Source organism: Vicugna pacos, chromosome 3 (genome assembly GCF_048564905.1).
Source record: "Vicugna pacos chromosome 3, VicPac4, whole genome shotgun sequence".
NCBI classification, from domain to species: Eukaryota; Metazoa; Chordata; class Mammalia; order Artiodactyla; family Camelidae; genus Vicugna; species Vicugna pacos.
In genome coordinates this window covers 119929545-119998136 of record NC_132989.1, presented here as the reverse complement: position 1 = coordinate 119998136, position 68592 = coordinate 119929545, and the positions used below count along the sequence as shown (strand labels likewise).

General features: G+C 60.1%; 2 protein-coding genes and 1 long non-coding RNA gene across 3 annotated transcripts in view; 1 reads left to right on the top strand and 2 right to left on the bottom strand.

Annotated features, from left to right (window-relative positions):
• CLPTM1L (CLPTM1 like) overlaps positions 1-10088 on the bottom strand; it is a 13155-nt gene extending 3067 nt beyond the window's left edge. The window contains exons 1-11 of the mRNA XM_006198376.4: positions 9680-10088; positions 9192-9292; positions 8120-8309; positions 6634-6779; positions 5750-5828; positions 4121-4238; positions 3748-3842; positions 3213-3297; positions 2357-2460; positions 1416-1481; positions 474-524 (exon numbers count right to left, since the gene is read on the bottom strand). Coding sequence (XP_006198438.1) covers positions 474-524; positions 1416-1481; positions 2357-2460; positions 3213-3297; positions 3748-3842; positions 4121-4238; positions 5750-5828; positions 6634-6779; positions 8120-8309; positions 9192-9292; positions 9680-9841 — 1197 coding nt within the window. The 5' untranslated portion in view covers positions 9842-10088. The remainder of the gene's footprint in view (positions 1-473; positions 525-1415; positions 1482-2356; positions 2461-3212; positions 3298-3747; positions 3843-4120; positions 4239-5749; positions 5829-6633; positions 6780-8119; positions 8310-9191; positions 9293-9679) is intronic.
• A 913-nt stretch (positions 10089-11001) lies between these two features.
• LOC140690141 (uncharacterized) lies at positions 11002-12781 on the top strand. The gene is made up of 2 exons (XR_012065325.1): positions 11002-11710; positions 12643-12781. It is a non-coding gene; the product is annotated as an uncharacterized lncRNA (long non-coding RNA).
• Positions 12782-35556: 22775 nt separating this feature from the next.
• SLC6A3 (solute carrier family 6 member 3) lies at positions 35557-67721 on the bottom strand. Its single transcript, XM_006198293.4, has 14 exons — positions 67436-67721; positions 66020-66151; positions 59703-59928; positions 51388-51526; positions 50564-50698; positions 49213-49316; positions 47766-47890; positions 45154-45266; positions 43818-43946; positions 43140-43239; positions 42453-42553; positions 41102-41269; positions 39614-39685; positions 35557-35808 (listed from the first exon to the last, which is right to left on the bottom strand). The coding sequence occupies exons 1-14, from the start codon at positions 67719-67721 to the stop codon at positions 35785-35787; spliced, it is 1854 nt and encodes a 617-aa protein (XP_006198355.1). The 3' UTR covers positions 35557-35784.
• Positions 67722-68592: the final 871 nt, after the last annotated feature.

Here is a 68592-nt window from a genome sequence, read left to right as displayed (position 1 = left end):
CATCTGTCCAGACCTCAGGGCGTCCCCACCGCGACCACATGGCAGCAGGACGCGTCCGCGCGGGGCCAGGAGAACCGGCCACACTGACAACCCTCAGGCCAGCGAGCAAGCGTCTCAGACAGGACTCTGGAGAAACGCTCCCAGAGCCGGTGTCCAACTGCCTTCTAGCAGACATGCTTCATCACTGTTTGTTCTGATCTAAACTTTTTCAAATTCCCCCCAAAACTAGGAGGCAGGCGATGCCCCCTAAACCGGAAAACACAATCATCCCTGTGCGGGAAGTGCTACGTGAAATCCAGCTGAAACCTGCGGGTTCCCACGGCGGGGAAAGCGATGGCCTCAGGACATGGGGGCCCCTGGGAGGCCCACGGCCCCGTGACAGGCCCGCAGCCACACACAGGGGACCGGCCCAGCCGCCCTCCTCCCAAGGGGGAGTCGCCGCAGGACCCCGCCCAGCGCGCAGCTCCACCCACCTGAGTGTCGTACTCCTCAGTCTTCCTCTCAGACTCGCTGTACGTGCCAAACTGTTGTGAAATTCAACACAGTCGTGTTAATTAACTGGCCAAACAGGCATCAGAGGCTGTGCCCTGAGCTGAGTGTGGCTGACGTGGAAGCCCCCCAACTTCAGAGCACGGGGCGCAGAGGCCCCGACCCACCAGCCCCATCGCCCGACATGGCCAGAAGCAGCCCGCCACGTGCCTCACTCCTCGCGGCCACTTCCTGTCCCCAGTCCCGCTGGGTTTGCAGTGAAAACATTGCTCTTAAATCAGTAAAGGTGGGTCACTGGCCTTAGAACAAAACAAACTGCACCCCACCTCCAGGTGTCCCGCCCTCGACCTGGAAACCTGAAGGCCACGCAGACTAAGGTTCCTTGATTTAAGCCCATCGTGAGAAGAGGAGTGAGGGCCCCGACCAGAAACCTCATACTGACATCCAGCCCCACCCAATCTTCCCAGGAAGCTAGTGACCCCCAGCACAGCCGTGTGGGACCAGCGTGGACCGTGCTGCGGGCAGCAGCACACCTGCTGCAGGAGCGGGAAGCATGGATGCCACACCTGCACCTGGCCAGCCAGCATCCTGTCTTGTTAGGGAGGTGGGAGAGCAGCTTGCATGCGGGCAGGGCCAGGCCTGGGACCCCAGGGTAGTGAGAACGCCCAGGTCGCTGGTGGGCAGAGCTGCAGAGCGGTGACCCGCCCCACCCTCCCCGCTCCCAGAAGCCTGTGTTCCCACCAGTCCGCAGACAAGAGATCAGTGAGTGACCAAGTGACGCTCGCCTGCCCTCACGTCCCACATCCGCTGGGGACATAGCTGAGAAACGTGACAGCAGACAACCTGGCCCCACGAGCGGGCCGGCCGGAGAGGAGGTGGGGCGCAGAACCCGGAGGACGGGAGGGTTCCGACGGCAGAGCTCCCACCTGAAACGTGGGCCTCAGGCCCCTCCAGACAACCGTCATCTTCAAGGCCTTCTTCACTTTCCACAGCTGAGGGGGAACGAAGAGTGGGCGATGAGGTTCCGGGACCAGGGGGAGGCCACGGCACACTCAGGGCCGGCTCAGGGCCCCACACCCCTGCCCACCTGATGGCGCCGCTTCCCTCTGCTGCTCACACTCAGGGCATCCAGCCTGTCCGCCCACATGGACCCAGCCACCTGCTCGGCGCCACCGGGACGGCACCAGCTGGGCTGTCCTCCTCTGGCCAAGTTCCCTCCCTGCTCCTCTGCACTCAGCCAGCTCGCCCCACCCTGCCTGCTTCCAAATTAGCCTCAGCACCTTCCCCTGGTACCTGGGAGACCCCAGCCCCATGTCCTGCCATTGTGGGGTCTCTCCAGGACCGACCCCACGGGCCGCCTTGCTAAGACAGGACAAGCACAACGGCCCGTGAGGTTGGTGTCTGTGCAGTGACTTGTGGCCATGGGAGGGTCCCAGCCAGCCGCAGGCAGGGCCTGGGACACGCAGAGCGGGGAGATCCTGGCCGGCCACCCCTTCACTGCTCCTGTGCCCCAACCCCAGCTCCACTCTCGGCCCCGAGTGCCCCAGACCCACAAGGCTGCTTTCCCTGAGCCCCATACAACCAGCAGGTCACGGGGCGCCTGCCTGCCACGTGTCTCCGGGACGGCACCCAGCACAGCCAGAGCCATGGGGTGAACATGACCTGTGGGAAGATGGGAGGAGCCCAAGCTTCCAGACGACAAGAAACACAGGGCAGTCTGCTGCTCTGGCCGGCAGCCGCGCCCGTGCCCTCCGAGGGGGCCCCACCCTCCTCGGCCAGGGATGTGGGTTCCGACAGCGCCGGGGCTGAGGCCCAGGGACAGCCACACATGGGAGCTCAGACCACACAAGCCCTGGGGGCGACGCACCTCGATGGCGGCTCCAATGCCCGCAGGGACCAGCACCAGCAGGCTCGTCTGCTCGTCCAGCAGGAACAGGAAGATGACCACCGTGCTGAAGCAGCGCCAGAGCACTAGGGGCAGAGAGAGGGGCTGAGTGGGCGGGGCTGAGCGGGGGTGGGGGGCGCACGCGTGCAGCTTCAACCACGCTTCCCCTCCATCCACTGAAAGGGAACAGCGGGCCACGTGCAGCCACGGGAGGTGTGAAATGACTGAAGGGCTGGACCGCAGAAGGCACTCGGCTGGTGTGGCAGTTACACTTGTACACACAGCTGCACAGGCCCACGGAGGAAACCGGCTCCTGACTCGATCGCAGCCCTGCCTCCCCAGGTCCAGCCCCACACGTTCCTGCTTTCACGCTGAGTCTATGATCCCGAGTTTGTTTTAAAACCTGCCCGTCCTTTCAGGCTGTGCTCCAGGCCCTGCCGTGCACCCCTCTCGGGGGAGGTCAGGCCCAGGGACACACACTGCTCACGCCACAGCCTGAAAAGGCTGGGGGCGGGGGGGCACCCAAGCACCCAGACCACCCCTCAGTGTTATTCCCACGGGATGAAGAGAACGGCCTCCCTCATCTGAGACTCAGCTTGGCGGCCACAGGAGACCACGACCCGACACATGGCACTGAGAGCCAGCACCTGTGCCACCTGTCACCCGGGCGGGGCCCCGTCCTCCGCGGTCGCAGGCTCACACGGCCGGGCTGTTAGGACGCGGGCTCCAAGGCACCTCGTGAACGAGAGGCGGTCACACAGCACAGGCCCCACGAGAAGCGGCGGGCCTGCGGTGCTGGGGGGGGCGCGCTCTGTGGCCGGGGGCCCTGGGCACCCACCTGCCTTGGAGGACATGCCGGTCATGCTCTTCTTCTTCTTCCAGAAGCTGATGTCATTTTTAAATGCCAGGAAGTCAAAGAGCAGCTGAAGGAAGACGAGACGGCAAGCGGCCCCTCAGGCTCTCCCTGCTGCTCTGCCCCGAGACGCCACAGCTCAGGAAAACCCACGTCTCCCTGCACAGCTCAGGCCAGTCTCAGTCCGACTGGCGGCCGACTGCCAGGCCTGTGCCTTGAGGCCCCCCCACCCCGCGACACCTCTGCCTGTCCCACAGGGACCCTACCGGTGGGCCTGGTTTGTCACTGCGAGAATTGCCACATTAGACCCTACCCAAGCAAACGCTTGTTCTACAAATCATTCATCCATCTTGTTGGTTTTGAATTCTTTTCAAAACGGCTTCCAAAACCAGCAGACAAAACCTCTTGTCCCACAGGTGGTCAGGGCCTGAGGTGCGGGGGAAGGAAGTCCCGGCGTGCAGACCACACGGCCCAGCTAGGGAGCTGCCCACGCGTGCCCGGCCTTCCCAGGACCACTCACGTGAAACGCTGCCACGAAGAACGTCAAGGCCAGGAAGTACAGATTGGTGTCCACGAAGATCCCTTTCACCTCGTCTGCGTCCTTCTCGGAAAACCCTGTGGAGAAGGAGACCCCACATGAGCCGGGGGACCACGAGCGACGTGGGAGCCCCGAAGGCGGGGTCTGCGCCGTGTTGGCAGGAGCTCCCAGTCAAAAGGGGTCTGTTATGTAAAGTGCGACTAGACAGACCCCCAGGTGCTCCGGGAGAACGTCCTCACGGACGCCTGCACTCCCAGAGTGGAACCGGAGTGAGGAACCTGCATCTCAGGCTCCAGCCTGCCAGGTTTGCGGGGAACCACCCCCCACCCCAGGGCGGCCCACCCGGCGTCCTCACCGAACTGCTGCAGCGAGAACACAGCGTCCTGCATGTGGATCCAGAAGCGCAGCCTCCCTAGCGAGATCCTGTCGTAGCACACGGTGAGGGGCAGCTCCGTGGTGGAGCGGTTGATGACCTGGCAGGAAGGGCGGTCATGAGGGCCATCTGGCCACACACCCCAGGCCTGCCCTAGGCTCTGCGCCGACCCAGACCCACGCAGCCACGGTGGATCTGGCTGGATCCAAGGCCAGTCTCCCACCTTCGCCCCTCCTCCCCTACCCGGGGTCCCATCCCCATGCTGTCCTCTTGGAACCGAGCAGGGCACCTCCTCCAGGAAGCCCTCCCAGCCCCCTCCGAGCGGCCAGCACTCATCCCCTCTCAATGACCTGACCCCTGTGTGTCTCATATGTGTCACAGCCCCATGAGCTGGGGCTTTGTGGGTGTGCACGGCACCACCAGCAGCCTGTGTCTCCGGGTTGAGCACCAGCCTGCAGGAGCCTCAGCCTCTCCCCAGGATGGACATGAGACGGTGGCTGTGAGACCCTGCCTGCACATAGGGTCGAGCACTCGGGAGAGGCTGCACTTGGGACAGCAGGGCAGGGCAGTCACACACACTGGGACAGTGGGAGCTTCAGGAAGAGGTGGCACCTGAGCTGAGCTCTTGAGTGTGCACAGAACTGACGTGTGTGTGCGAAGGGGGAAGTGGGGAGAGCAGTAACCCCTCCACAGGAGCGCCACGTCCCACGGCACCGCGTGGCAGGGTGCGGTCTGCTCCCTGGGCCCCACCTCACTCACGACACTCACAGCAGACAGTGAGTGGCAGGAGCCCGGCAACCAGATGGGCCAGGATGGACTGGACACCCAGCCCCGACGTTGGTCCCCCATCCCCTGGGCAGCACACCGGCCTCGGCAGGCAGGTGGCAGGCCAGGCCCGTCCGGGGGCACTGTCTAGGCCCTGTCACCCCAGTGAGCTTGTGTCTCTCCAAAGACAGCATTCCCTCTGAAAGGCGGCTCCAAGCGAGACCAAGGACTACTGGCCAGAGAAATGGTCTGGGAGGGAGCCCGCTGGATGCGCACGACTCTGTGTCTGAACACAGCACTGCTGATGCCAGGCCTTTGACTAAACTGCATCCCCCAGGTGGTCACAAGAACAGAGGTGCCTCCAGCAACCCGGCCAGACTGTCTCTCCCCACAGCCTCCCAAGTGCCTGCATGGGGCCGGCTCCAAGGGCCTTGCTGGCTGTGACCGACAGCCCCTCGCACCCAAGGCACTGTGCGAGTCAGCAGAACCCAGTGCAGCTGAGGTCTGCCCGCGGTGCAGGCCAGAAAACGCTGGGTAGGGGACCTCAGCTGGAGAGGTCACCTAAACAGGCCCCCGCGCAACAGGGACACACCTCCACAGAGAGCAAGCCACCAACACGGCAGGACAGTCCCAGAGGAGGCAGGCTTTGCCGAGACTTTCCTGACGAGCACGTGGCCTCGTGTGAAGACAGGAGCTGTGCACCCGCCATCCACACACTGAACCAAGGGTCCTTCCAGAGCCCTTCACTGGGCGTGCGAGACACAGGCAGGGGGTGCCGATCAGCAGCAACCCCGAGCCCCCTGAAACACGCAGGAGCAGCGGGTCCAGGGAGTGACACCCACTCACCACGAGGTCCTTCACGCGGTTGCTGAGCTGGTCGATGAAGAGGATGGGCAGGTAGTGCACAGTCTTCCCCAGCTGGACCCTGGGGGTCAGATTTGGAGTCGCCTCACAACCTGCACCCCCAGGACTAAAGGCGCCTCAGAGACGCTGGCTGTGCCTCTCAGGATCCCCCAACTCCCAGCGTCTGCAGTCACTTGTCGCAACAGTGGAGGACATGCCTCCCTGAGGGAAGCATGGGGTCCTCACAAGCTCTGCTGTTTCCCCGCCCAGCCGCAGCCCTGGGTGGGAGACCCCAGGGCCACCAGAAGGAGGGGTGAGACAACGGGGACCTGGGACACGGTGGAACAGCATCCAGGTGGCAAAGAGCACGGGGCCACCTGCACTGACGTGGGTGGCCCGTGATGTGGTGAGAAGGGCCTCCACCCTCGGCGCCCGGGAGCGGGCAAGGGGCCTTGCCCCAGTGCTCCTGCTGCGGCTTCCACACTGGGAACTAGGGGAATGCGTTACACACTCGAAGATGAGAGTTAAATTTTACAAAAGGGAAAACCTGATGACGAGACCCCTGGAGCCACTGGGAAATCAACAAGGGGACAGTTCTTATCACAGCTGTTTCCAGGTGACAGGTCATGACTTAACGGGGCCCCATGGTGCAGAGTCACGGGATTATGCAGGCTGGTGCATCTGCCAGCTGTACTTACGGGGGAAACTGACAGTGACAGGAGATCTGAGGACAAAGGTTTAGGCAACCATAAGCGAGTCAGAGGCAACGGGCCAGCTGGCAGCTCACGGAGTGAATGAGTGGGGCTCAGAGCTGGGCAGGAAAGCACATCTGACAGTGTCCCTCCTGCAGCCTGGCCCTAGGCTCGGTGCCGGACAGCGACACTTACATCTTCATGTATCGATGCACGTCGGCAGGCAGGGAGGCGCCGTCAAAAACAAAATCATCCACCATCACGTTCAGGGTCAGCCTTGGTCTCCAGTGAGAAACGGGCTCATCCAGGGCACTTGTCGGCTTCTTCTCAGCTTCGATCTGCTGCTTAATAAAAGGGTGACTTAGCAGGACGGGCCCAGGGCGCAGGGCGGAGGCAGGGCAGCTCGGGCAGCAAGGCGGCCAGCACCTCCCCTGGAACAGCCCCCGAGCCAGGATGCCCGACCAGCGCGGAAGCAGCGGGGACCCTCAGCTGCCAGCTCCTGGACTCCTACAGCCCTCAGCAGAAGCTGAAGTGAAACTGTTTTGTCACATGTATCTCCCAACTCCTGGTCTGGGTCCTCATTCTGAGTAGGGACCTGAGAAGGACAAGTCCCTGGGCCAGCAGGGGGAGGGGCAGGAAATCTGGAGCTAAGAGGCCTGTGGTGTGCGAGGAGCCTGAGTGGGAGATGCTTCTAAACCAGCTACGTCCAGCTGCCTGGAGGGGGATGTGTCCACGACTGGATGTCAGCCCTAAACATCACTACATTCAGAAACAGTCTGATGTGCAGGAAACCTTTATTTCAGATGGAATTGATAAGTCCTATGAAGCACTATCACTTTATTTATCTCCTACCTAAACCTATAGTTTAGCTACAATGACTTACAAAAAAGGTGGCTTTCTGAGGAACAGAGACAGCTAATGTATACTCAGCCCCATATGTGTCACAGACTCCTTCATACCCTCCACGCCCGCCGCCTCACTGACTCTCCAGGAAGGCCCCCGGGATGAAGCGTCACGTGGGCCCCGAAAAGGGAACAAGGGGTCTTTCCAAGGGCGCACAGCATGAGGCAGCTCCACAGACACTTCCTGGAGCGCTGCCATCTCTCTCTGTGATGACCTCGTCTCCCACTCAACACAGGCCCCAACACCAGGATTCCTGCTTCACACTCCACTCTGCTAACGATCGCTTACACAGCCTCCCACCCTTCTTTGTACAGAGCTTGTGTGTGTGCATGAGAAATAATTTGTACATATGCCTCTTCCATAGTTCTGAGTTATACCCTCAGAATAAACATTCACACGCTGTCCTGTCCTATACACAGTGTACCATCTCGCAAGGAGAAGGGACAGAGGAAAGGTTTTTGACTGCAGCTGAGCTCCACAGAAGAGGCTGTCCCGAACCCCCGGGGACACACACACTCTCTGGGGCCTGAGAAGGAACCTGGGTAAAGGAAGTCACTGAACTCCTTAAACTGCATGTCACTAATTTGATGTAAAATTTATCTCCAAAACAATGAGGAATCATTGAGCTGAGAGGTTTGCACACCAATAACGTCAGACGGCTTTCCTTTCTAGCAGTCCAGCCCCAGACGCAAACTGCACATGCAGACACGCGTGAGAGAACTCCAGGGAGGGTGAGCAGCTTCGTTCAGCTGGTAGGTAACCTGATGGAGATACCCACCTGAGTAGCAGACTCCCCAGTGAGCAGATTGACCTCTTCTGGTTTGGGGACCATGTAGGTGGTCAGAGGGCTCACCAGGTGCACCTGCTTCCCATCCTGCCACGGGAGAATGCCCGCATGGTGGAGGAAGATGTAGGCATACAGCGTCCCGTTATTTCTGGTTTTCTTTGGCACAGAAACATTAACTGTCCTGAAACAAATGACAATTCAACCACCTACATTTTACGTTCTGCGTACACACACGGTGGAGACCACTCAAGTACCCTTATAAATAACGTCTGAAACTGCACAACTAATTTTTGCTGAAAGTACTAAAAATGAAACCCACCTGCCTAGACACCACTGAAATCCTAACCTTGGACATTTACGAAACGTTCTGAAAGTCCTGCACTTCCTGCCCCGTTTCCCAGGCTCGGGAGTCAGAACTCAGTGCATGCCCAGGCTAACCAGGCCAACTCCAAGCCCGAGTGCCCTCTGCCTGCTGCACTGCCGCCCAAAGACGTACACTCTTGACAAGCACATCATTTTTAACCATTTTAAAAATTACCTCGCTGAAATTCAAAACACGAGAACCATAGGTTAAATGCAACTTTAAGAACTCACTTTATGCATCTGAACACTTAAACACTGCTTGGTCCGTTGTTATACAATATTTCACTTCATTACGATTTTCTGCTAAATTCTTTCCTCCATCCCTTCTCCTTCCCTGACAGGAGACCCAACTGAGCCACTTGCACCAGGAAGACAAGCTGTTTGCTGCGGGAAACTGTACAAGGTCTGTCCCCAACTTCATCCCCGCCACAGCACCTGCTCCTCTGGAAACCCCCATGGCTGCGCTGATCCCGGCCATCAGCATCGGCTGCCGTAATCTACTTCCTAGCTGATAAACGACACCTGCCACTTTCAAGTGAAACCAAAGTCCGACTGTTTGTGTACCACACACATCTGCAGGTAAAGCAGGAGATGGCAGGTGACACTGCTTCTCTGAGGTCACCCCTCACATGCAGAACGCTGACTTTTCCACCATCTCAACGATAATGACGTTTTCCCGTCACTCAGTCCACATCCATACCTTTCAAATTTGGACTGCACGTCAAAGTCCTCCACGTTCAAGACCAGATCCACGTTGTTCTCTGCACCCAGGTTGGACCGCGTGGTGGTGTACACGCTGAGCTGGAAGGGACGCCAAGAAAGTCAGCTGGGCAAGACCCCTGGCGGAAAGCACACGCGGCAAACAGCGACTGGAGGGAGGGACACGCACCAGCTACCACGGGGGAAGGTGCACCTTAACTCCCACCTGTGACAGGATGGCGGAGCGGACGTGCCTGCTGCAAGGGACACTGTGCTACAGTGTCTGACCCGCTTCATCAGCCGGGCAGGGGTACACCGACTCTGGGCGTCTTAAGACGGGGTGAAGACGGGCCCAGGGGCCCGCGTGCGGGAAGGGTCTTTAGGACACGGGGTGTGGAGTCCGGGTCCGGTTCAGGTGCGAAGGGCCTGGCCCCTGACCTCGCCCCGAAGTCAGAGGTCAGAGCTCAAGTGGGAGGAGCCTGCGCTCACCTGCAGCTTGGGCCTCCGCGCCAGGTAGGGCAGGATGCAGTTGCCGCCGCCGGCGCACGGGCGGGTGTAGACGATGCCATACATGACCCAGCAGGTGTGCACCACGTACACCACGAACACGCCCACGACCAGGCTGGTGAAGGAGCTGCGGCCGCTCCACATGGCGCCGCCGCCGGGCCGGGCCCACCTCACTGCCGAGGGCCCCGCCGCCCGCCCGCACGCTCCGGCCGCCGCCGCCGCTCACGCGAGAGCCGCCGCGCGTCGCCGCCACCTCCGGGGAACGAACCCGCCGCGCGCCGCGGGCTGCCCGCCGCCCCGCATACTCCTGTCGCCGCCGCCGACCTGTCGCCCCGGGATTCGCCGCCCGCGCCGCTTCCGGGCCCTGCACCGTCCGCCGGAAGTGGGCGCGCCGCGCGGCCCCCTGGGAAGCGTAGTCCAGCCGCCGCCGCGCACGCACGCTACGTCAGGGGCGTGGTGTTACGTCACCCTCCCGCGCCGCCCTCCCGGCATGCCCTGCGGCGTCCGCGTGTTCGGGCTTCGGCCGGTCCTGGGGGGCGTCGGCGCGTGTCTTGAAGGCGGGTGTCGGGAGGCCGGGCTGCCCCCAGAGCGCCGGGCCCCCCAGCCGCCGCCCCCACCCGCTCTTCCTGTTTCCATCGAAGAGTCGGTAGAATCAGGGCCCTCGATTGCCTGGGGCCGCCGTGCCCGCTGGCCGGCCCTGCGCTGGAGAACGCCCCGCCCTCGTGTACGTCGGGGGGGGGGGGGGTCTCGCCTCTGCTGACTCAGCCAGAAGCGTTGCGAGGCGTTTACAGAAAGCCTGGCTGCTGTTAAAGGCCTAGAAAGTTGCTCAGGATTTTCGGAGATGGGGGCGTGACTGCTGCGGCAGAGACAGCCGAGGGACGGAGGCCTGGCCGGGGAGCGGGCTCTCCCCTGCCTCTTACACCCTCATCTGCTCACTCTCGCCTGTAGACGCTGCATGTGGCCCTGCTGGCTTCAGCCACTGGAATGACGTGTAGCTGCACCCCGTCTCCACCTGCGCCCCGTGGAGCACACCTGCCCTCATTGCAAACCCTTTTCTGACTCCTGTTACTGAGGGTAAAGTCCACCCACCTCTGCAGGCTGACCAGCCTTTTGCCCCTAGGCCGCCATGCCCTGTGCTCCTGCCCTGCAGGGTCAGCCGGCGCCATACTCCGTGGCTTTGCTCACTGCTCTGCGCAGCGGAGGGAACTCTGTATGCCTCTTAGTCTGTGAGGAACAAAGACCAACCCCACTGCGTAAGCACAAGAGGAGACCCAGGGCGGGGAGGCGGGGGGAGTCCCATGGCATCCCAAAGCCAGGATGCGGCTGGGCCTCAGGAAGGGGCTCTGGGGTGCAGCTTCGTATCACTCTCCGGCCTCTCCGGCCCGGTTTGGGTCCTGTGAGACTTGTGTCCCAGGTGCGGCTAGTTACCGGCGTGCAGGGACGAGAGCCGTCTCGCAGAGCTGGCAGCCCTGCTGTTTGTGCAGCTGGGAACTGACCCGGCCTTGATGGGGGGCGGGGCTTGTGGCCTACCCAGCTTCCGCACTCCGGGTCACACCGAGGGTCCACGCCTGGTCCTGCACGTGAGGACGCGGCTCCCTTGGGATTTTCTTTCCCACCCGCGAGAAACACTCAGCTGTTGGAAAGCTACTCGTAACATCTTTCACGTTTCTCAGCAGCTCTCCTGGTGCTGGTGTGTAAGGTGGTATTTAGAGAGCTTCCCTGTTGAGTGGCGGTCTGGTTAGGGCCCCCTCGAATGCTGGTCATTCTCCAGAGAGAGGCTGCGGCTGATTCTCAGGGCCCCTGGAACGTCAGCCCTCCGGCGCTGTGTGAGGTCAAAACTCACGTGCTCACATAGATTTGTCACAGAGCCCCATGCTCTGCACCCTTTCCTCATGGGGGGGGCTAAAGAAAGGGGAAGCTGCTGCAGTCCAGGGTCCAGGGAGCCCATCTTCACCTGCCTCCTCCCTTTTCTTTCCTTCTTTCATGGTGAGCCCCAAGCCAAGAGGACTCTTGGTATGATCCCATGTTTTTTACCTTATATTCTGGCCCCAAGAGCTCGCCACCACCTCTGGGGTTGACTAACTCTTGGCAGCTCTGAATGAGCGCCACAGACCTGGGCTGCCAGGGGCAGGGCGGCGCCCTCAGTGAGGAGAGACAACCTCGGTTCTCCCTGGACTCATGTGATACTTGCAGAGGATATGGGGGTGGTGATTCTGTGAGTGGTCGTTTTATATTCATTTAAAAAGATATCCTGGTGGTAAGTTCTGGCCGTCCCCCGTTTAAACCAAAGTTACTGATGTATAATTTGCATAAAGAAAACCCATTCTAAGTGTGTATTTCTGTGAGTTTTGACAAATGTCTTCACCCAGATAACCCCTACTACAACAGGACAGAGAACATTTGCATCCCTTCAAAAGCTCCATCTGGCCTCTTTGCGGTCAGCACCCGCCCCCTGCCCAGCCCCCAGGCAGCGCTGATCTGTTTTTGGTCCCCATGATCAGCTGAGTCTGTTCCAGAATTTTCCATACATGGAATCATTCAGTCTTTTGTGCCTGACTTCTTTACTGAGCATGGTGTGTGTGGAATCCATCACTGTTGTTGCGTTAATCAGGAGTTTGTACCTTTCCGTTGCTGAGTAGAATTCCTTGGTGTGTAGGTACCACAGTTTGGTTAACCATTCACCTGTGGATGGACATCAGGGAGGTTGCCGAACAATTCTCCAATGTAATTGTACCATTTTAGCATTGCTGCCAACAAGTTTTGAGAGTTTCAGTTGCTTTAAAACCAAAACTATGTTTTATGTCTTTTGAAGTGTATTCCTTGGAGTAGGTCCACAGTGATATCCCACTGTGGTTTTAATTTGCATCCTTCTGATTCCTAATGATGGTGAGCATTTCTGTGTGCTTATTGGTCATTCGTATATCTTATTTTTTTTTTGTTTGCAGTTTTCGTTAATGATTATAATACATTTGAGGAGGAAGAATATTTATACTATAAAAGCACTGGAATTTGACACAACATTGTAAAATGATTATAAATCAATAAAAAATGTTTAAATAAATAAATAAAAGCACTGGAAAACAACTGAGTGTCAGATTGTGATTATCGTAGAAATTAGAAGAATTACACACATGTATCTTCTTTTATGAAATATCTTTCCAAATCTGTCGCCCAGGGGAAGTTCGGGGCTGTGTACCACCATGTTATCAGGCTGTGAGAGTTCACTATATATGCTGGGTGTGAGTATTTTGGAAGAAATATGTTTTGTGAATACTTCCTCCCAATGCATTGCTTGTGTTTTCTTCTTAATTGTCTCTCAAAGCGGAAAAGGGTCAACTGCTTACGATACCCAGTGAGTCAGTGTTACGAGGAGAGCTTTGTGTTCCCCGCGTTTCTGCCAGTTTTTGCCTTATGGGTTTTGAAGCTCTGTTACTTAGTGTGTGCTGGTTTAGGGTGTTATGTCTGCTTGGTGAGTTGCCCGTTTTGTTGTTTTGAACTGTCCTTTATTCCTTTGTTCTGAAGTCTGCTTTGTCTCAAAGTGACGTAACTACTTCAACTTTCCCTTTCCAGTGCCTCCCACGCCCTCCTCTTTCACGTCCACGCCCTCTGTGTCTTTATGTTTGAAACGTGTCTCTTGTAGGCAGTTTACAGTTAGGTTCTCCTCTTAAAAAAATTCTGGTTGACAGTCGCTGCCGTTCAGCTTGGGTGTTACATCGTTTCAAGTTGATGTCATTATCAGTGTGGTTTCTGTTTGTCCCGTCAGTTCTTTGTTCCCTTCCCTATTTTTCTGCCCTCTTCTTATTATTTTTGTACTTTAAGGGTTGAAGTGTCCCTTCTTTGTTGGCCTCTCAGCCAGGCCTTGTTCCGTTCTGTTCAGTGGTTTTCCTGCTGGACAGTTGTCAGTATGCTGCTTTACCTTGAGACGGTCTGCCTTCAGGCCTTACTGCAGCTCTTCACGTGGGCTGCGACAGCTTCAGGTCGTGAAGTCTCACTTCTGCTCTCCTGTTTCTTGCTTACTGGTCATACTTTTCACTTCCAGGTGTGCCGTCAACTCCACTGTCATTTTTGCTTTGAGCAGTCGGTTAGCTCGTAAGTCAATTGAAAATGAGCAAAGGCATGTTTAACTCCCCCCCCCCCCCCGCTGTCTCAGCTCCTTTGTGCGCGCCCGCCCTGGCTCCTGGCTGGTGTTTACTCCTTGAGCCCCAATAACCTCTGTGAGCATTTCTTGTTTGCAGGTCTGCTGGTGGTGAGTCCTGCCAGCCATGCGGGTATGGAAATGAGTTTAATTTGCCCTCTCTTTTTTGAAAGATATTTTTCACCAAGTGTAGGATTCCAGGTCGATGGGCAGTTTTTCTTCCAGCTGAATGTTAAGGGTGCTGTCCTACCGTCCTCCTCGCGCCGTCTCTGGTGAGACTCAGCACCTGTGCCGCCCGCGTCTCTGCTTCGCTGCACATCGTGTGTGTCCTTCCTCTGGCTGCTTTTAGCATTTTTGGAAAAGTCGCTGGTGTTTGGCAGTTTGCTGTCATGCTTTCCCTTCGTCCTGCTTGTGGCTTATCGAACTTACTCAATTTGTGGGTTCCATCAGATTTAGGAACGCCGCAGCCAAGATTTCTTCGGCACTTCCTGTCTGCTTCCTCTTGGGGCGTGTGTGTCAGCAGCCTGCGGCCCCAGCGCCACCGAGGCTCTGTCAGGTTTTCAGCGTCTGTCCCATCTTGTGCTGGGCCTGAGCGCTTTCTGCATCTCCGTGTTTAAGCCACTGATGCTTTCTTGCAAGTTCTAAACCGCTGTTAAGCTCAGTCTGGAATTTCTCATTTTGGGTGTTACATTTTTTGTCTCTGGAATTTCCAGTGGGTTTTTTAAATTCTTTTTTCCCCTATGCCTTGGAGAGAACACCATACAGTAAGTAGAGGTGTTTTTCATATCTCTTTACGGCTGCACATTGTCCGTTTTGCGGATGTACCACAGTTTATTCAACGACCTCCATATTGATAGACGACTGGGTGGTTTCCAGCCTCTGGTAATTAAAACCAGGGCTCTAATGCATAAGCTGGGACATGCATTGTCTCATATTTTTTGACGGTGCGTCTCTGAAACAGACTCTAGGAAGTGGTGGTGTTGATTCAGGTGGTAAATGCACCTGCCGTCCCAGGGACCACCCTGGTCCTTCCCCGGGTGGCCCACTGCTCGGAGCCCTGCCAGCAGGGTGAGCTCTGCCTCCAGGGTCCTGCGTCAGCCCGCCTGAGGGGTGCGGCTCTGCCGCGGTGGAGTTCTCACCGGTGTTTCTCTGATCACGAGAGCTGGCTGGCCCCGTCGGCACGGGGTCTGTGCTTGCTCTGTGCGCCGTCTGTGCTGCACTTGGGGGTTTCAGGGGCTCAAGGAGCACCCCGAACACAGTGCACCCAGCCCAGGGCAGTGGGGACAAGCGCTGCAGGATGCAGTCAGAAGTGAAGCCCTGTTTAAGAGAAGCTGGGGAATGCGGTGTCGGGGCCACTGGGGTCAAACGTGAGAAACAGCAGGAGCAGTTCGGAGGTGGAGGCGGGGTGCCGGCTTCTGCGCCTCTTCCCCGGGGGAGTCCCCTGACTTTCTAGATATCATTGCGGAGGAGTGAAGTTGCCATGACCGATCAGTCCCAGACGCTGGGCCCGGCTTTCAGATGAGTCGTGTAACCTCTCCCAGTGTGACCTTTTGAGAAATCAGGACGATTCGCCTGTGGGAGGAGCGAATGACTGGAGACCCGCAGCCTGGGCCAGCATGAAGGGGCAGCTGGCCACGCTGGGTCGTGCCGGCCGTCGGACCATCGTTTGTTGGACAGCTGCCCCGTGAGGTGTCGCTGGGCTGGAGGGAGGGGTGAGGGGGGCCCGGCCCTAGGTCCGCGTGGGTTTCCTGTGGTGGCTCCAACGTTTCAGCATCAGACGTCCCTTGTCCGAGTCCTGGAGGCGGGAAGCCCCCTCCTGTGTCCTCACATCCCGTGCCCTTCGTCCCTGCCGTGCCCTAATCGCCTCTCCTCCGATGGCACCACTCAGATTGGACGAGGGCCCTCCCTGGTGAGCCTTCCAGCTTGATTACCTCCTTAAAGGCCTTCTGTCCGAGTTCAGTGACGCCCTGAGGTCCTGGGGGTTCAGGAGTCAGCGTGTAAATTTGGAGGAGACAGTTCATCCTGTAACAGCCCCTCCCTCCCCTGCTCCCATTCCACTGGGAATCCTCCTCGGAGTGTCACTAAAATCTGCGGTTTTGAGGCTTTGAGGAGTTGGCGGGGAGGTGCATGAGGTCACAGGCTGGGAGGAGTGCAGATCAGTGGGGGTGGGCAGCGCTCACTCACGCGGGAGCTCGACACCCTCTGCTTCTTGGCCAGCTGGGTCCACGCTGGTCCCAGGGGACCCCCCCAAACACACACACACACACACACACACACACACACACAACACACACTCACAGGGGGCCGCGGTGTGCCGTCCTTGCCTGAACTGGGCTGGTGTGGGTCGTGTCCTGAGGGGCTCGGGAGGTGGCCTCTGGACCCCTCTGCCGTCTGCGAGGTGCTGGCTGTCCCCTGTGGCCTCCCCCTCATTGATGACCAGCCTCCCGGAAGGAGAATCAGTGAGACCACAGGTTTCGGCCTCAGAACACACAGCCCTGTTACTATCTTGCAAAACGCCAGGGAAGCCTTCCCACAGAGCTTCTAATATGACTTGGTGTCAATATTGGAACCCTATTTTTGAACAAATACTAGATTCTCTTCTCTGGAACTCGTGGGGAGCCAAACAGCTCTTGAAGGCTGAGAAGCTTATGGAAATAGCTCTTGGTGGCAGGAAGAGGCTGGTTCAGGGTGGCTGTGTCACTTTGTCCCCTTCCTCGGGCTCTGACGTTTTGTCTAAGCTCCGGCCCTAGGCCCTGTTCTGGCTATGATCGCCCCCCTGACTGGGGCCAGCACGGAAGCTCTGGGGCTTCTGCACTGAAACCCAGCTGCAAGGGTGGAGGTCGCTGCAGGATAGGGCACCGCGGGCTCCCAGACCTGCTGCAGGTGCGGACAACACCCACCGCCAGGTGCACACGGGGAGCAGGGGCCCGGGTCCCAGGGGGGCTGCTTCCACGCAGGGCCAGCCCCAGCGGCCCCGGACAGGACCGTGTCCCAAGGTTTAAGGAGAATAAAGGCGTTTGATGGCCCCGTGCGGGGACCTGGGCAGACATGACCCAGCTCAGTAACCCACAGCCTGCCCCAGATGGGCAGTTCGCAGATGAGGGATTGGAGGCAGGGAGCGTCTGGGGCTGGGGGCTGGGCTCCTGGCCACCCTGAGCTTCCCGCGTGGCCCACTGTGGCCCCCAGGGCCCTCACGGCCCCCCTCCCTGCCAGTGTGTAAAGGGCTGGGTAGTGGAGGCCAGGAAGGTCTGCCAGGAAGGCGGCGGGAGGAGGCAGCTGAGGAGTTGTTGGGGGTGCTGGGCGCTTCACGGACAGCTGGGGACTGGGCCGCGGGCCCTGGAGTCTGCCTGTCCACCCGCGGCCCTGGGAAGGCGTGGGGCTGCTGCACCCCCCCCCCCCGTGGCAGAAGCAGCGGGTCCGGGGGTCCCTCTGGGGAGGAGGCCCTGCAAACCAGAGTGGTCAGTGGGGAGAGGTGGCCTCCAGCAAGACCACGTGGAGCTGCGGGCAGCGTGCACGTTCGGAGTAAGGGCCCCACGCGCCGAGGTCGCACTTGCAGAAAGAAAGGAGGGTCGGGGCTTAGGGTGTGAGCTGGGGGCAGGGCAGGGCGGGAGAGAGGAGACTCAGCCGAGGGAGCGGCCGGGGCGGCTGCGCCTGGGCCCCTGCGGGGTTGGGTGGGCGTGCGGAGCACTGTCCCCCAGCCCGGCCTCTCTGGCTGACCGCCCCACCTCGGGCCGGGCCTCGAAGGTGCTAAGCTCGTGGAGAGCTCTCGGAGGGGCTGCTTTCAAGCTAGACTGTTCAGGCAGCCCTTGGTATCGTGTCACAGGGTGAGTGCAGCCCTTGCTCAGCGGACTTTGAGTTTCAGACGTCTCCAACTGCGAGACCGGCCGCTCAGGAAAGCTCTTCGTGGGGTTCAGTGTGGGGGGCACAAGCGTTCACTCTGACCCCTCCACACGCCACCCAGGACTTGGGGAACAGGAGACAATCTGCTTGTTAAACAGATACATTTCACTGAATAAACCGTCCGTGTGATGCCGTCCCCAGGGGCGTCACCCCGCCGCACCTCCCCGGAGCTGGTGCACAATCACGGGACTGACAGCAATGAAACTGACTGAGGGAGGTGGAACCCACTTGGGAGGGGCCGGGGGGGACCCTGCGTCCGAGAGCCTCGCCCGGCTGTAGCCGTCCGTCCCCGATGGGCTTCCCAGGCCGCTCACTTATGGCTGCTCACAGCTGGACGCGTTCTGAGGCGGCTCCCGGTCACGATGTCCGGTGCCAGCCGGCGGGCTGACTTGTCCTAACCGTTCAGCTTTCTCTTCCTTTACGTCTTCCCTCGAAGTCTACGTCCAGCCTGACTTCAAGCTGAGGCTTTCCAGCTCTCCGCTGGCGGCCTCCGGTTTTCACGTCTCTGTTACTTTGACCTCGAGATTTGCCCCTTGAAAGCTGACTTAAGGCCTCGCTGTGTGTGCAGCTGAGTGTCTTTCCTCCAGAAGAGCGGGAGCCCTGGTGGCCTGTCCCTTGTCCCCACTTGAATGAATCTGACCAGCACTGTCCACACCTCCGTCTTTGTGAGGTTCTGGTGGCACCACCAAGCAGCCTGGTTCTCCAAAACCAGCAAGGCACAGGCACCGGGCCACCAGCCCACGTCCACGCTTGGCCAGCACAGCAGAGGGTCAATGCTGCCCGAGTCAGGTCTGGCCGTCCGCCCTGGCTCTAAGCCCTGGCGAGTCCGGCCTGACAACAGCGTCCTTGCTTCCCTGGCCACGTGGTGTCGGCCGGACCTCAGGCTGCAGACTCGAGTCAGCCATGCCATGTGACTGCACTCCAGGGCTCGGGCCACGTGCCCTGGCCATCAGTGCTCGAGTGTGTTGTCACGTCCAGGACTTCATGGACGAGGACCACTGGGAGCTCACGTCTGGCCTCCTCTGGGCCCTGCCTTTGCGTCTCCTCCCCCTGCTGCTTGTAACCTGGGCGCTTCGGCTGTCATAAGTCAGGACTTCAATTTTGCTGAGCTGAGACCTTCTGGTGAGTCACTGAACCTGAGGGTGGTCCCAGGACCCTCGCCCTGCACAGCACCAGCAGCAGCCTCAGAGCATCGCCTGGAAGCGCCCGGTGCCTGGACATAGAGCAGGCCTGGGGGCGGGGACACACAGTGGGACAGTGACCCCCGCCTCCCTCACCCCTGCCGCCACACACACAAACACACACACACACACACACACACACACACACGCACACATACACAATACAAATATACACACATACATACACATACACATGTACATACACATGCAGACACACATACACACACACAGGGACAGCATCACAGGACCCAGGGGACAGGGCCGGCTGCTGGGGGCCCAGATGGTGACAGACGAGGAGCGGCGGCCGTTGGATGCCCCACACCTGAGGGTGCACCTGTGGAGACAGGGGCTGAGAAGGGGGTGGGCGCGGTGGCCTGATGATGGAGGGAGGCTGGGGACGGCAGAGCAGGGTGTGGGGAGCCCGCGGAGGAGGACGGCCTCACAGGTCGCCGAGGCCTCTGCAGGAGCAGCGACAGCTCATGGGCAGTGGACGGAGAGGGCAGAAGCCTTCCGAGGAGGAGGACCTCTGCTCTCTCAAGCAGGTGTGCGGGCGGCCCCTGGGGTAGGGGCGCGGACGCCCGCGGTCTGAGGATGGTGTGCGCTGTGACAGCAGTGGGCGGGAGCTCTTGCTGGGTTCAGGTGGTGGGGCTTTAAAGTGACGTTAGGGTTAAGCATGGTCGCTGGGTGTGGTGCATTCAGAGTCTTGAGTGTGGTTTGAAGCGCTTTGGAGCAGGACGGTGGGGCTCCCCAGGGCTGCGTCTTTGTCAGGTGAGCGCCCGGGAGGGGCTGGACGCTTTGAGGGGAGGGCTCAGGGTCTGCACTGAAGAGAAGTCGGGGAACCCGAGCTGGCCGACGGCTGGGGCGGCAGTGGTTAGACTAGTGACCCCAGAGGACCAGAAGGACAGCCAGAGAGTGGGTGGGGCGCCGAGGAGGTCTACCAGGCTGGGAGGTCGAGAATGGGTGGTCAGGAGGCTGGTTCCCACAGGAGTGGGAAGCCCCAAGGCTGAGGAGGGAGAGCAGAGGGACCTAGGACGGGGGGACGGTCCGCAGAGGGGATCGTGCTCAGCGCGGCGCGGAGACCGCCGTCCAGGGTGGGCAAGGGCCCCAGGTCACGCCCACAGTAGAGTGAGGGGTGAGTCAGGGAAGGGGGGAGGCGGGGTGGGATTGGGCCAAGAAGCAGGGAGGCCGGGGTCGCGCCGGGGGGAGGAGACAGATACTGGGGAGGTGTGAATACGCCTGCCCGCCCTCCTTCCCGCTCCACCTCAGTGTCAAAGCCAGCGTTGGGTCTGCAAGCCAGGTGCCGCCACGGGTCGGGCAGCCCCGGAAATCAAGTCCACTGTTGCCCTTGTCACCACCTGCCTCGCTGTCCACCTGAGGCCCCTGGTCCCCTCCCTGGGGGGGACCAGGCCCAGAGGCTGCTTCGGCCACTTGTGGGCCTTTGTCTGGTCGCCCCAATGACAGGGCAGTTGGGGTGTGCTGGGTGCTGGATGCCCTCGCCTGCAGGGAGGTTTGGAAGGTCTTGCCAGATGCACAGTGAAAACTTGAGCCCGGATTCTGATTAATTACATACACACTCACATAAGTTTTGCATCTTTTAACGTAGTCTGATTTTTCTAGGAATTTTCAGTAAGATGCGGGAGGGTGGATGGTACCTGGCTTTGTTGAGAGCACCTAGGGTGGTCATCACTCTGGATGGCCGGGCACTCATGGGTCACCTGCCCTTACCACTGTGGCAGCCCTGGGCATCTGTGACTGGGGATCTGGTCTCACACCTCGACGTGCAGCCGGGCTGCCTGGCGCACCCCGCCCGAGGACCCCCCCGAGGCTCCCTCTCTCTGGATCCTTTGGCTCCGGGAGACCACAGAGAAGAAACATCCTCTAGAAGCCGGGCGTGTGAAGTGCAAGGAAGGGGCTGGCCTTAGAGCCCTCCCCTCCCACTCAGAAGCCGCGTCTTCCCTGTAATTCGGGGGTGTAAGTCCATGCCGAGCCTAAACTGGGGTTGGAGGTCGAGCACGTCCCAGCTCAGCGGGGTCAGCTGCTGCCGGGAGGGGGCCCCCGGGATGGCACTTGGAGATCTGAAACAAGACCCAAGAGAGGCCTGGGGTTTTTGCAAAAAGTTTGCATCTGATAAAGGATTGTTGTCCGACACACAAAGAACGCTTCGCACTCGATAGTAACAAACAAGCAAGCCCGTGTGGAAAACGGGAAAGGGCCTGAGTGTACACCTTGCCAAAGAAGATGAGCGGATGGCAAACCTGAGTGCGAAGATGCCCCACACCCTGTGTGTGAGTTAAAGCGTTGACGAGCAACGTCCAGACGCTGACAGCGGCGATCGCTGACCAGGATGTGGAGCCGTGGGAACGCGCGCTTGTCCGCTGCTGGTGGGAAAGCAACATGGTCCAGCCTCGTGGAATACAGTTTCCAGTGTTTGACAAATTCAAGCCTCCTCTTACCATGTGACCCAGCAGTCACATGCCGTATCTACCCAAAGGAGGTGGACACTTATGTCCACACAAAAACGTGCATGTGGACGCGCACGGCAGCTTTACTTGTAATCGCCAAAGCTTGGAAATGTGGCGGATGTGAGTCTGGGGAGATGCCATTCAACGCAGTGTGACTGGTGGTCACGGCGGCCGTGACATAACCACACAAACAGCGGAATTATTCCGAATGACTTTTGAGCCCAGCACTCACAGTGCGCACCCTTAGTGGGACATGCTCCAAAGACAGAAGAGGATCTTTCATTTTAGTCTTATGTTCTGATTGTTCACTTTGAAATGATTTAGGACTTATGAAAAAGGTGCAGAAGCCGTGCAGAGAATCCCAGCGTAGCCTGCAGCCAGCTCCCCGGAGCCAACGTCTCAGTCACCGCAGCCTGCTGCTCACGGCCGGGGGTCGCAGCGACGCGGCGCCGTTTCCCGTTAGCACCGAGGCGATGCAGCCGTATCTGGACGTCTTTTCAGAGCCAGGACCCAACCCGGGACACGCACTGCGCTTAGTTGTCATGTCCCCATGGTCTGTGGTTTCCTCACGGCCGCGTGGGGGATGTGCCCCTAGCAGAGCCCACAGGGGCGACGCTGGCCCTCCGGGGGCCTCTGGTGCGGCGTCCACGTTGGCGTGCCCTCCCGCCTGGGGCGCGGGCGCCTGCTCCCCTGTGACGGCGCTGCCTTCCCGTCCGTCTCCTCGGTGGGAGACTAAGTGCCCGTCTCACTCCTCGTCCTGTTTCTCCCTCGGATCTTTACATCCTGATGCCTCGTCTGAAACGGGGGTCGCTGTGGCGTCGGCCCGCGGCCCCGCTGCGCTTGTGGGCCAGGGCCCTGCGGGGGGGGGGGGGTCGGCTCCGCCTCCCTCCTGGCTGCGTGCTCACCGCTGGGCGTTAGTCCTGTTGGCCTGCGCGTCCATGTGCCCCAAACCCGTGTGTTGGGGGGATCAGGAGGCGCTCCCCCTTGGCAGTGATTAGGTTTACATGGGGCTGGGCAGGGGGCCCCCGGGGGGACAGTGACTCTCCCTCCACCGTGCGAGGCCGGCCGGCGCCGCCTGCGCACAGAGGCCTCGCCCGCGCCTGCCCTCCCCGCACCCTGGTCCCGGCCTCCAGCCTCCAAGGTTGTGAGAAACCAGTGTCTGTCGTTTATAAACCGCCCTGGCGGTGATGTCTGTCACAGCAGCTGGAGCTGAGGGAGGAGGACGGCGTCCGTCGCTGCCGTCCTTACGAGGGGGATTTTTGCTCAGACCGTCCCGGTGTGGCCTTTGGAAGCCCCTCAGAGCAGCGCTGTCCTTCCCATGCGCCCCCATCCTCAGCTTGTGGCCCCACAAGACGCTCCAGGCTCCCCGCCGCCTTCTGGGCCTGAGCTCAGGGATCAGCGGTTTCTCCCAGGAGCCCCGAAGCCTCTCGCTGGAGAAGAATTGGGGCTCCGGGGGGCTCTGTGCCCACCCGGGTGCCACAGCCTCTCGGACGCAGAGCTCAGAACATGCTTCCCACACACCTGAGTCCAGTTCTCCGCCGTCCACCCGCCCAGCTGTCCGCGTGTGCACGCACGTGTCTGTGTTCAAACCCTGCGTGCGCTGACCCCCCCGCGGCAGCCCCACTCCCTCTCGCCGCCTCCCTCCTTCCCTGGGGCCCTTCCTGCAGTGGGAGACGCTGCCCGCAGGGCCTCGCGCCGGGAAGGGCTTCGTTTACCGCTCCGTTGTTGCCGTCCTGAAACCCTCAGTGCGTCTGGAACGAGGGCCCCGCGTTCTCGTTTTGTACCAAGCCTGCAAATTATGCCGCCGTTCTGATTGCCCATGTGTTTGCCTGCTTGCTGAGTTCTAGAATAAATAAGAGTAATTTCAGGATTGTAGCTCATCTCCGTGCAAAACACATCTCCTAACTAAGGCACGGTCCTGTCTCTCGGTTCGCAGTCCAAATACTGTCCCCCGAGACCCAGGTCGGACCGGGGTCTGCTGTCCCTCTGTCTCACCTGGGCTGGGTCGACACACCCTTGGCCAGTGGATGGTCGGCCCCCTGGCAGGGAGGCCGAGGTAGAAGGGGCAGGCCGGGGGGGCGGGGGAGCTCCAGCCAGGCAGTGGGAGTGCTGGCCCATCTGGATGGACAGGGGCCTGGCGAGGGCACCTGGTCACCCAGGTGCTCGATTATAGAGAAACTGACCTCAGAAAAGAGGCAGTGGCTGGTGAGCACCACTCCCGAGGAGAGGCGGAGGGTCGGTGGGGGGAGCAGCGTGGGCACAGCCCCCAGCACCAGACGGCCGAGGGCCCCTCCTCCTGCAGGACGAGCAGGCAGCAGTCTCAGTGGGGTCAGACGTGACTGTCCGGGTGGCTGGCCCTCTGGTGGCCCCGCAGAGATGCTCGTGTCCTGCTGGGTCCGACGCGCCTCGCCCGTCACTGCGGTGAGCAGGATCTGTAAACACTGCGTGGGCCTCCGCCTCCTCGTCAGCGCATCCTGGAAGACTCACGTCGGAGGGTTTGCACCATCCGGACGCACCTCCTTCGTGGAGTACACGCTGTGTTTCGCACATGAACGTGCGGCTGATCCTCCACGGCTCCGGTTCCCACGGGCGCAGGGTGAGTGCCGGGGGACCGAAGCCCCTCTAGTGGAGTCTGTGCCGAGGCTCCGGCCGCCCCGCGCCGCTGCCCTAACTGCTGTGCTGTCTGGACGGCTGACCACCCGCCTTCACTTCAGCCAACGGCTGCTCCCGAGACCTCACTGCCCGGTGACGGCGCTGTGTCCCTGTGGCTCCTCTCTGGCTCCGGTTCCCCGATCCATGTGTGGGGAGGAGATCCAGGCCCTTCCACCCGTAACCCCGCGCCAAACAGTGCGTGTGGGCCAGTGCAAGCACACACTCCACACGCATGCACATGCTCACGTGTGTGCCCACACCTCCACACACATGCAGAACACTCACATGTGTGCACACACAAGCTCTGACACGTGGAAGAGCACACCTCACACGTGCAGCACGCCCAAACGCCCGTGCACGGGGCTTGCATACGCACACAAGGCACTGACATGCTCGTGTGCACACACGCGTGCACGGCACACACGCCTGAGCCACTCACTTAACCCTGTGACAGGGTGTCTCCACCGCGACACCAGTGACGCTGATGGAAATCCCCTTTCCGAGGGGTGTCCTGCGCTCCAGGGCAGAGAGGTCAGACGTGGACCAGTTGGCGCCCCGGCGTCGGGCGGGAGGACTCGGGAGCGGCCTGGGGCCTGCCCTGCGGCTGAAGCTCAGGAAGAGGAGGATGCGTTGGCTCCGTCCCCTGGCGCGCCTGCTGCGGAGGGCCTCGGGGCTGTCTCAGGGCCCAGGCGCAGCCTCCGTCCCAAGCAGGACGCAGACAAGCCCATCGGTCGCATCCACACGCTCTTCCTCGGACTCGCCGCTGCAGGCAGGAGGCGGTTTACCTCCAGGCCCGGTGCCCGCGTCACTTGCGCACGAGCCGCTGAACAAAAGTCCCCTGAAGCACCTCCCGCCCTTGTTACACGCGACGCGCATGCGCCTTCCAGTTTATTGAAGCAGTGTCGCGCCCTCAGTGTTGATCCCCCATCACTGATGGTCACGACCTGCAGGCCCTGCTCCTGTGTTTCAGGCGGGGCTCTCGGGCCGGGCAGCGGGTGCAGTCCCTGCCTGCCGGCCATGCTGGCCGCCGTCCCTGGGGCAGGCCCCCTCACAGCAGCGGAGCATCCGGGCCGGTGCGGTTACTAGAGAGCCCCGGGGCGTGGCCGCGTGCGCCTGCTGTGCCTCACAGGTCCCTGGCACTCAGTAGGGTGTGGGTGTTCACCGAGCGGAGAGATGGGGGCTGTGAGAGTGCTGGGGCTGCGGAACCCTGTCCTGGAGGCCAGAAGGCTGAGGTCAAGGTGTCACTGGGGGTGGTTCCTTCCAAGGCTTCAGGGAAAGTCTGTGCCAGGCCTATCTCTGGCCTCTGTGATCTGCAGGCGTCCTTACCTTCAGAAGCGCCGCTGACAGCGAGACCATGTTTCCTGGGTCGAGAGCCCCCTCTCTGGGTCTCAGGCCGCGCCCATCTGGGGCCGGACCTGGCAAGGACCGCGTCCATGCCCCCAGCTCACTGGCAGGAGCGGCTTCTCGCCGCTGTGGGCAGGGCTTTCTTGCTGGCTGTTGGCAGGAGGCTGCTCACTGCTGACAATCTTGGGGTGGCTGGACCCCCAGTGGAGGCCCAGAGCAGAGGCAGTGCAGGGCGAGGGGAGGTGGTCACTCGGCCTGGCTCCGGGCACGTCTACTCTGACAGCAACTGGAGACAGAGTCGAAGCTTGGGGGAGGGGATGTGAGCCAGCCCCTCGGAGGGGGTCGGAGTGGGGGGCAGAGGAGGAGCTCCTGCGAGGCCAGTGCACACGCACCCGTGGGGTCAGGATCTGGTTGTTGGCGAGGATGGCGGCCCGGGGAAGCCGCTCAGGGACCCGAAAGACTGGATGGCGGCCCGATGCTCAGAGAGTGACAGGGCTCTGCTGGGGGCGGGGGGGGGCGGGGGGCCGAGCTCCTTCCCCACCCGCCCCGTCTGCTCCAGGGTGACAGGCCTGATGTGGGTGTGGGCCTTGGCTGAGGCTCCGACACTGAGAGTGGTCTCACCCCCCATCCACTGGAACCTTCCAGTCCTTCCTTTCTTGAATCTCATTTTGTGCAGTTTCAATTTGAAAGCCTATTTTGGGGTAAAAGTCTGTTGTTTTGAGAAAATACGGAAGAGTTTCTTGATTTGAGCCCAAACACAGGGATGGATTTTTCCAGCCGACAACGAGGAGGTGGAAGATCTTCCCAGCAAGGCACCTCAGCACCCCCGCAGAGCAGGTGTTTACACCTGACTCCGCACCTGGGCCAGGGGACTCACCGGGCGCCTCCAATCTCCCCCGGCGTCGCGTCCACGGCCTTCCCACCACTCCGACGTGGTGCGAGGGCCGGGTCTTGGAGCCCAGGCTGTGGGCGCTCAGTCTGCTGAGTGTGAGGGGCCTGTGGTTTGCAGGTACTCCAAGGGGCTCCCGGAGCGGGGGGACCGTGTGCCCCGCTGGCGTCATCCACTCCCTCCTTCCTGCCAGAGAGCCGCTTCCTCCCCGGGCCCCGGGTGGCTGCTGTGGACGCTGCAAGCCGGAGCAGGCCCCTCCTGGCCGAGGCGGCGCCCGCGTCCCCGGAGCGCAGGCCCCCCCCCGGGGCAGGGGTTAGGGCCTGCTGTGCTGACGCTGCCCACAAGGCAACCGCGCTGCAGAAACAACACATCCCTTCCGCTAAATTTGCATTTCTGAAGTCAGGTGGGGCTGGATAAACGAGCTATTAACTGGATTAGGAACAACTTTTCTGGGGCGAGGGTGTAGCCAGTGGTAGAGCACGTGCTTAGCACACACGAGTCCTGGGTTCAGTCCCCAGCACCTCCGTTAAAAAAAAAAATAGCAAATAAATACATACCCCCCCAAAACCAAACCACCACAACGAAAACAAAGTTTCTGCATGCTGGCAACAACCAGGAAGTGTACCGGGAGCTGTCACCTCGCTGGCTGAGGCGCTGCTGAGGGCCGACGGACCCGCGTCACGCCAGCAGCCGCGCCCACCCAGGACGGCCCAGCACCTGCTGTGTTCCAGCTCGTCCATCCTTTCACAGCCGAGCGGCGGGCGCAGGGAGCCCCTGAAACAGACGGCAAACCGAGGCCCGGCGGCCAGGGACCCCGCCCGGGCCACACAGGGCCAGTGGTTCACCTGGGTGGTCGGGCCCCAGCCCTGCCCTTACCTCCTGCCCCCCCGGCCCCCCAACAGCCGACTGCTCCACCGGGAGACAAAGTGAGGGGTGAGCACCGGCAGCCCAGCGTCACTGCAGGGGCAGAGCCCTGAGCACCCGAGGCCGCACAGGTTACCTTCCAGGGGCCGCGTCTACTTTGCCGCCTTGGGACTGAGTCTGCCAGTGACTCCTGCCTCCCTTCTGAGCTTTCAGAATGATCTCTTTTGATATAACGGAGCATTTTAGAATTTCAGGCTTGGCTTCCCTGTGTGAGAAAGGCTTAAGGGGTATCAGAGCACTTAACGGCCGGTGGGTCATCACACCGCCTTTGAACACACTGTTAATGAATCATTTATTGAACAGCAACCCCAAATATCACCCTCAGACCCCAGCGAGGAGTGAGAGGGCTCTGCGGGCGCAGCGCGGGTGTGTGATCCGTGCCCCAGGCGGGCCTTAACGCAGAGACACGTTCTGCCTGACGGAACCCTTCGTCCACACGACAAAGACCTTTAAGGGAAGAGGAGCTGAGCTTCCGCAATAAGTACTTGAGATTATCTACATTCTAGGCAAATAGGCTCAGCGCACGAGTCAACACAGACTCGATTTAAACGCTCAGTCATATAAATGGAGGCCTTTGGCCCTCAGTCTGGAACAGCGACTTTTCCAAGAAAGCGATGCTGTTGGTGTTTTCCTCTGAGCCACCTCTTCGCTCCGAGGGCCCCTTGAGGCTGCAGTGGTCAGAGGGCAGCCTCCCAGAGAGTGCCGCCCCGTGTCACGAGGGTCCCTGTACTCATCCGAGCCCCCAGGACACCCAGGGGAGGCCGGGAAAAGAGAGGATGTCCCTGCACCACGGGGACGTTGGTGGGCGCCTGGGGGGTGTCGACGGGTCTGCAAACCACATCCAGTTTCCGAGTTCTGTTCTTCCAACCCCAAGGGTCTCAGACTCTCATCTGTGTAAGAAACTGCCCGTTTTCCCGGGATATCTGGCCCTGGATGATGGCACAAGAAAGGGGTATCGTGACTGGCTGGGCTGGTGACCCTCCCCCTGGCAAGCCCCTGGCTCTCAGCCTTGAGCAGGGGCTGCTGGGCAGTGGGCCATCAGGGGACGGGTTGTGGTGAGGACAGGGCAGTTCCTGAGCCATCATCACCTGCCAGCCTCCCCTGCGGCTGGTGTGGCACCTGTGGCCTCAGCGCTGGTGGTGGCTGTGGGAGGCACGCGCTGGGCGTTGGGCCACTGGTCTCTGCTGTGGTCAGTGTGGGGGCAACAGGGATGCAGATCTGCCCCCAGGCTGGCTGTCCGCGTCCCCGGTGCAGCCCCCCAGCCAGTTCTGTGGTGACCCTGTGTCCCCCTGGTGGAGGAGAGGTGGCCACTGCTGCCACCCCATTGATATGGCGGCTTGTACTTAAGTAAACAGCTACATACCTAACTTCGCAGGAAAGAATCAGAGGTCCCGGCCCACGTGGGCCTCGTGTTTCCACGTGACTAACGTTCTCTGGAGTGAGCCGCCCTGAACTGCCCTCATTTTCATCACCTGCCCTCACCTGGCCGGCCTGCCCTGGAGTCCGTGGCCCTGGCCCCCCAGCTGTCCATTCCCACTGCAGAGGGTGGAGGGCGTCTGCGCACGCCGGTCGTGTGGCACCGCACCGGGAAACGAGGTCGGTGCCCGGTGCCCAGTGCCCTGGTCCCGGTGCCCTCTGCTCGGGGCACACGGTGGCCGCCGCCTGCTGGGACTCATGCAGTCTGCTCTCCTCAGCCCCACCCTGGGGGGCACCGTGGCTCCTCCGCTGACCTACCCGCCCTGGGCCTCCCTCCTCCCCAGCTCTGGGCCCGCCTTGCCCTGGCCCGCACAGGGGGACAGAGGGGCCCCGTGGGGCTGCAGCCTGGGGTGACCAGCCATCCGGGGAAGTGCAGGGCGGCCTGGGGTGGTCGCTCACTCTACCCAGGACAGGGCCCCAAACCTTTGACCCGGAACTGCGAAGGCCTGTCTCCCCTCCCCATTCCCCACCCACCCCCCATCTCCCTGTGTCTCTGTCGTTCTCTGTCTCTGACCTTTGGTCTCTGTCTCTCCTTCATGCAGGCGAGGTGCACACTTGAAACATTCCCCAAAGCAGAACTTGCCCTTCTCGGATGCACTGACTCTCATATTTTCCGTTTTGCTAAATTAAGAGAAAAATCAATCCAGACTTACTAAACTGAAGTAGTCTGACGTTTTCCACTCTATGTAATGACGCCAAAGCTTGCCTGTCGTGGCCCAGGGCCAGGGGGGCACAGGTCACCTGGGGAGTGGTTCGGGGGCCAGCCCGCCCGGTTGCCTCAGGGCCAGCAGGTGGGCAGGTGGAGGCCGGCGTGAGGCCGTCAGCCTTGGCTTTGTTTTCCCGGCTCTGGGGCGAGCCCTCTGTGCAGCCAGCTGGTACTGGTGCCCAGTGGGGTGTCGGTCTGCAGGACCCTGGTCTGCTGGGGGGCACCTGTGCCTTGGGCTCTGTCCGCTGTGTCAGGGACCCGGGGTCCTGGGAGGAGGGGAGCAGGTGGGTTCCCCGGAGGAGGGGGCGTGGTGGCATCTTCCACAGGGGACCACAGAACACAGGACTTGCTAATTAACTGTCTCGAAAAAGGTGACCTTTCCCTGCTGTCAGTGACCGGGAGACAAGCAGAGGCCACGGACGTGGCTGATCGGGAGCACCGCAGAGAGATTAAAGGATTGGGGAACAGAACAGAAAAAGCCAAACACGGAGGAATCCGTTTACCCTTTAAATCACCTGTTTCACTGTTGCCAAACCTTCGCTAAAATGCTTCTCTCAAAGGAAAAAATCACACGGCTTTTCTGGGCTTTATCACTCAGACTCTGTCTAAAGGTCACTGGGTGAAGAGCATCAATCAGACGACAAAGTGCAGCGCGGACCGAGGCGCCGAGGCCTCCCGTGGGTGGAAGGCCGGGCGCAGGAAGCCCCTACCTTCCGGGAGCTTGGTTCCCACGCCGCATCAGTGGAGAGAACACTTCAGGTGTTCTGAAATGAACGCATTTCACTTGTGTTACAGCCTTACCTCTCCTTGGAGAACAGACACCAAACACAGCATTCATGTGTCTAGCCCGGCCGGGGGTGAGATTGGACCAGAATTACAGACTTTCAGATGCGATACAGGGCCTTCCATCATCTGTGCTTCCACCCACCCGCCTGCCCGTCCACCCACCCAAGTGCCCCTCCATCCACTCACCCATCCGTCCACCCGTCCACCATTCATCCATTTATCCACCCATCAGCCCAACTGCTTGCCATCGGCCCTCCCTCCCTCCTTCGTCTGTCTAGACTTCACCCGCCCACCCATTCTTCCACCCCTCTTCCCTCCCTCCTTTCTCCCCTCCTCCTCCTATCCACCCGCTGCCCAGCCATCTAAATACCTACCCCTTAACTCATTCATCTGTGAGTGCTCATCAAGCCCCACTGTCTGCTGTGTGCAGGTCCATTGCAGACGCTGGCAGAAGCGAATGGGGCCGGCTCATTCCCAGGGGAGCTCTCCACACACCGGGGAGACAGTGAGCATGCTCCGTCCCATGGGACACCTGCTGGGGAGGCCTGGGGAGAGTGGGGGAGGTTCGAGGAGCGCTGACCAGGGGCCCAGCACAGAGGCAGGGGTCGGAGCAGGCTTTCAGAGGTGGTGTCCAAGAGAAGCTGTGATGGCGGCAGAGGTAAGCGGTTGGAAAGCAGGGGCCGGGAGTACGAAGGAGATTGTTCCGGGTGGAGAACAAGGGGAGGCACCAGGCAGGGGGAGGCAGCAGGGGAGGCGGGTGAGTCTGGAGTGCCGAGGCGGTCCCGGACGTCCGGCAGGCTCGCCGTCTGTGCCAGTGTCCTGGGAGCACCGAGGCCATGGGCCAGGACCGCCAGGAATTCGTTCTCTCTGGAGGCGAGTCTGAAGTCAGCTGTGGGTGGGGCTGGTCCCTCCTGTGGGGCCCTGAGAGGGCATGCGGCCCAGCCTCCCTCCCTCCCAGCGTCTGGTGCCCGGTGACCCCGGCATCACTCTGGCCTCTCTGGAGGCAGTCACACGCCGTCTCCTGGGTGTGTCTCTGTGTCTCTCTCCATCTGTAAGGTCACCAGGCACATTGCTGCTCGTCTTAACTAACCCACCTCTCACATGCGTTGCCTGTGTGGGAAGATGCCTCCCGTCACCACACGGCTAGCCCTGGAAGATGGCAGCCCCTGTGTCGTGAGTCTGCGGGACAACAGGGGCTCCAGCCTGTCCAGCCCTCTGATGCTTCCCGGCACAGTGACGACCACGTGCTTCCAGCAAGGTCACAGTCTGAGGGCTGCCGCCTTGCTCTGCCCTGCTGGTCAGTGCCGTCTGCCGACAGGCCGGCCTCGCTGAGCTGAAATGTGTCCACTCGGCACCGGCCTGTGTCTCTGTGGTTCCAATTTGGGCTCGAGAGCCCTCTCACACGTGTGTCCTGACTGCCGGCCATGCTCGTTCTGCTGGGCGTGCAGTTAGAGGCGGAACTGTGTTTGGGGACGTGCACCTTCTCAGGCTGGGACTCCTGAGAAACAGAGCCTGAAATGGGGTTCCCCCGATTCAGTGGTGGGGTGTCACCCACGGGGAGCCCAGAGCACGGACCACGGCAGAGCAGACCTGGAGCGGGGATGGTAGGCTCGGCTCAGACAGTGGTGGCCGGGGTGGGCCACCCGGCAGGTGCTGGGGGGGTCCAGGCGCGAGCGCTGGAGCTGCACCTGCAGCAGGCGGGGAGCGGCCGCACCCGACGGCAGGAGGAACCCCACGTGACGGGGCTGCGCCTGAAGACAAGGCTGGCTCTTCCCCGCTCACCGCGGGGCGCCTCTCCTGTACAGATGTGACTGTTCCTGTCGCCCCCGCTCACTGGCGGGGTGTCAGCTGCTGAAACCGGCTGGGGCGGCGGGTGAGGGAGGCATCCTGTCAGGGCTGGCGACCGAGCTCGGGCGTCTCACACAGGCTCACTGCTGGGCCCCCGGCCAAGGGTCCTACCCTTTCCCTGTTGGGCTGTTAGGCGGCTGCGTGTGACTGTGACGCTGTGAGCAGTCACGCCGCCTCCCCCCCACCGCTCAGGGCTGCTCACAAAACCCTCGTAACTTCCTGGGCAGTAACAGCTGCAGGATCGTCTTTCTCGATGATATTTGGTCTCTTGTCCGCAGCTTCAAACCAAGGACAGCGAGGGGGTGTCTCACTGTCCATGCCAAGCCCCTCCCCCCACAGCGGGCTTGACGTGAATGAAGCGACTTGGAAGCGTCTAAGGTGGAGCTGGAGGCCGGGAGCTGACCAGAGACTAGAGGGTTGGAGCTTTCAGTCCCCACCTCCGAGGAGGGGAGAGGGGCTGGAGGTTGAGCCACTCCCCAGTGGCCAATGATTTAATCAATCGTGTCTGTGTAATGAAGCCTCCATAAAAACCTGCAGAAGGGTGTTCAGAGAGCTTCTGGGTTGAGGACCCAGAACTCTCCCCTGGGGCCCCAGCCTCCACGAAGGCAGAAACCCCTGTGTCCTGGTGCCGCGGTGGGAACAGTGGGTTCCTGAGTCGCGGGAGCCGGGCCAGGGGGTTCATCGAACCTGAGGAGTGGTTGTTGGCACCCCTGACCTCGAGCCCTCGGGAAACACAGGTGACAGCCTGGACTGTGACTGGCATCTGAGGCGGGGCAGTCGTGTGGGACAGAGCCCTGAACCCATGGGGTCAGACACCACCTCCAGGTGGGCAGCATCAGAGCTGAACTGAATTGTCGGACACCCAGCTAGCGCCTGAGAGCTGCTCGGAGGGGTGGGAAACCCCCCACACACTGGACTTGGGTTCAGAATCGTAGTTCTTCTTGGTCTTATTGATTTGTGGGAGTTGTTTACATGTGCAGGCTGTAAGCCCTTTGTCGCTTCCTGATGTGGCTCAGCTCCCGGGCAGGACCCCAGCTCAGACACTTGAGGATGGGACACCAGCGAGACCCTGTCAGGACCCAGGGGCTGTGGAGGCAAGAACCCCCCGCTGTCCCAGGGCAGCCTGGCTCCCCAGAGCGGCCCCAGACTGTCCAGAGAGGCCCTGGGCACTGCAGCTGAGTGTGCACGTGCACTCTCGCGTGTGAGGGGCAGCTGGCCATGTGGGCTTGCGTGTGCGTGTGTGCAGGGGCTCGTGTGCGTGGGCGTGATGTGTGTGTCCTGCATGTGTACGTGGGCATGGGTGCCATGTTCAGCACGTCTCGAGGTGTGTAAGACAAGTGCAGCACGCATGGGGTGTGTCTGTGGGCACGTGTGTCCCCGTGGGTCGGGGGACATGGAGGAAGGACAGCCCTGGGAGCTCTGGGACGTCTTTTCCACTCCGAGCCTCTATCCTCACAGCTCCGCTCGCCTGGGGAGAGGCCCCTGAAGCCTCTGGGGCTGGGGCTTGACTCACAAATTTCTTCCAGGAAGCTGTGGGGTGAGGGGACCGCAGGGACAGAAATGGCCGGGGTCCTGCCCGCGCCACAGAGGCTGAGAACGGTGAGTCACAGTGGACCTCAGCAGTAGGGGGGGGACTGGGTGGCACTGAGATCAGGCCTTTGTCCCCTTGGGGTGAGTTTTGTGCCCAGCCCAGGATTGGCTATGACGTCTTCACCTGTGACACCTGGAGGCTGACCCAGAAGCAGACCCCGGGAGACAGGTCCCGGAGATGGGAGAGCTACATCCGGGGGCAGACAGGACCCCAGGAGAGCAGCACCAGGAGGTGCTGGATGGTCCAGGTGAGGCCCATCACTATGTGGCTGGTGGGGAGGAGCCGCCAGGAGCAGCTGGTGTGGGCTCTGTGGTCCCTGGGAAAGGAGGATGTGCTCGGGGGATTTGGGAAAAGAAAGATCATGTGGGCCCGGTATGGGTGTGCCCGCGGGATCCCTGGCTGGGGCAGGACGGGGGCCTGGCAGAGAGACCAGTGTCCTATCAGGCGGGTCACAGCTGCCTGACCACTGATCACAGCAGGGGCGTCAGTGTCTATTCCAGGCACCGTGACCCACCACAGGGGCCTCCTCTGGGCTGTGGCCAGAGCTGACTGGTGAAGAGAAGGACCCCTTTAGCCACAGAGTGGGCAAGAGATCTTTAGGGACCTAAGGCAGGGAGCCACTCGGGACTCTGGTGTCATGTCCCCAGAAGAGGCACTTGGGCTGGGCAGTGGCGGTGGTCACACTGCAGGGCTGGAGTCTGGATGTGAGGCAGGATGGGGTGGGGGGGCGGGACGGGGCAGCACTGAGCCAGCGGGGCCCTGGGCAGGTTCCGGGTAAGCCCAGCAGACCTGCAGGGGCCCCAGCTGTGCTCCCTTTCGGCTCAGAAGAAGCACGTGAAGGCAGTTCCGGCGGGAGGGGAGTGGGGCCCGAGGCAGCCGGCCCTGGCGAAACGGTGGGCTAAGCAAGAACGTGGCCACGGAGCCACGGCCATTTTCCCACGGGTTTCTTTATTGTTGGTGACGACCACAGGAGGCCCCGGTGGAGACCGATGGACATGGACGACACAGGGTTTTACATGAGCACGGGGCACTCCTGGACAGGACGAGGGACCCGGTTCCCCCCAGAACTGCACGCAAGCTCCGGCTGACACGCTGGCTCCCCCCGAGTGGCTGGTTCCACCGCGCCTGGGCTGAGGTCCGCTCGCAGGGATGGCCGAGAAGGCTCCGCAGGCTGGAGCCGGCCCAGAGCACACGGCCAGCCCCCGGGGGGCCGTGCCGGGAACGGTCCTTGGTCAACAGTCCAAATCCTCGTCAACAGCAGGACATGAGCAGGCAGATTTCAGAAACCAGCCCGGATGCTGAGTGCTGGTTCTGATGCACAGGTAAGCAGGGTGCCAAAAGCCGTTCCCTAAGGGAACAAGCGCTGTTACTGATGCGACAGGTGCCCGGAGAGATCCCGGCGGGGTCTCCCCCCGAGGTCGGGGTGTCCAGGCCGTGGCCTCGGGACAGGGTCTGCACGGTCAGGGCCCACGCGGGGGACGGTCTCCCGTTCCCGGGGAGCTCGCTTTCTCCAGAGCAGGGTGTCCACGGTGAGGTGGCCAAGAGCTCTCTGGGACGCACATCGGGCAGGGGTGGCGGCAGCCCACGCGGACTTGGCGGAGCTCTGTTCCCTCGGCTGCAAGGAAATAGACAGCGCTCCCACTGCACACCCGGCCCCCACCCCCGTGGGGGCTGAGCGGACGGGTGACGTGGGGATGCGCGGCCCCACGCTGTCATCTTCTGTGCGGCCTCCTCCGTCTCACCTCTGCACAATCAGGCAGAATAGACACTTGGTTTTTTAATGTGAGTGAAACAAAGGATCCAGGAAGCTACTGTGAGCGCTGGGATTCTCAGCAGAGAATCTGTAATCTACAGTCATGGTGCTTCTCAGCACACGGGTGACAGCAGGTGTGGGCTGTGGGGGCGCTGGGGTGGGTGTGGCGGGGAGGGGCCAGCTCTACACACACGGCACAGGACTCCGGCGTTGCTACCTGCGGAGCAGCACAGGCTACGTGAGTTACACAGCGGCGCGGACGGGCGGGGCGCCTCCCCGCGGCCGAGAGGGCATGGACGTCAGGGGTGGAGACGCGCGTGTCCAGTGGAGCAGAGGCTACAGAGAGGAGCAGCCCTCCTTTCTCTTAAGCTCAGGTTTTCCTTCTTCGTTTTCGTCTGTCCTGCAGCGGTCGGCGCCTGGGGTCTCCCTTCTCTGCTCCCTTACACCACGAGCCAGTGGCGGAGCTGAAAAGAAAAGAGGGTTGGTTCAGAAGCGAAGGGAGGAGCTGCTTGGATAAGGGCGGCTCCTCGGCTGAGGGCCCGGCTTGTCGCTGGGGACCCCTCAGCAGAGTGGATGGTGGGAGTGGGCGGGGGGCACAGCGCTGCTCCCGGTACACGACAGACCTGGTGCCTGCTTTAACCTTATGAAGGGAAGTCATCGCTGCACACAGAGCCATCGGGGAGCACAGAGGGGCCAGAGCACAGGCCAGCAGCCTCTGCGACCCCCAGACATCGGCGTGACATCAGCTGCTGGGTGGACGCTGGGTGCTGGCAAGCCTGGGCTGGTCTCAGGGCACCCCCGCCAGCTCACAGGACCTGTGATGCCCCAGGCCCCCTGCAGCCACTCTCCTGGGGCCTCTGATCGTCCCGTGAAACCCGCGCCCTGCGCTCCATCTTCTCTGTGTGACCCCAGGCAGTGTGGATGAGGCCGCGTGTGCCCCGCGGGGCAGACGAGATGGATGGCGGCCGCTATTTAGTTGTCCACAGATGTCACCGCCTGTCATTACGCAGCTGCTCCTTCAGCCTATTTTTGAGCATAAGCCATTCGATCGCACAAAATGGCAAGAACTGTTTTGCAAACGTTTCCAAATGAGAGCACGAAGGCTTGTTTCTGACACGCCACGCGGGGGACGGGGAGGTGCCAGGTCTCCCGCTGGCCCCACGACAGGCTCTCTACTACCCCTAGAAGCCTGCGCGGCGCCGCCAGCCCTGCTCAGGACACACCTGCGTGGTCGCGAAGGGAGCCAGTGGGCGGGGCCTGACCGTGAGCAGCGAGAGCGGCCCTGTGGCCAGAGCAGTGGCTCCGTGGTGACGCCAGAGCCATGCAGGGGCTGGGGAGCCGCACTCGGGCCCCAGCTGAGGCCCGAGCCCCTGTCCTGCCGCAGACGAGCCAGAGGTGGTCCTCTGGAGGAAGTGAACTCACAGGCCGCTCAGGATTCCCGCAGCTGAACTGGCCCTCAACCAGAAGACCTCACACATGGACAGCAGCCCACTGTGCGTGAACCAGCACACACCAGAGCTCAGCCCAGACCCCCATGCACCAGCCGTCAGGTTTGGGGGCAGCTATGCAGGAAACGATTTAAGAAGTGAAATGAGCGGCTTACAGTGATGCTCACCAGAAACAGCAGGCCAGAGGCAGCCTCCAGAGACGGAGTCAGAATGGGGCTGGCGGTGAAACAGGACAAGGCAGGGGATACGAGACGGAGCTTAAGTAACGACGTAACACGGGTGCTGGGCAGCCTCGGAGGGAAGGGACCAGAGCCACATGCAACGGTGCTGCTGGTCCAGATGGAGCGACCCTATCCCCCGAAGCAGCGTAAAACGAACAAAGTGCATATGATAATGATTTCCCAGACTAGGATGTCAGACTACAAAGGACGGAGAGCCCGGAGAGATGAGCCGGGCGAGCCACCCCGCTGCCCCCAGCATGGCCTCCGGGGGCCTTCCAGGTTCATCACGGGGAAGGGGAAGCCTAGGCAGGGCCCAGTGACCCCCTAGGCTGATGGGATGGGCTGAGCGCCGGGGAGCCCAAGGCCGCTGAGTCCACAGGCTGGAGTTTCAGAGTGAGTGTGCAGGGTCCCCGGGGGTCAGCTATCAGCTATTTTCAGGGCCCCCAAAGCCAGGGAGACCCTCCTGGCAGGATTTGGGGGACACCTCAGAAATGCACAGGCCGGGAGCTGTGCCCCCTGCAGGTGAACAAGAGTATCACATGGATGCTGGGGTCCTGGGGACGGTGTTCAGGAAGGTCTCGCTCCAGCAGCGGGAACCATTAGCCTCGCACCAAACGCTGCTCTGGTCCCACCTCGCAAGTCTCAAAGAGCAAGTCCCCCAAAGATCAAGCTGTCTCCGGGTAACCTAACAACGTCCCAGAACAAAGCTCGAGAGCTTCGAAAGGAATGCACCTAACGAGGTAAAACTCACAACATGCGGCGCACGATGAAAAACGACTGAACACAAAAAGCGGCAGCAGAATCCAGCCCTTGTGAGGAAACTGAGCCAGGACGGACACGACACAGACACAGACACCGGTGCCGGCGCACAAGGGCCTTCCGGTGGCCACTGCTGCGCTCCGCGTCCCAAGAGGTAGGCGGGGCACGAGGGACACAAAGGGGCCCAGCTGGGCCTCTAGGGAGGAGAACCGCCGCGTGGGAGACGGCGGCTGTGCTGGGCGGGCTTTCAAAGAGTCGGGCTTTGCAGAGGAAAACACTTAGTGAACTAAACAAGGGCAACAGAAAGCAAAATAAAACCACAGAGCAGAGAGAATAAGGCGACCGAAGATACGTGTGTAAGTGGAAGGGGGCGGAGCAAAAAAATCGAAGAAACAATAGCCAAATATTTCTGAATATTTGCTGAAAACTGTGGGAGGAAAACTGAAGTCCTTGTAATATTCAGGATGGGGGTCAGAAAATATTTAACTTTATACTTGAAATACGCGTGGTACAATTTCAAAAACAACTATGAAGTTAATAGAATAAAGTATGTAAGTTCGTAACAGAGAGGAAAGAGTAGAATAAGGAAAAAACCAATCATAAAAGGCAATAAAGAGCAAAGAATAAACATTAAAAAATGCAAGACTTACAAAGAGCAGACTCAAGCCCAGCGTATTGGTAGTCACAGCATGTAAATGGATCAACCTGCCCACCTGCCAGAGGGAGGCATGCCAGTGTGCTCGAGGTCTGCGAAAGACACCTGCGTTTTAAGATGACTGCAAAGTTGGAAGTTAAAGGGTTACAAAAGATATTTCAGGTTAACTCCGAAGAAACCTAGTGCAGCTGTGGTCATCTCAGACAGACAGGGTTTCAGGGCAAGACCATCACAAGGGAGAGAAGTCACCAGGAAGATGTGATGATTCTGAACATGTCTCTGTCTCAGAAGACAGGCTCAAAATAGAGCAAAAACTGGGGAAACTGGACAAATACACTTTCAAGGTGGGGTAGCCCGTTAAATATCTCCCAGTTAATAACGGTCAGACAGAGCCAGAATCAGCAACATTGTAGAAGGTCTGAACATGACTACAAGCCTACCCCAACGAACAGAAGGAGATCAACTGCTGAAGAACGCACCACATCTAAAGGCGCACGCACCACGCACAAGAGTCCACTAGGTACTGGCCATAAAGGAAGCTCAACGTTCTTCAAAGAATGAGTGAAACGGTACCTGATCACAATGCAATTAATTTAGAAATTAGTAACAGAAAGATCAAACATCTCCATATACTTGGGAATTCAAAAGCTGACTTCTAAGCAACTCTTGGGATGAAGAAGTCACAGTGAAAATTCAGATGCATTGAAAACTAAATGATAAAACGCTCTGTCAGAAGTTGTGGAATGCAGCCAACAGGGTACGTTGAGGGAAATTCTTAGCCTTGAATGCTTACTTTAGAAAAGAAGAAAGGTTGAAAATTGACGATCTAAGGTGTAAACTAAGAAGTTAGTAAAGGTGTAACAGAGTAGACCTAATGAAAAAAGGGAGCAATCAGGACACAGCTGAAATTAACAAGACAGGAAGTGCAGTGGGGACCGAGTGTCCTGCGCCTTCGGTCTGCGTAAGAGGAGGTTTCCTGTCCCAGTAGGCCTCCCCTCCCCCACCCCTGCCTACAGTCGTGCCCCATACATGGTTTCGAGTCAACGTGTCCATGTCCTGGAAGGACTCAGCCATGCAGCACCCACAGCTGATACTGGTGCCCTGACCAGGCCCCTCGCTGGGGGGTGGAGGAGGGGGCACCCACCCAGGCCGCCCCTGCGACCGGCATGGGGAGAGCGGCACTCACCGTGAACTGGCGCACCTCCCCGCTGTCCGCCCGCTGGCGCTCCTTCTCGGGCGTGATGGCGTAGGCCAGTTTCTAGAAGGGAGGGAACAGCTGTGGAGCCTGCCCCGCCCAGCAGGGTGAGTGGGCCCAGGTGGACTGCAGTCGGATGTGGAGCTGTCGGCTCGGGTGTCCCCAGACCCCGGAGCAGAGTCCAGCCCAGCCTGAAGGGAGCCGCTACTGGAGCGGGTTTGGTCCCCTGTGAAGCTTGCGGGGCCTGAGTGAAGGTGGACCACGCTCTCTCCCAGTGGGCAGGCGAGGATCCCGCTCTCTGCCACCTTCCCTAGGGAAGCTTTCCTTCTGCCTCCTGCCCACGTCAGCAGCTCAGGCTTGGCCGTCTCTGAGCAGCTGGCTCTCTGGCCCTGAGGCCAGGCTTCCCCTCAGGGTGTCGCTGCCCCAGGGACTGCCCCACATGGCAGTGGCAGCCTCACCTGTCTCAGCACTGAGACTCTATGTGGCTTATGTTCAGGGTGTGGCTGGCAGAGGGTCAGGCCCTCCCTCCCCAGGTGACACAGAGGGGTCTCCCACAGAGATGACCTGTCATCTGCTCTTTCCAGGGCTGGTCCCTGCTTGCCAGCGAGGGGGGCTGTGGGAGGGGTCTCTATCACACAACACCATCTGGCTTTTCGGGGACCCCAAGAAGGCGGGGGCAGCCTGAGGGCCTGGTGACCCTGCCCTGTGCTATGCCTGTCACCTCTGGTCCGTCTGACTGCTGTGGGACCAGCTGGACACCCACCTTGGGCAATTAGACCCTAGGGATGCTGCGTGGCCCTGGGGGGGTCCTTGGACCAGCAACAGGTCTTCACTGCCCACTGTTCCTAAGAGAGACTGCAGAATTTGGGTACAGAGCAGCTTCCAAGAACTCCCAGCCATAGCTCTGAGCAGGTTTGTGAGTGGTCCTTCCAAGGAGGCCCATGTTCTCTGTCACTTCCAGGAATCTCAGTGCCAAGATGTGAAGCAGAGGGACCCCTGCGACCAGCTCAACCCTCCCAGCAGGTGCCTGACTGCGAGGACCAGAGCAACCCCCGGGTCTACATGACGGCTCCAGCCTGGGGGTCCCGCTGGCCCTGCTCGGCCCCAGGAGAGAACATGGGGCCCCCTGATTCCACCCCTCCAGACCTCTGCCCTTCTCACCTGCACCACACTCTGTAGAGCACATATGCACACATGTGGCATAGACACAGGCAAGTCCACACACATACGTGCCCTTGTGAGGACACAAGCACACACAGGGCCACACACGCAGACACACAGACGCAGACCCCACACAGGCGCAGCCCCCTTCCTCCCATGGCCGGTGTCTCCGGCATGATCGCTATCCTCTCCAGCCCTCCTGCAGTCAGAGGTGAGCAGGCGGGAGCCAGCCTGGGACGATGACACCCACCGGACCTCACTGGTGGCCTCACAACTGGGTGGAAGGGCAGGGCAAGGGAGCCCCGTCCAAATACGCACCTCCCGCAAGGACCCGGGAAGGCTGCAGAGCTTGTAGGCCGCGTAGACGGGGACCATACACATGGAGGACGCGGCGATGGCCCAGCCCAGCACGTTGGCCCACTCGGGGAAGACGTAGGCGCCGTAGTGTGGGGGCCTGTAGGTGGCGATGCTGACCACAACCACGAACTGAAACCAAGGGACAGGGGTCAGGGGCAACTCCGGGCTGGGGCCAGGGGAGGTGGGGAGGAGTGGGCCTCTCTGGTGGAGGGTGCCCCTGCACGCCCAGGCCCTGCAGACACGGACCTGGGCAGCGGGAGGCTGTGGCAGGACCGGGCCGGGGGGCGCACGGAACCTCCAGCTCTTAGGTCTTAGGGGCAGGCATTCTCCCACTGTCCTTTGCAAGCCTCCCACATTGCCGCCCCAGGAAAAGCAGGACCGCTCGCTGGCCTGGAGTGACCCCTTGGGATGAGCGAGTGAGAAACAGAGCCCAGGCTCCCAGGTGGGCAGGGTGACGAGCAGGTCCTGAAGCTCGGGGGTAATGCCGCTTGGCCAGGACCTGCACCCCCACTGGCCATGGTGGGGGCTGCCCGAGCTGCCTGCCCAGTCCACGCACACCCTGAGCACTGCTGGGCTGGCTGGGCGGGAGGAGGGTCATGGAGGTGCTCGTCTGCCCACGCGCTGTTCTCAGACCTGGACAGCCCCTGAATAGCTGTTTGTGGCCACCAGGCAGGGCAGATGGTTCAGGCTTCGTGAGCCATCCGGGCTGGGTCACAACCACCCGGCTGTGCAGCCAGACAGTCGTAAATGACCCTGCACAGCCATGCTCCAGTGTGACAAGTGAGCAGTGGACTTGGCCGTGGGCCTGAGCTTGCAAACCCCCTGCCCAGATGGCAGAAACCAGGCAGGTGCTGGACGCGCTGGTGCCTGTGCCTGGGGAGGCCCCCAGGGCTGCGCTGTGACAGTCCAAGTGGCTCCTGTCCTCGAGGTCTGAGTGCCTGTCGCCCCCGAGCTCTAAATTCCATTGTGGTCCTTCAGGCAAAGGTCAGCTGATGGCCTTGCTCATCTCTGGCCTTCCCTCCAAGCAGGATGCACACGGCTTTAATCGGGTAGGAGACCCCCCTGCACCCCATGTGAAGTTTCTCAGTGGGTCCAGCAGGGAGCCACACCTTCAGGAGACCAGAGGATTCTAGCGGCCAGCCTGCCCTCCTGCAGCGTCCTGTGACCTGCCGACTGCTGTCCAGAGACCCGGGTCCCCAGGCAGCGCTGAGCCCCACCCCAGCCTCAGGCTATGCTTCGCTCAAGGACAAGCCTGGGTGTGGCCACTGCTGGCTCTGGGGTGGCCTGAGGACTGGGCAGAGCGGGCCCTCACCAAGAGGAAGCAGGGACTGATGAACTTCCAGCACAGCCGCCAGTACAGGCTGGGCCGCTGCCCGGTCATCTGTCTGATGTCCTCGCCGAACTGCCACACGCCTGCGGGGAGGCAGCCGAGCAGGGCGGTCAGCGCAGCGCATTCCTGGGATGCGGGCGCTGCCGTCCTCGCTAACCCCCGGGCCAGTCCCCGTGACCTCAGGTGCCCAGGCCGCCCCACTCAGGCCCCCCAGGGGTCTTGCTGACCAGGAGTCCCCATGTTTGTCCCCCTGGTGACACTGGGATCACCGGCACCCCCTAAGGGAGACCTGTGGGGCCCCGGCAATGCTCCCTGCTGGTCCCCGCCCTCCTCCCGCCTCAGGTGATCTGCCCCTTGCCCCACTGCCGTCCCTGCCTCCCCTCTGCAATCATTTTTTTCACTTACAAAAGTCGTGCTAAATACATATATGACATAGAGTTGACCACTTTAGTGCACAGTTTGTGGCATAGAGCACGCTCACATGGTTGTGCATCCATCACCACCATCATCTCCAGAACGCTCTCATCTTCCCAAACTGAAACTGTTCCCATGAAACACCAGCCTCCCAAAGCCCAAGGACGCCCGCCAGCCAGTCGCACTGCCGGGGCAGCAGCTGGGTCTCAGCGGTTGGAGCACACCGGCCCCCAGGGAGGCTCCGTCTGTCCTTACCGTAGAACCAGGCCACCCCGATGACCTCGACGAGCACCCCGAAGAGGATGGACGTGCCAGCCGCGAAGTGGTCCAGCAGCGTGAAGACGTAGATGCCGCCCTGGGAGGGAGGGGAGCGCCTGCCGACGGGGGTGCCTCCACCCCCGCCTCGCCCACTAAAGCACTCTCCCCAGATATAAACCTGGCCTGCAGCTTCTGTTGACAGATATCTTCTGCTTTAGTCCCTACGAAGTGTCATTCAAGTCACTAAGATTCATTCGCAAGCAGCTTCTCAGGGACCTGCCTTCACAAAAAGTAAAAACCCCCTCCTCCCCTTTCCCAGTGCTCCGGGCAGAATTAGCAGTGAAAGCAAGCAAATGCCAGAGAGCAGAGCCCCCGTGGGGGGGCACCCGGGCCCTGCACCCCCAGACAAGCCTCCCTCCCCCGCCAGCCCCACAAGCCGAACCAGCGGGAGCTCAGCCAAGGGCGCTTCCCGGGAGCTGTCCAGGTGCTGAAGTAACTGGGGCTTCGGCGACCTCCACCTGCCAGTGCCCAAGGCGGCCCCGCCTGTGACCGCAGCCCGTGAGTCATCACGAGTCATGGGTTGCTCGGGGGGTGCAGCCCTCGGGAACGCTCTGGTCGCTGCCCGGCCCCGAGTGCTAACAGACATCAGCCGGTGGACTGAGTGCTGGTACGTACGTTGGTGACACAGAAGAGGGAGAGGAGGAAGGTGGCCAGGACCACGAAGAGGGTGAAGAGCTCGCGATGCCTATGCAGCAGCTGGAACTCATCAATGAGCCCGGTGATCACCGATTCCATCCCGCCCATCTGCAGGCAGCACAGAGCAGGGCTGTGCTGTGCCAGGGCCCTCGGCACCATGCCTGGGCCCGTTTGAGTGTAATTCAACGGACATGCACCGAGCAGGGAGCTGTGCAGGCAGCAGCCAGGGTGCAGAACACACCCTCGGCCAGGGCTCCTCTCCTGACATGGCTACTGGAGAGAGAGGACCTGGGGTGGACTCTCTGTCCCCTGGTGGTGATTTGCACAGCCACTCTGGAGGCCCTGGGGGTGGAGTGCTACCTGGCTGACGTAATGCCACCCACTGCACCGCCACAAAGGCTCAGCTCTGCTGGGCTTCTCTAAGCAAACCTCTGACCCACAAACAGCTTAGTTTTGCTCCCAGGGAGGACCTGGCCGGGCCACTGGCTATGTCCTCACTGGCAGAGCCTTCCTGACTCTCGGGACTGTCGTGACGGGGTGTCCCCCACGAGGCCTGGCCCGCAGGGGAGACTCTGCCCTGCTCTGTCGAACCGCCTCCTCCAGGAAGAACTGCTCATGGGATTTGTCTCCCCAGACGTGCAGCTCAAAGGCCGTGCCCGCCCAGTGGGCGGGCGGCCAGGCTGGCTGGGAGATGGAGGCGGAAGGCGGAGCTGTATACCCAGCATTCACAAGGGGAGGGTTTGTGGTCCTCTGCACTTCCCAGGAAGCTCGGGTGAACAGGGGACCCCGAGTTCTCGGCTGTTGGTCTCCAGTAGGAGGAGCGTGAGAAAGTCCAGAGGCCAGAGCCGACCCGTCCGCCCGCCTCCTGAGTGCCCACGCACACTCAGGGCCACCACAGGATGTTCACTGGACTGGGCTTTGCCCCCGCCCTCACCCCGAATGTGCACCCCTTCCTCCTGGTGGCAAAGGGGCAGGGAACACAAGTTCCTGGGCCTGCCTGGGCTCTGCGTGGTCTCCCCATCCTACTTCCTCATCTTCCTACACTGCCTGCTGGCCCGACCTGCCCTGTTGTGTGTGTGTTTAGGACCCTCAGAGGGCTCAGGGAGAGGGCGGCTGGCACCCCCGAGGGAAAGAAGAAGGGGTGAGCTGGTCACGTAATTGTGGGACCCCTCCGTCCTCCCATGCAGGGGCTGTGTGGGCACAGGAACTTGGGGGACCCTCAGGGAGAGCCTGGGGCCGGTCTGGTCTGCGAGGCGGAGGTGAGCCGCTGCCACCGGTGGGGCCCCAGGGCACGTGGAGCACTGAGGTCACTCACAGCACTGTCGATTCCCAAGGTGAGCAGCATGATGAAGAAAACCACGGCCCAGACGGAGGACAGCGGGAGCGTGGCCAGCGCCTCGGGGTAGATGATGAAGATCAGCCCCGGCCCTGGAAGCAGACCCCCGGTCGCCCCGCGCTGTGGCTGCAGGTCAGCCCCCACCAGCGAGGCCGCCCAGCGCCCCAGCAACAGGACCGTGGAGCCCCTCCCAACGCCTTCTCTCCTGCTCTCCCTGGAAAGCCCTCCCTCCGTGGGCTCAGGGTCAGGACCCTGGAAACGGGGTCATCTGGAGGGAGGGCCTTGTTCAGCCTCCACTGTTTCACCAAGCCTTTCCCATCCATGCGGGTCTGTGGGGGCGCAGGGAGAGGAGGAGGGCGGGGGGCCTCCGGGGGGCCTGCCCTTCACCCCTGAAAACCCCGGGGGCGCCTGCTGGCTGGTTCTCCCCATGCTCGTCGTGGATGCACGTGCACATGCTCACACGCGGGCTTGCTGTCAGTCATGCAGCCGCCACCATATCTTTCCGCACCAACGTCTGACTCTAACATGATCTTTAGAAACCCTGTGATGAACGCAGAGCTGCCGCAATTAGTGAGTGCTTCCCACGGGCTGCTGCCTGCAGAGCGTGTATCTCTGCTCACACACGAGACCCCTCGACGGTGCCTCAGAGACGCTCTGGTTGTGGGAGTGCTGGGTCAGGGCACACGTCGGGGCCACACTGGCTCCCTTAGCCCCAGCAAGTGGGGTCTGGGCGGAGGTGGGGGACGGGAGCAGTGCAGGACTCAACCCAGACTCGAGGCAGTTTGGCTGCCGTCGATCCCAAAGTCAAAAATATTCCCACGGGAGAGTGCTAGCTGGCCACTTTCCTGGTTAATTTTCAAAGACGTGCACACGTAGCTCACTGGCACGGCCTCCTGAGCTAACAGAGGTGTAGGGCACAGCTTTCCCGGTTCTCCCAGCCTTGGGGGGCCTGTGTCTGGCACCAGCCCATAGCAACGGGGCACTTCCTGATCCTTCCCGAGAATCAAAGGCCAGAGCCAGGGTCCACCTCCCAAGGCCCTGGTGTCAGGCCAGGCACGCCCCACGGAAGGGGCAGGGCTTCCAACACGGGACTAGTGGGTGGCTGGCTTGAAGCACTCTGAAGTCTGAACGCCATGAACCAGGAAGCCAGGAAGACACCCGCTAGCTCGGTAGAACGTAGCAACATCCTCGCCTTTCGTTTCTGTTCCCGAGGTAACATTTTACCGTTTCCCTGAGAATTAGGGCTATAAATGACACTTACTTCGCTTGTCAAGGAAACGCACCCAAGACATTCAGCTTACTCTCAGGGATTAACGGAGGTTCTTGCCAGCTACGGCTATTTACCATAATAAAGGGCAAAAAAGGGTGAAAATGCACAAATGCGAAGGCAGCGCATTTCTCTGCTCTGCGTTTGTTTGCGTTATGCTCCCTCTCCCCTGTCTTAATTGAAATCTTTTCCTAGAGGAAAGCGTGTGGACCTGGAAACATACTGAGACTTCATCCCAGCCCCCAACTTTCTTGCCGTAGTTTCAGAGGGGCCCGTCTGTCCATCCTCCCTGTCTCCAAAGCTCTGTTTCCCAACACTCAGCAACTCGAGAAGCGGGTGGGATGATGGGCCGAAGGGCCGAGAGCTCAGGGCTCAGTGGGGCCGACCCCTCCCTGAACGCCACCCTCCCACCCAAGAGCAAGAAGACCCAGGAGTCAGCAGCTCCCCGGCCCCCAGAGAAGAGGGGCCTCCCAGGGGAAGCAAGGGCCCAGCCCTGATCTGGGGCTGGTCTCAGGGATCCCGGAGGCCCTGGAGTCCTGGACTGACCCATCTTCAGGCTGCCCAAGCCGTGACTCTCCACACAGGTTCTAGAACCAGCAGACCTTCCCCCGGTGCCTGGGGGGCCCCAGCACTCAGAGCCTCTCGGCACCGCATCTGTGCCGGGCCCCGAGCTCTGTCTCCCTGGGACCAGGCCTGCTCCCTGCCTCACCTGCACCCACGCCCTCCGCCCGCCTGCGCCCCCTCCGTTGACTTCAGTTTGCAGACACGCCAGGCCCACGTTGGCTGGGTGAGCAGGTTGGGAACATGGCTCTCTGTTGCCACCTTAAGACTCCAGGGGTTTCCTTGCTTCCACCTGAGTGTGTCGTGGCCGCTGGATGTTTGGCGGAAAAGCTTTGGAACAGTTGAGCTGCTCGTGTCGAAAACAGCCCAGGTTCCTTCTGGCTGACCACATTGCGGTCTGGATCCTGGCTCTGTGGCCGGGCCGTCTGTGCTGCTTGGAGCAGCCCCGTGCGGCTGCGTGTCCCTCCCCGTTGTGAACAAAGGCTGTAGACTGCCGAGTGAGGGGAACCAGGAACCAGATCCTCGTCCTGCAGCCCGAGTGGCCTCCCCAAGGGGCAACGTGCCCGGACCGCGGCACCCCAGCACGGCGGTCCTAGCGGCAGGGGCAGGGAGGGGGCGGGGGAGGCGGCCGCACCCCAGAGCCTCAGTGGAGTCGGCAATCCTGGGAAGGGCTCTGCAGGCCTCTGCGTTTCCCCGTCCTTCTGCAGGGAAACCCCTTTTGAGAACTGGGCGGCCTGAGCCACGAGGGCAGGCGGGGGCTCACCGTCCTTGGCCACGTCCCCGATGGGCACGCTGTGCTTCTGCGCCATGTAGCCCAGGAAGGAGAAGACCACGAAGCCGGAGGAGAAGCTTGTCAGGGAGTTCACGGAGGTGGTGATGACCGCATCTCTGTGAGAACAAGACACGCTGTCCCAGCACCCGGCCCCGGCGCCGCTGCAATTTCCTGTCATTACTCGTAATTTGCTGTGTCTGGGAAGGCGCTTCCCCAGACGAGGGCCGCAGCCGCTCCTGCAGCCACAGCACCTGTCCCGGGCCGCCCTGCAGGAGGCTGCCGCCCGCTGGGTGACGGGACCTTCCACGGGATCCCCACCGAGTAGCTCTGGGCTCTGGGCTCTGGCCAGACTTCGGCCGAGCCAGGCCCTATGGTGACCAACCGTCCATGTTTGCCTGGGGACCAAGAGGATCTTGGGACTCTCGACTCAGTGCTGATGGCGATACTGTCCCACCAGCAACGCTGGGGCTCTGGGTGGGCAGAGCAGCTGACTGGCGGGGGAGTCCCCACCCCTGTTCCACGGAGGCTGCCAGGCAGGGCTTCTAGGTGACTTCTGGGGACCTAGTTAAAATGCAGGCTCTGACGGGGTGGGTCTGGGGAGCCCCAGATGCTGCATTTCCCACATGCTCCCAGGGTCTGATGCTGCTGGCCTGGGGACCCCACTCCAAGGGCTGGGGATTCAGAGGGCCAGACCAAGGGAGGGGGCGGGTGTGGGGTCAGCCCTCCGGGTGCTGGCTGCAAGGACGTACAAAGGAGGGCACCCTTGTACTTTTACTGAATTGTTATCCTCATGATGTGAAAGAAAATAAACAGAGGCTCGGAAAGTTCAAAGAAAGCGGCCCCAGACGGAATTCTTGTTCTGCTTTCAGAAGGATTTCAGGTCCAGCAGGTGGCTGCGGGTCACTGAGGACATCCTGGGCCTTGTGGCACCAGCGGAGACGCTGTCTGGGGTGTGGGCGCTCGGTGCTGCTGCTGTCCTGCCTGCCTGGTGCTGGGGCACCGGGGTGCCGCTGCACAGGGTCTGGGATGTCCCCCAGGGCCCAGGCTCCCTTGATGCAGGCCCTTCCTCATGGGGGCGACGTCTGGAGAGGAGTGGACCCTGAGTACTGGGAGGACGAGCTGGGGCCGGGCAGGGGATGGAGGAGGGAGGCAGAGGGAGGGGCCTGGGGGTGGGGGGATCCGTGAGACTTCCTCCCAGGAAGGCGCCAACACCTTCCCTGCTTCAAAACCTCCCTTGAAGCAGGAAACACTGTGCCTGTAGCTTCCCTGTTTCATTTCCATTTAAACAGCCATTTTGGCTTAGAGGTTTGCAAGCACAAATTATTCCCTTCTCCCTTCATCCAGGGACACAACATTTCCAAAAGTCAATGACATGCCCCCACATCAGCGATGCCCCCGCCTGACTTTGCAGACCCTCCTCCGGCACCTCAGGACTCACCTGTAGCAGTTGTTGGTGAACTTATTGTAACTGGAGAAGGCGATCAGGACCCCAAGCCCAACTCCCAGTGAGAAGCATATCTGGATGGCAGCATCGATCCAAACCTGCAGGAACCCGAGGGAGACAGGGCGGTCAGAGGTCACGGCGGACAGAGTCGGACTGAAACTCAAGGTCATGGTCAAGGACAGATGGCGTCAGCCACGTGGTCTGGGCAAACACAGTCTCAGGGAACAAGCCCTTCCCGGGTCGCCAGTGTGAAGGAACCTGAAGAAAGGGGCACTGAACCTGCAATTTCCTGTTGCTGGCATGATGACCCGTGACCCTCGTGACAGCACTGATCTGTTAAAATGCTGTGTGATGCTGGTGCCTCGATAGAGACACCCACTCATGCCTGCTTTCTCCCCAAACCGCGGTGCCAGAAGCACACAGGAGAAGCAGCACGCAGTGGCCAGCTCCTCCCCTCCCAGGTTCCTGGGGACGGAGTCACGGTGCCCTCCCCTGCCCCCTCCACCCACCATGAGCCCCACTCCCCACCCAGCACCACCCAGCAGCACCGCTGGCTCCCACTCCCCTCCCCCCCCCCCCTTGCTTCTCCTGGAGTGGCTGACAGGCGGCCGCCACCGTTTGCCAGGACTAGTCCACTCGAATTTCCTACAATTCCCGCCTCCTGCCAGTGGCCACTCCCACTTCTGGGCCTGGTTTCCCTGCAATGCTGCTGCCTCTCCCTCTCCCGCTCCCGTCGTCTCCTCCAGTTGCCCAGTCGAGCCTTGTCTCTGTATGAGGTTGTCTCCAAGTATTTCAGGCCAGATTTCTTTCTTTCTTTGCTGGAGAAATTTGCAGCCTGACTGGGGACTCAGTTTTGGATGGGATGTGATTAGATCACTCCCTGGTTCACACAACGTCACCTCGTCCCAGTCTAGTTCGGAACACCCCCAGGGAGCCAGAGCTCAGGGCTGTGAGCCAGGTGAGCAGCCCCCAGCCCCAGCCCCCCAGCACAGACTGGCAGCCCCACAGGTGCTGATCCGAGGAACGAGGAACTGGAGCCTTTCTCCAGGAAGTGGGATGGGCCGAGGGGAGGAGGTCGAGTGGCAGCAGCCTTCCGCTTTCTTCCTGCAGAGACCAAGGTGGCGTCCCCCAAACTTCCTTATCTGGTCCATTCAGCCCCTCCTGTGCCCACTGTCCCCGTCTCAACTGGACGGTGAGCTCTGCCTGGCGGGCCAGGTCTTCCCACAGAGCCGGGCGCACTGCAGGGCGAGTGAGAAGTTCCTGCCCAGCGGCTGCCATTGGGGTCTCCTGCTGCGGAACGCCAGTGCCTGTGGACCACAGGGCGGCGAGCCGAGGGCATACTCACAGAGGCCTCGCAGAGCCGATGGAAGTCCACGCTCAGGTACGCCCTGATGCCGTCCATGGCCCCAGGAAGAGTGATTCCTCGCAGGAGCAGAGCAAAGAGGACCACGTACGGCATGGTGGCCGTGATCCACACGACCTGGTGAGAGGAGGCATCCCTGGGGTGCCCCGGCCACCCGTGGGCAGGAACAGGCACAGGGTCACCCTGATGGTTTGAGGGGGGGCCTCAAACTGGGAAGCCCGACACCCCAAACATCCACAGGACGCCAGCTCAGCAAATGCTGGCTGGAGCCAGACTGCTAAATGCCCTCTGCCCCGCACGTCCTTCCCAGGGCTTAAAGCAGGACAAACAGCTTGGCAAGGAAGGAACATTCCTAGTCTGCCTTCGCCCTGCTGCTGTAGGAGTGGCTGCATTTCTGGTGAGTGAGGTGGGGGTGAATTTGCACTGACTGTGAATGTGCGCCTGGATTACATGTGAAACATGGCCTCTGGGCTGGGGGTGGTGAGGAGGAGGGCGCCTGTCGTTGGAAGGCTCGTGTGCTGAAATTGCTCTGTGAGTATTGTCCCAAGTGATGGGCACGGCTTGGTCAGCGTTGCTTTGGGTGCCCACATATTTTCATGGGCAAAAACCAATTCATATTGTGCTGATCTTCATGCTGAAAACACTCTGCTGTGGGTGCATTTCCCCTTGACACTGTTTCTCAGCCAGAGCTACCTGCCCGCGCCCCCCCGACCACGCCCACCCGTCCACTCCCCTGCCACGCCCACCTGCCCGCTCCCCGACCGCACCCACCTGTCCACTCCCCAGGGGGCAGCCCTGAGCCTCACCTTCCCGGAGGTCTTCACTCCCTTCCACAAACTGAAATAGAGCAGGACGATGACCAGCACCAGGCAGGATGCGAGCTGCCAGCGGGGCGGGCCCAGGTCGTCGATGCCGTGGCTCTCGTGCAGATGCAGCACACCGCGCCTGGACAGGAGGGAGGAGGTGGGGTCCTGCAGGGGTGCTGCCTCCTGCCCAGAGCCAGAACTGGACGGCTGAGCCTGCCCCAAGACCCACCTTCCCCAACTCGGCTTGGCAGGAAGGGCCTGGCCTGATGGGCCCGGAGACCCCCTACCCACCCCAGAAGGGCCAGGTGCCCCCAGCCTAGAGGAGATGCAAGCTCCATCTTCAAGGCCCCTGGAGGAGACAGGCCAGAGCTCACCAGGAGCTCACAGAAGCCCAGCCTTGGCCTCTGGCCCTCAGCACCCCTGCTTTTTGGAACTGGAAGAGGGAAGGGCACCGGGGTATTTGAAGGAAAGGAGCTGCAGAACCAGGGGACGCTGCTCAGTGGGGCAGAGCCGCTGCTGCCTGCCGGATGGCCCAGAGCCACTTCTGGCAGGGAGGAGGCCGAGTGGACTCAGAGCAATAAAGCAGGACGCACAGCGCCTGGCTGTTCTCTAAGGGTGGCAGCGGATGACACCTGCTCCCACAGCTCCAGCTGCGTCAGGGAGGATCCCACAGACTCAGGATGGCCCCACTTAGGGACCCGTCTTGTGGGGGCTCCGTCACAGGGGCAGAACAGAAGGCTGTGCAGAGGGGATGGAACTCATGGCCAGAGGTGCATGCCCTGTGCCAGGCAGGGATCCGGGCACTTGTCTACACAGGATCCTGTTAAGTCCTGGTGACCATCTGCGGGGAAGGAGGCAGCACCGTCACGTCCCCAGCACACCTGCTGCCTCTCCTTCACAGGCAGGAATTTTGAATCAATCGAAGGCGACTCCATGGCTGTCCTGCTGCCCTAGGGAGTGGAGGAGCCAGGCTGTGAAAGGAGTCACTGGCAGCAACCGAGTTTGCCTGGATCCCTAGGAAGTAATTCTGGCTCCAGGGCAGGATGCTGCAGACCCAGCTTTCCAGAGCTTTCCGCCAGCTTCAGGCATCACGGTGGCATGTAGAAGGAACTTGGGTCTTCAGAGCATCACAGTCTCGCAGCAGGGGAGGCAAGGGAGGCCTTGACAGGCATGGAGAGAGGTCTGGGAGGCACACCTGCACACTCCGGGGTGGGCGGGCGGGAGGAGGCCACTGTGGGACACCGCTCAGCCTGCCGTGCCAGCCTGTCCTCCCCGGGGCCGCCCTCCCTGGCGTCTCCTCCGGATTTCTGGGGCGGTAGAACTCCTAGCGTCTTCCTCTCCTCCCCCTAGCTCAGCGTTGGCGCTGCGCCTGCTGCCCAGCGTCCCTTCTTGTCCCACCCACCCCAGCCAGGTCTTATCACCCCGAACTCTCTCCAGCAACAGGCTGGCACTGCCAGGTGAAGCCACAGTGTCAAAAGGCGGCTGTGTGAGAGACGGACCCTCTCCATGCAATCCAGCTGCACCTCAGCCTCCTCGCACACGCACCTGCCAGGTTATGCACCCACACCTGGGGGCGGACAGCCCTTTACCATCGGCCTGCGAAAGGAGCACTGTGGCCCACAGGCATCCGTAGCCTCCCAGGCTGACAGGGCGGGGCTCCACAGAAAGTGCACAGCTCTCCTGGTGAGGGTGGGGCGGGGTGGGGGCCAGGCACTGGTTCCACGTTCAGACATTTCAAATCCAACTGGTTCGACGCTCTTCTCCAAGACTAAAAATCCATCTTGCTTTGAAGTTGTGTGACGTCCCACAGACAGAGGCCAGGCCTCTCCAGGTCGCTGTCAGCCCGGGAAGGGGCCACTGTGCCCCTTCACCATGCGGGGCAGCCCCCCCAGCCAGCAAGGACAGCCGCGGGGCAGGGACTACACTGCCCAAGAGCAGGAGCATGGCCTGGAGGGACGGCGGGGGACAACGGGGCAGCTGGTCTGGGGCTGAAACACAGGCATTTCTGCAGCTGTAAGTGGTCTGGGGCATCCGACGGAGCGGCCCGGGCCACGGCCAGCCTCGGGAAAGGCACAGACTCCCACTGTCGGCTGGGCTCCTTTCCCAGGTGAGTTTGTGGTTGTGCCATCCTGCATCTGGATGACATGAGAGCACCTGAGGCACAGCCTCGCTGAACCCGCATGGCAGCCCCCCACCCATGCACAGATGAGGGCCCCGGCACCAAGGGGTGAGGCCCCAGCCTCACCCAGAGGCAGAGAACAGCAAAGCGGACTTTGGCGCGGGGAGCGCCAGATGCCGTGCTCTGCCGGGAGGGAGATGGCTGCTGTGGGGAGGGGGCGGGGGCCCTCTGCCCCGGCCACGAGAGAGCGACATCACCGAAGACCAGAAAACTGGACAAAGCGATGAAGCGAGACTAACCAGACGAGGGTTTTCAGACCCAGGCCTGGAGGTGACGCATGGCTGAGCCCTCCTGCCCAGCTCCCTGCCTGGGGGCCCCTCCCGATGGCCGGGCAGGGGTGCTGAGCGCGGCGCGGGGTCTTGCTGGGCACAGGAAGCAGGGTTGGAGCCCGGGCAGTCCGAGGCGCTAGAGAGGGCCTCCCCAGGACCCCGGACTCCCAGGAGGCCGTGCGGGTCGGCAGCGCGGCTGCAGAAGTGCCCTCAGAGCTGGCGCACCCCCGCCCTGGGAAGGCCACACTGCAGCAGGCGAACAGACTGTCCCCAAAGCCAGGGCCACCTGGAACCATGTCAACAGGCTTTAAAGCCAGCTTCGAAAGGATAACCCTGTACAGCAAGCAGACTAACTTCCTGCCGGAACAAATCTCACGTCCTTTAAAGAAAGACAGGAGAATCTACACACCCGCAAACGTGAAAGTCCTCAAGTTGAGCATGCAGTAAAAACATCACTAGACACAAGAAGCAGCAAGGAAAAGGGACCCACGACCAGCAGAAAGCCAGTCAGCGGCTCCCTCACACCAGATGCAAATCTGGTTCAAAACCGGTCAGAGACTAAATGCAAGGGCGCAAACGATAAACCTCCCGCAGGAACTGGGGGGAGTCTTCACGCCTTTGGGTTTGCCAATGGGTTTTTGATACGAAGCCCAAAGCCCAAAAACAGATAAATTAACTTCGTCGAAACTGAAAATTTTCCTGTGTCAAAGGCGCTACTAGGAGAGTGAAAGGCAGCCAGCAGAGCGGGAGAAAACGCCTGCAGGCCACGCGTCTGATCAGGGTTAGTATCCAGAATAAGTAAAGAGCCCCTAAAATGCAACAACACCAACAGGAAACCAAACCACTCAGTCTGAAAACAGGCGAAGGGCCTGAATAAACATTCCTCCGAAGGAGACACGCAGACGGCCAGTAAACACACAGTGATGCGCAACGTCACCAGTCACCAGAGGAAAGCAAGTGGAAACCGCGATGGGACACAATTCCATTCCCAACAGGATGGCTACTGTTGGGAAAAAATCAGAAATCAAGGATCCAGGGTGTGGACAAACTAGTCCTTATGCATCGCTGGTGGGAATGTACACAGAATGGTGCCGCTCCCGTGGAAAAGGGTATGGTGTTTCCTCAAAAAAATAAACAGAACCATCATTTGACCCAGAAATCCCACTTCTGGGTCTACCTCAAAAGAACTGGAAGGAGGGACTCATGCACCCATATTCACAGCAGCACTATTCACGGTAGCCAAAGGGTGGAAGCAACCCCAGTGTCCACTGGTGGATGACGGATGAACCCAGCGTGGTCCATACACACAGCAGCAAGTGATTCAGCCTTAAAGGAGCGGATTCCTGACGCCTGCTGCAACATGGATGAACTTTGACGACATTAGGCTCAGTAAGAGAAGCAAGACATGAAGGACAAATGCTGTATGAGTCCACTTATCCGAGGTCCTGGGGCCACCAGATTCACAGAGACACAACGTACAGTGTGGGTGCCGGGGGTCGGGGAGGGAGACAGGGAGCTAGCGTTTAATGGGTCGAGTTCAGTTTCGGGGGATGAAGCTCTGGAGGCAGATGATGGTGACGGTTGCACAACCGTGTGACTATTTCTAATACCACTAAACCGTACATTTAAAAATGGTTAAAATGGTAAATTCCATGGGATGAATGTTGCTACAATTTTAAAAATCCCCCCCAAAGAAGGCAACATGCTTTTCAGAAAAACTAAGGCTACGAGAGTCCATTGCCAGCACGACTACCCTGTAAGGAGGTCTACACTGCAAGAAACGTCAAAGGGAGTTCTTCAGATGGAAGGAAGCGATGCCAGGTGGGAACCTGGATCTGCGTCAGGGGAGAGGGGCCCCGGAAGGGCTGACTGCGCGGATAAATAGAAAAAATCTTTTCTGGTTTCCAATTTATTTAAAGTGTTTAAAGCAAAGATAGTAACAACATATGGAGTTTATAACATATAGAAACAAACCCTATGACAACAGTTGCACAAAGGACACGAGAGAAGAATGGAAACACATTGTTGTGAGGGCCTTACGTCGTACGTGAAGCGCGTGATGTCATCCGAAGGCGGACTGTGGTGACTGAAAGCTGTACCCTGCAGACCCTAGCGTAACCACCAGGAAACCAGGACAGAGAGCTACAGCTTATTAGCAAACGGTGCAGACGAAGTGGAAGCCAGAAATTAATTCGAAAGAAGAAATAAGCAGAGGAAACAACAAACAGTGAAGAGATGGGACGAACTGGACAAAAATTAGCAAGGTGAGAGACTTAACCCCAACCGGACTGGACACTGGAATAACGGACAGAGGTCGTCGCAGTGAACGGAAAGCCGAGAGCCAACTCGCTGCTGTTTACTGAAGCCCACTCTAAACGTGACACGGACGGTGGGATTTATCAGGGCAGCAGAAGAAATCTCACGTGAGCACTGCTCACAGGAAAGCTGCGGTGCTCATACGAGTACCAGGGAAAGCTGACATCAGAAGGGTGAGTGTCACCAAGAGGGGCCTTTCATAGGGGAGAGGAGTCGATTAAAAGGCTTGATGTTACCTATTCTGGAGGTTCCTGTCTTTTCACAGCATATTTATTTGTTCACTTAATAGAGGGTTTCGCTCTTTATTCATGGCCAAGGTGGCCCTGTTCTGGTACCAATGTCTGGTCCACCAATTACGTCCTGGAAAATTCTTAAAGGTGCCAATAGCTAGGGAGCACTCTTCATCACCTTTAAATAACTCAATATAGTCTCGGTTCATACATTTGAAACAAAATCAAACTCAGTAATGATCACTTTCATAGGCTTATAATTTCCACTAAACTTTCAGAAATATTAAAAGCAAAACCAAAAAAGCAGAACAAAAATAAAAGACTTGATATTCATAAACATCCATGTCCTTCAGAAAGAGAGCTTCAAAATACATGCATGAAGCAAAAATGGATAGAACTGTAAAGAGAAGCAGGCACATCCATGAGAGGTTATGGCTGAGATTTCTGACCCCTTCCTCAGTAACTGGCAGAGCAAGCAGGCAGTGAGGCTGTGGGAGGCCTGGGCAGACCGGAGCCAGCACGACCGGGCTGGCGCGTCTGCCCTGCCACAGCTGGACACACGTTCTTCTTAAGGGCATGTGGAACATGCGCCAGGATAAACCACATCCTGAGTGACAAGTCTCAGTGTGTTTTGAAACAATGGAGTTTTATAAACATATTATCTCACCGAATCAGAATTAAATCAGAAATCAGTAACAGAAATATGTCTAGAAAACCTCTAAACATTTCAAAATCAAACGACAAACTTTTAAAATGTCCTATAAGTCAAAGAAGAAGTCACAAGGCAGGTCGGGGGTACTTTAAACTGATGACAGTGAGACCCCACTGTGCCCAACATGCAGGAGGCAGCTAAAGCCGCCTCTTGGAGGCAAATCTGTAGCTTTAAATACATGGCTTTCTAGTTTATATTAGAAAGAAGGTGAAGGAGGTTTTAATAAGTATTTATGGAGCCGGGGGAAATCTAAAGCTGGCTGGCGTTACAGGGGCCTATCTAGGGGTGTCCAAACCCACACACGTTTTGCAGCACGTACAGCTTTCCTACTTCAACGGTCACAGTTACCTTGGCCTTTGTGGCATTTCATGGTGGGATGTGCTTTCAGAAACATGCGATGCTTCTCACGATGACCCACTTTATAAAGTGGGTTTCAATTCCAGAGAACCCTTGCAGGCCTGACAGTCACTGGGGCCTGTCTCGCGGCAACGCAGTCAGCACCGTTAGTGAAGTCACCTGGGGAATCCTCAGTGCAGTTCAGTAACTCACCGTGTTGTTAGTGATCGATGACTTCGCCACAGACCTCCCGAGGCCCCGCCTTTGCCCCGGCGTCACCGCCAGCCACGGCGGGTCACCTGCCGCTGTGACAGCCCTTCCCGGGGAGGGTCCTCCCTTCCAGGCTGGGAGCTTCCAGACGGACTCCACTGGTCTGCTCTTTTTTTTCAATTCACGGGTCGCATATATTCTTCCTTTCTAGCATTCTTAGTAATAAATCACTAGATGGATCAGTTTTTCCTCCTATTTTTCTTGCCTGAAAATCACGTGGGTGACCCAGCCCCTCCTACGCCCCCAACAGAAGATGAGTGTCCCCAGAGGGCAGTGTTGCTGGCACCTCTGACGTCTCAGAAAGCTTCTAAGCATTCTAAACGGCACCTAAATCCATCTCAAAATTTGAAAAGACACACTAGCTCAACAATCTAGCTGGTTTTGTGGGTGAAATGGTAAATTAAAGCCGACTCCAGCGGAAGCTGAGACCACGTCTGCACCTCGGCTTCCTGGTGCAGGGGCTCCCCCACCCCTGCCGGCCTCTTCTCTCCGTCACTCGTGAACCCCGAGCTGGGCCACGCGGCGAGAGTGCGAGCAGCCCCGGCCTCGACCTGTTCACGACTCGCTATTAAATTTGGGAAACACAGTAGCGGACCAGCCCGCGGCGAGCTCCTGAGAACTGCAAACTTGACTCCGACCAATACTCTGCTGCCCTTTTCTGGACAGATCTACCGTTCCCTGTCTGCTTGTCACACACGCCCAGGTAGCCGCACTGCGTCTCCGCCTCTCGTGGGTCTGCCCACCTGCGGCTCTTGGAGGCAGATCTAAGGGGGCCGATCCCAGGGGCCGTTCCCAGGGGCCTCCTGTCTCCAGCCCATCTTGGGAACCAGCTCGCCCCTCCTGAGAGCTCTGGAGGCCAAGGCCCAGCCTCGGCTTTGGAGCCTCCCTTCTCCCACCCGGCAGGCGGGCTCCCAGTGGCCCCACCTCCCCATCACGGAACTTCACTCCCTCCCCTCCGCACACTCCTTCTCTCTCCAATCCCAAACCACGGGAGCGTGAGCAGGCCCCTTCACACTCACCCCTCGCCCCCGACCATGCTGTCCCCAACAACGCCTGAGCAAGGCTCCCAGAGCGCAGGGCTCAGGCTCTGCCTGGTGCCACGCGTCACAGCCGGAGGCTCCAGTCCGCAGGTCCACGAGCCCTGCCCTTCTGGCTGCTCCTGCGTCCAGACGAATCCTACTGGGGCCCGGAGGCTCTGCTCTCCTCTCCTGCACGCCTGAGGGGCCTCACTCATCTAGACGGGGCCCCAGGAGCGGGCGGCCCCTTCCCATCAGGGAAGACCAGGGTTCACCCTCTGCTCAGCGAGGCCGGGCGGGTGGCTCTGCTCAGCCCCAGGGGCCCGGCCCTCCCACCACGACGGACTTCGGCGCTTCCACAGCGAGGCCTCCTCACCTTCAGTCTCATGGTTTTCTAACTCAAAATGAGTTTTGCGGTTCCCACTTGCTGTTAAAACCTGAATCACTTGATTTTTATTGGTTGAGATTCCTTTTTCTGAATTGTAAGTGGCCTCATTTTTACCTGTAAACACGAGCAGACTGTACCTAACTACGCAGGGAGGACTTCAGCCCCAAGGAGGAACACCAGTCGGCGCGAACTTTGAAGCTGGCGGGAGTCGCTCTGGATATTCCTTAAGAGGAGCTGCTTCAGTCAGGACGTCAGGACGTCAGGACGTCAGGACACGGCGGGGGGGGGGGGGGGCGGTCGGGGGGAGGGGTCCTCGCAGAGCCTGCCCCGCCCACCCGCGGCGGCTGCCACTGGCCCTGCACACTCGTGGACCCGGGTGTCTGCGTGACAGCAGGGTGTCCTCAGCTCAGGGACACCCCTTCAGGATCACGTCACGGAGGGGGCCACCCAGTGACAGAGCCTGGCTCCTCTGGGCAACCGTCTCTCCCAAACCTGCCTGGGTTCCGGGCGGGCGGGCGCTGACCTGGGGCCGCCGCTGCGCCCGCCCGGCCTCCGCCCTCCCTAGGGCGGACCGGCAGGACCCGCAGGGCCCCACTCACTCGAAGTACTCGGCGGCCGGCGTGGTCCTGAAGGAGTCGTTGGGGCCGGGGCTGGGGCTGGGGCTGCGGGCGTCGGAGCAGTTGGGGCTGTTCCAGGAGTTGTTGCAGCCGGTCCAGGGCAGCTCGGCGCTAAAGGAGGAGAAGAGGTAGTGCAGCGCCCAGGCGATGATGACGTTGTAGAAGAAGCCGACGTAGAGCGAGATGAGGATGACCGTGTAGCCCACGCCTGCGGGATGCAGCGCCGTCAGCCCCCGCCGCCCCGCCCCAGCCGCCTTCAGACGCTCGGGAAGACGAGCGGAAGGGGGTGCAATCGCGCCGTCATCACGTGGCCCTTCCCGCGCATCTACGGCCGTCCACGTCTACCAGACACACAGGGGCACCCAGGACCCCCGGCACAGCCAGGCCACTGCAGACACACAGGTAGCTAAGGCCCGCCCGTGGCTGCCCACGCCTCTCACAGCCACTCATGCAGGCTCTCTTACGGTCACCTAGGGCCACTCTGGGCCACCCAGGGCCACCCAACCCAGGGCCGCCGGCCATACAAAACCATCAGAATCGCCCACAGCCACCCAGGGATACAGAACACCACCAAGAGTCAACAAAGGCCACCCCCAACCATTCAGGGCCCCCCAGGGACCTCCAGGGCTGCCCTTGCCAACAGGGCCAGAGGGCCCTCCAGGGTCACCCAGGAACATCCAGGGTCACCCATGGCCGTCCAGGCCACCAAGAGTCACTGAAGGACAACAGGGTCTTCCACAGCCAACCACAGCCACCCAGGCTCATCCAGGACCATCGAGGGCATCCGAGACCATCCATGCCTACCTGGGCTTCCCAGGGCCATCCAGAGTCATTCGTGTCCACCCACGGCCCGTCATGCCCCTCAAGACTACCCAGGGCAGAGCCATCTGGGTCCACACAGCTACAGAACCACCTAACGCCACCCAGGGCCGTGCACGACCATCCAGGGCCGCCGGCGTCATGCATATACGACCCTCCAGGGTCTCTTATGGTCACCAGGGCCTCTCAGTGTGACTTTTCAGGACCACAACACCTGGAGTCTGGAACAGTCACTGACTCGTGGAGCAGAACAGAGTGGCGAGCAGTCTCTGAGCTGTGCCAGCCTGACTGTGGGGGGCAGACGGTCTGGCAGTTAGAAGACCTTCTGTTGGTCAGGGAGCCCCTCTCTATTCGAGGTCCTCCCTGGACGAGCACTGTCACGTCTACTTCATCCAGCCCCACGCAGAGTTCTTTTATTTCCACACCCCTTCCCAGCTCTGCGAGGAGGACTGGCTCGGGCTGCAGCTCCCCCGTGCCAGGCCCTGTCTTGCCTGCTGGTGGCCGGGGCGGAGCACAGCTTTTGCAGGAGTGGCCTGGCTTGCTTTTATGGGTGCAACTGACAAAACCTGAGCTATTCTCATGCTCAGGACACTTCGGTAGAGTTTGCTTCCTACCCTGAAAGCAAAAAGAGAGGCACCACCATCCGTCTGTGTGTGGATGTTAGACACAGGAGTTCAATATCAGAGTGTGGCCGGGCTGCAAGTGACGTGAAGGAGGAACCTGAAGGCCCGTGGCTTCCTGAGGCTGCAGTCGGGGGTGATTTACCTGAAATACACTCATGTGTCATCCCCCTTGGAAGACACGCTTGGCAGCAGTGATGGCAGGACCCATGCGCTCCCTTCGGGAGGCCCTCTCCAAGATGGAACACTCCCGCTCGCCCGCTCCTGAGGAGGCGGCGGAGTCCCAGCGGGCAGGCCCGGGGGGCCGAGCCTTCGGGGCTGTTCCGAGGAGTGTCGCGGAGGGTTTTCCCGGCGGTGAGCTGGCTGTGGATCCGGGCTTGTGATCTTTGGAAGGCGAACACTCTGCACAGCAAACCCTCAGCTCGAAACGCTGGGAATTCAAAGGGGCTTTTGCTCAAACACTAGGCAGACCCAAGTCCGGTGTCCGAAGGGAGGGCTGGTCCTTTGGAACCGGCACCACGTGCACAGCCCTCCACCTGGGCAGGCCGGGCTTCTCGACTTTCACAACAGCGACAAGGGCACCACGGGCTGACGGGGCTCCCAGAGCCTGAGGACCTGCCCCACCAGCAGCACAGCACAGCCCCAGAGGCTCCCCCCGCCAAAGGCACAGCCTCCTTGCGCCGTGGTCCAGCTGCCCCAAGGGACCTGGGGGCGGGCCGATTCCCCAGGACAGCGGCTGTGGTGTCGGCCATTCGTCTGGTCACCAGAGTTCTGTCCTCTAGGACCACAGAGCCTCAGGAAGCCACGGGCCTTCAGGTTCCTCCTTCACGTCACTTGTAGCCCAGCCACATGAAATGCACGGTCCTGTTTGTTCTGAGAATGTTCCTGTGACCGCTGTTCACGTGTTACCACATCTTCTAATAAAGTACCGTCTGATGCGTTTCTTCCACTGTCTTCCACGGGAACTTCTTTCCCAAGAAGGTGCAGGCTCAGTCCCCTCTAACTTTTCCAGTGAAAATATTGATGAAAACTTGACCTGCTCCTCTTTTGTCTGACACGCAGGAAGCCGAGGCTCAGTGTGAGTCTCAACCACAACACTTAACGTCAGTTTTCTTACGTTTCCGTTTTTTAAGCATCTTTATATCAACTTTGTGTGCATTCTATTTTATCTTAGGCCTCTTTAAATTATTTTGAGAAGGAGAGGAAGTTTGGTAAATCATCAATATCACTGACTACAAAATATAATGAATTATTCTGTATTTGATAAAATGGGGTGGTGATGCTGCCACACTGTACACACAAAGGGGGCGCCTGCGGCGGTGACCCAGACAACCTGAGGTGCATTCTTGGACCTCAGCAGAGCAGCACAGTCCCCCTCCTCCACCACGAGAGCCAGGTCACTCCAGAGTGTCCCCCAGGGCTGGCTTCAGGAGGAAGAGGGTGTCACAGGTAAGCAGTACTCCCAGGACACCAGCTGGAGAACACATCCCTAACCAAGCAGGGGACCTATTCCTGGTGAGTCACCACGGGTCTCCGAGGAAACAGGAGAGAGTTCCTCCTCTGGTGGTCCGAGTGTCTTTAGTGTCTGCTTGGGGGGGGTGTGTTCATGCATGTGCACACGTGAATGTGTATGTATGTGTGTGCATGCACTTGTGTATGTGTGTATGAGAGTGCATACTTGTGCACACGTGTGTGTGCATGCGCACCAGAGAGAGAGGTGTGGGGGCGGGGAGGGACAGAGAATGATAGGGCCAGGGATGGGGGGAGGCAGATGCAGACAGAGACGAGGGGCGGGGGAGAGGGCTCTGAGAGCCCTCCTCCCAGGCCCTGTGATGACACTGGGTGCCGAGGGCCACCTGGGGCCTCTGCAGCTGCGTGCCCACCCGGGGGGCTCTGGAGAGATTGTGCAGGGGACTGTGGATGACGTCCGGCCCCCGAGGGCCCTCACTCTGACCATGCACTTCACCGTCTGGCTTTCTCGGGTGGATCTCAGTGCAGTCAGGCACACGGAGGGGCTCCCAGGTCCAAGGGAGGGAAGGACGGGGGAGCAGGCTCCCTGGAGAGCTGGGCTCTGCTCCCACAGGGGGGACTTTACAGGGGCCCAGACGCGCCGACCGCCCACTGGAGGACTGGACCACCTCTTTTAGCTCCACAGAGACCATGAAGGGCTTTGTAACTGATGTCTTCGTTTACCGCGTGTCCCCTAGTCAATGACAGGCGAAAGCACCTGCGATGTTACTGAGTTTTTAAAAAGAGAAAGAAGGAAGGGCAGGCATGTGTATCAGGGTTTCCCGAACAGCGAGGTTTGGCCTCACCAAATGCAAGGGGCAACACCAGCGTCCTATCGAGCGGGCGTCCTCTTACCCAGTGGGTGAAACTCGCCCTGAACGGGCAGGGAGTCCCCTGCCAGGAGCCGCAGCTTTGCGAGCGTTGAACTCGTCGAGATGTCTGCTCCTCACAGGCAGAAGTCCTTGCGCGGATTCCCCGGCCCCCACCGGACACCGCCCCGTGCTGAGCTCGGGCTCCACAGTTGACCTGAAGTGATTTGCGATTTCTCTTGATTCCTGCTTAGGAGACGGGGTGACCAGGCTCTGGCCGAGACTCTGCCCATGGGGGACACATGGCACTGCTTCTGCGGCCTCCCTTGGCCATGCACATCCCTCCACATGGATGAGTTTGCAGACCTGGATGAGACCAACCTGGGATGCAGGAGCCTGAATCTAGGGCCATGACGTGGAGCACGTGGTGGAGCCTGTCCTCATCTGCCCGGCTCTCCAGGCGCTGCTGCTGCGCTGCTGGGCGAGCTGGCTGCCCCGCATCTACTCTCGGGACTGATCCGTGGACAGGGCTGACCGTCATACCCCCTGGAGGCAGGTTTTCCGTAGCAGCCACGTTCATCAGGATTTACTAGTCCTCCGAGATCCTTGGAAATCACTTACCGACGTTTTTATAAGCTGGCAGCTTTGTTAGGGAAAATTCCTTCTGTGGCAGGACGTACAGCCGGAAATTCACTTCCCTCTGCTGGCCCACAGCCCCACGGTGGGCGCCCTTTTACTCCCTGAGTCCCTGGCCCGAGCTCTGCCCGCCTGGACGCTTAGGAACGAGGTGGCTTTACTTTGGTTGAGCTTTGGACTCCCTGGTGGGAGGCGGGGCACAGGGTTACGTCACATCTCACAGCATACTCAGACTCGAGGGGTCGGCTCTCAGAAATCCAGAGATGAGGACACGGTTTGACACACAGCCTGTGTCCTTCCTCGGCAGCCCCCAGGATGGCCGCTCAAGGGGGGCCACTTCATTTCCGACTAGGCGCCTTAATACTGTGTAAATACTGACCGCATTGCAGGCCCAGTGTGGTGCCTGCCCGAGAGATGCTCGCTGCCCCGCGGACCTGGGAGGACAGGGTGAACGCAATGGCTCTGCTGCCTTGAGGGCGATTTTCTCCTGGAGGACTCCCCGCATCTCCCCGCAGCTGCAAGATGCCCTCACTCTTCGGCCGCATCAGTTCCTTCTCAGGGTAAACCCGCTGACGCATCCACGGCGCGTCCGTGGGGACCCACCAAGGCTTCCATTTTCCAAACACACCGACTTGGCAAGAACTTCTAAGGAAACCCAAAGACTGGGCTTTGCATCACCATTTTCTTAACGAAGCCAGCTGTCTAAGCAGGCACCTCCCTGGTCTCTTTGAGGAAATGCCTGAATCCTCCCTGGACCACCGGCTCCTGAGACTCAGGTGTGACCTGGAGGCTGGACTGGGGGTCAGAGAGGTCTGGGATTGAATCTCCCTGTCCTTGTCCAGATGATGACGGGGTAAGTTACTCCAGCCCCTGACCCCCAGCGCCTGCATCTACAGACGGCACCTGGGGCCAGGGGACCACGGACGGTCAGCAGACACCAGTCGCCACCGGGACTCAGCATGAGCTGTTTGCGTCACGCGCTGGGGCATCATGTTAGCAGCCGGGACAGCTCAGTGAACAGCCAGATGGTTGGAGAGATGACAGCTACAGAGACAGACGACAGGTGCTGGGTAAGCAGGTACAATATGGTCGGTGGGGGGGGGGTGACAGACGATTGGTCCGCATGTGACAGATAGCTGGGTGACAGATGGTAGGTGGATAGACGAGTAGACTGATGGGTGGCTGCATGGATGACAGGTGGACGGACAGTGTGACGGGTGGACGGTGTCCTCCAAAATTTGTTTGTTGCTGTTTTAACCCCCAGTTTTTCAGAATGTGGACTTATGTGGAAGCAGGGTCCTTACAGGGAAAATCAAGTTAAAGTGAGGCTGTCAGGGTGGGCCTGAGCCCAGGGTGATTGACGTCCCTCGGGAAAGGGCCAGAGACACATGCAGGGAAGACGTGAAGACACGGGGAGAAGGCCGCGAGCCACGGCCCACGGGTAGCATCCTGGACCCTCTTCCAGCCCTCAGAAGGGATCGCCCCCAATCCCCTGACTTCACCTCAGAACTTCCAGACAATGACCCTGCTGTTGAAGCCCCTCGGCTTGTGGCACTTTGTACGGCAGCGGAACAAACCAGTGCAGATGGACGGATGGACAACTGACCGAGGAGAGACGACAGATCAACAGGTGAGTGTTTCATCTTTTCTACCATTTAGCACTTTGACCAAATAACATCGCTGCTGAATGACAGCATGGCCTCCCTGGAGGCCAGGGAGTGCACCCCGAGTGCTCGGTCCTCAGGGATCTTCAAGGTCGGACCAGAACCAAAGCAGCGTCTGCACGGGCGTGGAGCCCCAGCGAAGCAGGCCCAAAGCTCACAACCCGGGCTCACTCGCTTTGAAAGCGCTCCAGCCACGCCCTGCTCTGTGGCCACCGGGTGCAAGGGGGCGTCCCCACCGTTACCTTTCAGTAAGGGGCAGATCTTCCAGACGCCGGCAGCCCCCTCCCTGTTGAACTGCCCGAGGGCCAGCTCCATGTAGAACAGCGGCATCCCGGCAATGACCATGAAGAGCAGGTAGGGGACCAGGAAGGCACCTGGGGGCACGACAGCGGTCAGCTGGGGCCGAGGGCGGGCGGCCTGTCCTCACTGCGGCCGCGGCTGCCCTGCCCGGCACATGCTTGGGCATGGCCATTTTCACCCCAGGGCCCTGTCCCTGTCTCTCCCTGAAGCTCCCGTGTGTCCACCCCACAAAGGAAAATTGCAGCGGGCGTGGGTGAGCCTCCTGCCCTAATGCCCGGCCCTGCGGCCATGAGGGCCCTGACACCCCCTGCTGCGGTCCCAGGCACCTCCCACCCCGAGTTACAATTCGTGCATGGGAGCAGATGACCAGAGGACACTGCCGTCCCTTCCCCTGCCGGGGGCCCGCCCTCGGCCCCTCCCTCTCCCCTGCACAAACGTCTGCCCTCCTGAGTAGTGATTCCTCTGGGATCCGACCCTGCCTGGGGGCTTTCATTCATCTTGAGCCCTGAGTTCAGAACCCAAGCTCTCTGGGGGCAGGAGCTGCCCTGGGGGCTGGAGACTCTCCAGGGAAGCAGCCAGTTCCTCATCAGATCACCAACGTCAGGGCCCCACGGGCTCAGCCTCCTTAAGCCCTCTTGCTCTGTCTCAGATGAGTGGGGCTTTGCACAGCTCGCTTCTGGGGAGGGGGGTCCAGGAGATGTCTTAGGGGAACTTCTGTATTTGCTCAGGCCTCAGTCTTCTCCCCTCAGGTTGGGGACAGTAATGCCCACCGGCTCACAGGCACACTGGAAGGCACCCCACCCCAAGGAGGTCTCCAGAGGCCCTGCGATTGTGCAGCAGGGCTGGCTGCCCAGCGGCAGCATTCGGGGAACTCACAGGAACCTGGCACCAGCCCAGTGGCTTCTCAACTTGAATATTTTGGGCGGCCCTGTGCCACTTCTTAGTTTTCTGCCTGGGGTCCAGGCATCCTGGTTCTAGAACTGGCTGTTCAGGGACTGGGGGCAGCAGGGGAGGGAGATAGGCAGTCGTCTGGTGCATCTTGGCTACTCCAAGTTCAAGGGCCTTGGAGCACTTTGTAGACACTGGTGAGTTGGCCAGGTGCCATTCTTTGGGCCTTTGAGGATCTTCTTTCCCAGAGTGAAATCATCTTTGGAAACAGAAGCAGAGCCAAGTGCCTCTGACCACCAGCCCCTGCCTCTGCTTTCCTGGCCTCGGTGACAGGCCACGAGATCCCTGAGCCCCACATCCGCCCGGGGAGACCTGCACCCTGCTGATGCTGCGCTTCTCCAAAGCCCTTCCTCCAGCTGCCCCCTGGCTCCAGCCCTGGGGGAGCGCACGGGGAGGGCAGCACGACTCACCCCCGCCGTTTTTGTAGCACAGGTATGGAAACCGCCAGACGTTGGCCAGGTCCACGGCAAAGCCGATCACGGAGAGGAGGAAGTCGATCTTCTTGCCCCAGGTCTCCCGTTCCTGGGCCTCCTCGGGGGTCTGCGGGGGGTTGACGAGGGTGGAGTTGGTGAGCTGCACCCCATTTTGCTCCTTGACCAGGACCAGTTCCACCGCCTTCGGGCCGGTGGCATTGGGCTCCTTAGCGGGGGCCACAGCAGAAGACATCAGTGCAACAGAGCATCTGCTTTGACTCATGGGCGACCTGGACTCGGGAACGCGGTGCGCTGTTGCTCTTGGTCTTCAGCTGGCATGAAAATGAACACACACAGGAATGCAATGGTTTAGCAGCCAGGACGGCGATGCACCGGTGGCCTGATGGAGAGTAAAGCTTTCACAGCTGCTGCTTCGGAGCAGAACAAACACATTCCAGGCCCCTGAGAGGATGCAACCAGGGATGGGGCTGCTAGGACTGGGCCAGCCCACCTGGCAGGGCTGGGAGATGGGCTGTGGAAGCTCGGGACAGACACCTGCTCTGCGCCCTCCTCCCCCGGCGCCCTCCCCATTCCTATCAAAGTGCAAGGCTGCGTAATCTCGAATTTGGTTTTAATCATAACACAAGATGTTACCTCCACCCTCCCCCACAGTGCCAGGGAACAATGTTACAATCCTCGAAGAGTGTTCAACAGTGAGACGCCACAACTGTACGTATGTGTTCTTTATAGTTGGCGATGAAAGTGGAGAGCAAATTTTTAAAACTAATGTCAGCCACAGGAACTCAATGATTAAAAGTAACAATGACAATGCTTTCCTTCAAGGGACGGCTGCACCAGCCCTGTCTGCCTGTGGCCCCACCTGGACGCACCTGGTGAGAGCTTCCTGCCAGGCTGCACCTGAACATTTATAGGACTAGCTCCTGAACTAGCATCTTTACCAGGGAAACTGGCTCTGAGCTATGTTCATGAAACTCTGGGGACTTCAATCCAGGAGAACAGAAGAAATTACACAGTCACAGCCAAGAGCAGGGGGGCCCTCGAGGCCAAGGGCAGCTGCAAATATACTTCTTCTGGCATTTTGTTTCAGCTGTACACACTTGTGCACGCGTGCATATGTGTGTGTGTGCGCACGC

Coding starts and splice junctions, on each gene's coding strand:
- SLC6A3 (XM_006198293.4), bottom strand. CDS start 67,721: ATGAGTCAAAGCAGATGCTCTGTTGCACTGATGTCTTCTGCTGTGGCC. Junction 41,270..42,452: donor TCAGTCCCTGCTTCCTCTTG/GTGAGGGCCCGC, acceptor CCTTGGTTTCAG/TTCGTGGTTGTGGTCAGCAT. Junction 39,686..41,101: donor TTCCCGGGTCCTTGCGGGAG/GTGCGTATTTGG, acceptor CCTCCCTTCTAG/AAACTGGCCTACGCCATCAC.